The sequence below is a fragment of the Pinus tabuliformis genome, chromosome 6 (genome assembly GCF_031772625.1).
Source record: "Pinus tabuliformis cultivar Carrire ecotype Pingquan chromosome 6, CPIR1, whole genome shotgun sequence".
In the NCBI taxonomy this organism is placed as follows: Eukaryota; Viridiplantae; Streptophyta; class Pinopsida; order Pinales; family Pinaceae; genus Pinus; species Pinus tabuliformis.
In genome coordinates this window covers 930508427-930580515 of record NC_142292.1, presented here as the reverse complement: position 1 = coordinate 930580515, position 72089 = coordinate 930508427, and the positions used below count along the sequence as shown (strand labels likewise).

General features: G+C 37.1%; 2 protein-coding genes across 2 annotated transcripts; one reads left to right on the top strand and one right to left on the bottom strand.

The window, feature by feature from the left end:
• The first annotated feature begins 30869 nt into the window (after window positions 1-30869).
• On the top strand, window positions 30870-32738 carry LOC149261978 (uncharacterized). Its single transcript, XM_089382874.1, has 2 exons — window positions 30870-31368; window positions 32040-32738. Exons 1-2 carry the CDS (start codon window positions 30981-30983, stop codon window positions 32381-32383), a joined length of 732 nt encoding a protein of 243 aa, XP_089239000.1. The 5' UTR covers window positions 30870-30980; the 3' UTR covers window positions 32384-32738.
• A 12360-nt stretch (window positions 32739-45098) lies between these two features.
• On the bottom strand, window positions 45099-45662 carry LOC149261977 (uncharacterized). The gene has a single exon (XM_089372877.1). It carries the CDS (start codon window positions 45660-45662, stop codon window positions 45099-45101), a length of 564 nt encoding a protein of 187 aa, XP_089229003.1.
• Window positions 45663-72089: the final 26427 nt, after the last annotated feature.

The following is a 72089-nucleotide window of genomic DNA, read 5'->3' as shown; positions in this document are numbered from 1 at the left end:
ACCCTTTTTGACGGCTTACATCTTTGCGATCTGTGGCCACAAAATATGGATACTTTACATTCTTTACACAAATATTTGGCTTTTAGCCCCAAAACTTGGGCTTTTAACCCCAAAATTGACCCTAGGGGACCCGTTCCCAACAATATAGGGGAACACATAAGGAAAGAGAGAAAGTGATAGGGTATAGAGAGAAGAAGGGAGAGGAGGGGCAAGAGGAGGAGAGAGAGAAAGAAGGAGAGTAGGGAAGGGAGTGGGAAAGAGAGGAGGGTAGGGGAGAGAGAGGAATATAGGTGGACACATAAGGAGAGAGAGAAAGTGACATGGTAGAGAGAGGAGGAGGGAGATTGATGGGGGAATAGAGGAAGGAAGAGGAAGAGAGAGAGAGAGAGAGGAAAAGGAAGAGGGAAAATGAGAGAGATATATAGAAAGAGAGAAATGGATAGGAAAAGGGGAAGAGAGAGAGGGGAGAGGGGGACAAGAAGATAAAAGGGGGGAGGAGAGAAAAGAATATAGAAATGGGGGAGAGAGATATGGGGGAATGAAGAGAAATAGATGGGGGAACATAGGAAGGAAGAGAGATAGAAAGAGGAAGAGATAGAGAGAGAGAGAGGCAAACATAGGGAAAGTGAGAAAGTGTTGTAGCGGCTACAACCACCCTCCAAAATTTTTCCTTAGCTTCGTTTTGGAGGCTCCCTACCAACCATCCTCAACAACATATCTTGCACTTTCAACTACATGAGCTTCATTAGTTTTCTAGTAGCTTTCCAACCTCTGCATGATATTTTGCTTCACTCACCTCACAGGCTGCTTCCTCGGACATGGTCTAGCTGCTGTCTAAGTAGCTCCCTCAGGAAATTCCGCAATTTTGGAGGGGAACCAGTCTTCCCTCTAGAAATTGCGCAAATTTTACTGGCCGCCTGCTGGGCTCAAAAACTGCCCAATCCTGTTAGACGGTCTTCCAAGTGAAAACTGTGCAATCTAGCCTAGTAGGACAACTCAGCCTAGAAATTGCGCAATTTTAGGTAGCATTCAGTGGATCCTCCCAAAAATTGCACAATCCCTCTGGACAACTAGCCAAACCTCCTCCCAGAAATTGCACAAAAAATATTCTTCAATAAAGTAGGTTGTTGCATGTGCCTTCAGGTTGACCAGTCCCACCTGAGACCAAGAAAAATAGACTTGCATGCATGGGCTGCTTTTTCCCGAAATATCAAAGAAAACATGAAAAAAGAATCCCTATATTTTAGGGAGTTATTTTTAGCAGCTGGAGGTTACATGTAAAGATCATTTTAGAAACTTTCCACCAAGTGTTGCTTTTTCCTAGATTTGTGGCATGTGCGTCATGAGCCTCAAACTTATTTATTCGACACTTTAGAGCTCATTCTTCACATTGATCTTAGAGCTCTGACATCCCACAGAACATCTAGGAGTCTTCAACACATCCTGCTCAACTATTTCCTGGTAGGTCCGCTTTACCTGTCTTCTACAACATTTCTGAAGATTTTTGTGTTTTGGCTTGTGTGAGTGTTGTCTACTTGATTTTTGTGAATTCTTGTTGACGTTTTCATACATGCTAGCTTGTACAAGCACTGTTTCAGTTTTCGTTAGCATCTCACTGTTGTTGCATGCATGACACTGTTTTGCACGAACGATCATTGATTCGGCAACTCATTTCAAAAACATGCATGTTGTTCCATTTTTTGAATCTTGCATTCACTGTTTGCTTGCATGATCATTCACTCTTGCTTACACTTAGTATCGACATGCATTCACATCTTCATTTTCCTTTAGTTTCCTATCGGTGGGTATGGGCAACCTTGGCCTGGACTCTACCTCACCAAGACAATATTGCATAGTTCTGAGAGGAAAGGCTCTGCGTTCCTCCCAAAAAATATGTAATTCTGACTAGTGATATTCCTCTAGTCTTACCCTTTGCAGTTCTGAGAGCCAGTGATTGTTGGCCCAAAAAATTGCGGGATGCAGTCCCTAGGCCTACATCACTTACCTGCTGAAATTATGCATTGCGCAATCTCAGCACCCAGCAGGCTAGTTTGGATTGAGAATTACGCAATTCTAATAGTCAACCAGCCTCCTGATAGTCTAGAATTCCTTTTGTATAGTTTTAGCAGTCAGTCTCCCAACCCCCCAGTGAAAATAGTGCAATCCTTCCTAGTTAGTCCCTAGGTATGTTACATGTCATCCCTCAAGTTTTCTTTGTTTTTAACTGAAAGATTTCTTTTAATGCATTTCATCATATCTCTAGATATAGCATGTGCTCATCCATCTCTCAACAATTTAGTATCAATGGTCTCCAAGAGAGCAGGATCAAAGGACATCGACGGAAGCACAAATGGAGCAGTAGTTGAGCGAGTGTCTACGATTTTGTCGATCTATGAAGACCCCAAGTTGATCGTAGACAAAGACATGAAGCTAAAATGGAAAGAGGTCAATGATGAATTCTTAGGCACATTTGGGTAAGATCTCGAAGACTGTCAACTCTATGTGAACATTCACAAGTTCGGCTTGTACCGGATTGCATGCAAGTATCCCGCATTCCCATGCGCGGACATGATACGTTGGATTGTCTCGCACACTAATCTCGAGACGATGACATCGAGCAGTGTCAGTGGGACGGAGATTGCTACCTTCAGGGCACAAGATTATCAGCAAATGTACCATTTTTCAAAGAAAGTGATCACCATGGAGACACCCTTCAGCATACCCAGCAGTAATTCCAACTCTAGGCATATCTTGAAGAACTGGGTAAAGGAGCCAGCCAAATTCAGGATGAAACCCAACTAGATTTACAAGGCGAAGATACTGCGGAAGGTGTATCAGTACTTAGTTTTCTTTGCATGTCACTTCTATGGCCAAGAGATCACAGACACCTTCCTGCAAAGTTGGGTGATCGCATTGGACCAACTGTCCAGTGAAGGAAAAGCATGCAACTAGTCCGACATGTTGGCTCATAGGCTGAGGGAACAGGTAACAGGAGCTTGGCAACTGCTCAAAGGTCAGCAAGCAGAAATTTGCATGTCCACTTACATCTTAGATGTAATTTGTTCCCGTCAACAATTCTCGGGCTTGAAGTGGGCATCGACATCAGTGGAAACCTTTGTCAACACTTATTGTAAGTTGTTTTCTGAATGCAGCTTCAGAGGACTTATCACAAAACTGTTAGATCATTTTGTCACACCAGTGTACAATATGATATTTGAGCAGGATCCATCTTGCATGTCAAAGACAATAATGGAGGCACTCATCGACATAGTGGATTGGTATGCCTCACCGTCTGGCACCTTCATATGGATGTACAATGCGGAGAAGCCTCTGCATGTTTTGCCGAAGTTTTACATGGAAAAGCTCACGATGCAAGAAATGTCATACCGCATCTCGGGAGGATTGTCAGCTAGGCTACTTCAAAAGATGAAGGCACCTTGGCCCACTCTTCCATTATGGATCAGGTTGTATGAGATACAGAATCTCAAACATGTGGATGCTAAAATAGAGGAGATCAAGAAATATCCTTTTGACATCTGAATCTTCAATCCGTATGACCCGCATTGTATTGTGAAAGATCACTGTGTGAGAGTACAATTTCAGTGGATCGACGGGGCATGTCATTGGGCGGAGGAAGACCCATGGAGATATTGTTGCAACTTATCCAGGCCCAATGAAGTAGTTAGCATCAATGTGGAATGGTTAACGAAGCAACATGAAGCAACATCTAGGAGAGAACCAACAACAAAAGCAATAGAGGTAGACATACCAGCGCATGACAAAGGCAAGAGAAACATTGTCGATAACGCAGAGGTAGAACAAGGCTGTAAGTTTAGAGCAGATCCACTTGTGCAGAAAGCAGCTTTGGAAATAGAGGCGAAGAGGAAACAACGCGACCGGAGGATCGTGCAAAGGCAGAGAGAAAAACAGAGGATGGAGGAAATAGTGAAGGAGTTGCATGAGTTTAAGGAGCAACTCTGGAAGGAAAAGGAGCTGCATAGACAAGAGAAGGAAGCAAAACAAGAATAGGTACAGTAGGGGGCACAACATGTACAGACAAATGAAACTATGCTCGTATAGGTAGTAGACTCATCCAAATAGCTAGCACCAAGAAGATAGGGTGAGCAGTCACAGGAGCAGGACTTCACTCAAGAGATTGAAAAAGCACTTGAGAAGTGTATATAGATATGGAGCAGAAAGAGTTAGAACAAGACATAAACCTCATGCCTTACCACCAAGAGGTCGACCCACCAGCTTCACCAGATCTGGAAGCAGAGCAAGTCCCAAGTGACCAAGGAGATATTGAGATCTTTGGAGACAATTTGAAAGGAGAGATGCACAACATATAATTCAATGAGTCGTAGCATAGAGTTGTGAAATCACATAGAGTTTCTACTTCAGATGATAACACATCTCCTGCGTAGTTTGAAGAATGAGTGATCGTGTCTTATGTGCACAAGCATCTAACAGCATTGACCAATGCCACTAGAGCATATGTTGAATCCACTAGCTTGAGTGTTCACTTCTTGATAGTAGAGAATGAGAAAATGGCTAAGGAGTTACCGATGGCCAAGCAGGGAGGAGAATTGGTTACAGCATCTGCCCCACAAGAATTGAAGAAGGAGATACTAGATGAAGTATTGTCCCTTGAGACAGTCACGTGGGCATTGTATTCCAAGTTTGGTACCATGCATAAGGGAGTTGTCCATCTCAATGGTTAGCAACAACGATGTGCTAGGAGAGCATGTATCTTGTCAAACATGCATATTATTGTTGACTACATGCAAAAATGGATAATGAGATACAAGGGAGCCCCGCTACACATTCCCAAGATGATGAAGCCTAAAGTGGTCAAGCTGAAGGCACGCATCTGGAGTTAGATCGGAAACTATGAAGATATCTCATAGCTCGTCACTAGTTTGCAGGCTTCCCATGTACGAGTATTCAGGATTATGGATGTTGTTTTGCACCCACATGCGATCCCATATATTGGGACACTCACCAAGGCAAAGATGAAGGTGCAAGTCCAACTAGACCTTGACTTGTACTTTGACGAGTTGATATGCATAGCCACCAGCACAGACATGGTGGTCAGTGTAGACACCATGCATCAGTATATCGCTGGTCTGGCTACACTCAAGACAATGATGCACATGTTACTAAACAAGTTGGACAGAGGAGCTAGAGCAGTGTACCCAGATGCAACGGAGTCAAGAGTTCATTTCAAGAAAGATGTCACCACAGAGTACACGGAAACCATCGTGGACTACCAAACTTGCCATCAGTTCGCCACCATCGACCATCATGAAGATGTTGAAGAGCTGGTATTCTCAGAGTTGTCTGAATAATAGTGATGGCTTGCATGGCTTGATTAAGCCTATTGTTTTGGTCAATTTAGTGTGTTCTAAATTGCTAATTAAAATTCAATCTGGGATTCGTAAACTGACGAAGTGAAGTGTACTATATGTACAAGATAACCATTTTCTTAGTCTTTTGTCATTTTTGAGTTTTTTAGTTTGTTTTTGGATTTATCTTTTATGGATTCCCTAGTGTGTGATGGCGAAATTGAAAGTTAAGTATGGATGGTAATGGTGATTTCTACAGTGATTTTCCAAACTTAAAAGTGTTCAAAAAGAAAGCTCTAAACTAACTGTAATGAAATCAATTCTCAAGAGGAAGTAAATGTATCAAACAGTGAACTAATGACAATGGCCCAGTATCCTTACTGTTGTATGAAAAAGAAAGTAAAAACTAAACTTAAAGCAACTCAAAGATTGAAAGCAAAGCAACTAAATCACACTACCTCAACCCCTGTTCTGATCCTTTACCCTTCAACTCAATCTGCCTTATGGGAAGTAATCATAAACAAGCTGAGTAATATGATATCTAAATTGCAGGAAATTAAATTGCATAAAAGGAAACTAATCACACTACTTCAACCCTGTTCTGATCCTTTACCCTTCAACTCAATCTGCCTATAGGAAGTAATCATGAACAAGCCGAGCAATATGATATTTAAATTGCAAGAAATTAAATTGCATAAAAGGAAACTAATCACACTACTTCAACCCCTGTTCTGATCCTTTACCCTTCAACTCAATCTGCCTATAGGAAGTAATCATGAACAAGTTGAGCAATATGATATTTAAATTGCAAGAAAGCAAACTAAATCATACTACAATAAGTAATATTATGATTCCTTACTAATAGAGTCACTTGACTATAGAAAGGAAATCATAAACAAATGAGTAATATGATGTCTAAGTAGCAGAAAAATAAATAAGCAAAACACAATTTGAAAAATGACAGTGCTGGAATTAAACTTCAGGAAATGAAAATCAACAGGAAGGACAAGATAATCTCATGTCAGTAGTTATCAAAAAAAAAATGTAAATCTACCCGGGCTACCTACAACAAAACCTGTAAAAGAAGCACTGATCAGCTAAGAGTTAGAAAAGAAACATAAAGGAAATATAGACAGCAAATGAACATCAGAACATCACACTATATATACAAGCAATGATTAAAAAAAGAGTAAATGAAAGCAAGTAAGAAACTATACAAAGCTCTGGTGTATAGGGGCCCTCTGCAACCTCGGCCAGTCAATCACTTAGTCACAAATTAGATTCAGAAAAATTGTCTTCTCATGTATTTAAAGCAAAGTGAAATGCAGTACAGTGGGTGACAACGGTTGAAATTACAATACAAAAATCTAATCTATTCAGCATATATCAACGTGTTATTTATAAGAAAAAGATGTTGCAACTAATTCCTAGATTTATGCTGCCAAGAGACACGTAAATCTCCTTGAGCCGAGATCTAGCGTGATGGTCATGAATTCATGGAGTGGTGGCTGCTTGGTTCAGTTCACAGGCTGCTCTCCAGGTGTGCCAGTACCTCCGAAAACTAAGGATCGCGCCACACAAACCTTCATGTGGGCAAAACAGAGCCGTGCCACCGCAAAATTCCTCATTTGGCCCTTCCTTTGATCATCGTTGACCGCGACTGTTTATGAGTGATTTGGCTGATCTGAGGGGACACACCCCATGTACACATCACGTGTATCTTACCCATGTGGCTGGTTTCTCCATTGGACACCTGTAGCATAGCCTTTAACAAAATGGCTGCTGAAACTTGGGTTGGCTGCAGAAAGTGACAAGTTTTCGCAGCTGCTTGAACAAAAATCTAAATCGAACAATAGTCATAAGCATAGTTAGGAAACCATTCCATAAGCTCTTTTTAGACTATTATGCAACAATTTGACAACTTGGTGGATGAAGTAAATGGAAAAAGAAGGCTGAAAGGGTATATAGGGAAGTGCAAGTTTGGGACTCAACATACCCCCACTGTGAAGGTGTTGCATGTCCTCATGCAACCAAAATTTAGTCACCCCTTTCTAATCCATATGTTTTGATGCTTCTGCTAGGACATCTAGCCCTCTTTTCTTCTTCTTTGGTGCTACCACCATTCTTGGTTTCCTTATTAGACACCTGAACTTGAGATTAATCAATGCTCTGCTCAACTTTTTGCACTTTTTCTTCAGCTTCTTGTTTTTCTTTTTCCATAGTCCTAAATGGAGCATAGTGTTATCATGAATAATTTTATCTACCTTGCTCTGCTCTTTGAGTGCTTCATTTTCCTGCTTGATATGCCTGTTTAGGACTTCTAATTCAAATACCTCTTGTTTTAAGGACTGAACTTGTGCATCTAGTGGCAGAGTGGTACTTGGACCTGTAGCTGATTTTTCTAATGATTCCAAGTAGTCATATACTTCCTGTTGATTGGGGTCTACTTCAGGTGTCTTTTTTGGACTAAGTTCAAAATCTGGTGGAGGAGGAGGACTGCTCTCTAACTCTAGCCGAGAAGGGCTTTCATCATGTGGAGGACTGATTTCAATGCTTGGTTGAGGATGAGGTGGGCTACGGCTAGCTAGATTTTTCAGGTGTCTCTCCACCCAAGTCAATGAAGTGGGGCCGTTTTATTTGGATTTTACTCCCTTTTCCTCTTAACCTTGTGCTTCTCCTTAAGTATGGTGGACTAGTACTCTTTTCTTGTATACTCTGTTTCCATTTTGCCTTTTTCTTTGCTATAGCAGCAGCCTGAAGATGTACTAATCGTTATGACAGTGGTTGATAATCCTCCTCTATGGATTGCTCAGGGGATGGGTAGACTTCTTGGATGGTCCTTTTGCATTTTTCTTTCTTCTATTTCTTGTTTTTAGTTCTATCTTCTTCTTCTTTTTGACCGGTTTCTTGAGTTTCTATAGTAGGGGAGTCTTGGACTGTAGTGCTCTTTTCTCTCCTCCTACTTTTTCTTGGTGTCCTCGGTGTGCTACTTTTAGAGGCCTTAGATGGCTCTTGGAAGTAGTTTCTTATCAAGAATTGCTCCCATGTATCTTTGTTTTTCCTTAAGTGGTCTTCAATAAGAATTTTTATAAGTCCATGATGGTATAGATGAGGGTCTATATTACCTATGTGTTTTTGGACTGTAATGCTCATCTTCTTCAAACTCAAGAGCAAGAAATAAGGCAAATTAAGAGTCTGATTTTCTAAGAAATCCATCAACAGTCTAGCATGGTACATATACATCGAACTGAAGCGTCCTTCACAGGTGGCAAATTTTTGGATAACTAATAGTAGGCTAGCCCATTCTTCCTTTAATGCATGAATAGGAATTCCTTTAGTAAACACGGTGGTGTCCATACCTGGGTTTCTTAGCATGATTCTCCATGCCTGTTCATCCACGCTTTTATTTTTGAACCATCTCTCACCCTCCTGAGGTAAGCCTATAGCAGCTGCTACCGTTGTTTCGGTCACTGTGAGCTTCAAATCTCCAATCTCCACTTTCTAACCATCAAATGACTGTGCAAAAGCCTTGGTTACTTCTTTGTTATAGCCTTTAAACCTTTGAATGAACCATAATCATTTAGCTTTCTTCAGTAAATCCTTGGCTTGAGGGTAACCTTCTAGATATTTTGGTCCTTTTGGCTCTGCCCTGAGTAGTTTTCCCATTTCTTTCCCTGTTTCAAATTTCAACTGAGGATACAATTGTGTATGAGGATTTTAGTAGAGGACAGTAGCTCGGTTGCAGGGTTTATGATAAAAGGTAATGGCTGCAATCGATAGCAGGTAACGGGAATGCTTCAGATGACAGGCGGAACAGAGGATAGACAGTAGTGAATGGGTTTACAAACTGAAGTGCGTGTATATGAAAGGAAGGTCTTAAATGAAATGGTAAGTGACCGGTAGTGGAGGCGAGATATTTTTTTTTGAATTAACGGCTGCGTATGGGAGATCACACATTTTAATAGATAGCTGCGGGAAATACGGTGAAGAAGAGCCGTAAAGAGATTGGTCACATCTCATAAGCGCAGGTGGCAAATGAAAGTGCAGTTAACTTGAGTTTAAACCCGAAAAACCCATCATGAGACTGTTAAGAAATGAATGCTTGGTGTATGGAGTAATGTCGTGGGATAGGAGTGGGTAATGGAGCTATCATATCGAATCATTGCACATAGTAGAACTTTTCATGGTTTGATAACTATGCATAATCATGACTTTAATTGCTATTTGATAAAAAAATTTGCTCATACCTTTGGAAACTTTGTCATTTCTTGCCCATAGCTTTTAACCAACTGTTCTTTCTTGATGTCTTGGAGATGCTCCATGTCTTCATGGTATTTGCTCACTTACACCTGCATTTTCATGATTTTTGTACTAACATTTTGACTGTGAATTTGAAAAACAGAGTGCTGGTGGCTGTGGAAATCATTTCTGGCTGCGGAAACTGTTTCTGGCTGTGGAAACTGCTTCCAGCTGCGGAAACTGGGACAGCACCCACTTAGCTGAACAAATGTGGTTAGAAAAGAACTAACTGAGTGAAAATAGTTCTAAAATGAACTTTTATTGATGAAATGAGAATGAAATGAGTGGAATGGAATGAAAATGAAGCGAAGTGAAGTGAAGAGAAAATGTGAATGAGATGGAGATGAAGTGGAATGGAAAAATGAGGTGGAGTGAAGATGGAAAGAGGAGAGGAGATATTTTTTTTGGAAAATATAGAGTGTCAAGTGTCCTTGATTTTCACTCCATATTTTTTGTATAAGACTGCCAATCTATCATTGGTTTTCAGGCTTATACAATTATTATTATTATTATTATTATTTTTTAACTGAAAGGATCAAAGGCTAGGTTGGTGGGGAAGAAGGATTCTTCTCTACTAGCCTTATTGCAGAATCCTCTTGGAACATCTTGACAAATTCTTCATTTGAGAGTGGCTTATGATAAATTTTCAATGGGTGGCCATTCACAAGAAAAGAAATCTGATTTCATCAATGGTCTTGACTCTTACTACTCCATTATTAAAGACTTTGTTAATTTTATATGGCCCAAGCCAATGGGTCTAAAATTTACCTTTAAAGTCTTTGAACTTGGAATCAAACAGTAATGCCCAATCTCCCTCTTGAAACTTTCTCTCTTTGATGTATCTGTCATGCCATTTAGCTCTTTGATGTTGAACTAGATCAGTCTTTAAAATTGCTTCTTATCTGATCTCATCTAGCTCATTCAGCTGCTCCATTCTGTGCTTTTGGGCTTCTGATAGATTCACCCCCAACTGGACTACCATCTTGAAAGTCTTGACTTGAAACTCAATGGGGAGCAGGACTTCTTTCCCATAAACAAGTTCATAGGGAGAATGTCCTGTTGTATTCCTCCATGTAGTTCTGTAGGCCCATAAGGCTTCAGGAAGCCTTTCTGCCCAATCTTTTCTGTGTAGATGAACAGTTTTGGTGATGATGCTCTTAAGAACTTTGTTTGTAGACTCCACTTGGCTATTTGCTTGCGGATAGTAAGGAGTAGATTTTCTGTGCTTGATTTTGTATTCTTCCATCAGCTTCTCCATCAAGTTAGATGTAAATTGACTTCCCTGATCTGTCACAATTTCTCTTGGGACACCAAAACGAGTAAAAATATCCTCAAAAAGAAATTGAACAACTGAATTTTCAGTGGCAAAAGGCAATGCTTTAGCTTCTACCCATTTAGTGACATAATCAGTGCATACCAATATATACTTTTTTTGTTTAGATGGTGGATTAATAGGTCCAATGAAATCTAAAGCCCATTTTTCAAAGGGTCGATGAGTACCTGTGGTTGTAATGGCATTTCATTTGAAAGAGTCGGTCTCCCAACTCTTTGGCAGCTGTCACACCTTCTGACATATTGTTTTGCATCTTTGAAAAGGGAAGGCCAATAATATCCTAAAGAAAGGATTTTATAGGCCGTCCTTTTGTCAGCAAAGTGTCCAGTGCATGGTTTATCATGACATGCCTTAAGGATGTCATGCATTTCATCTTCCCGAACACATCTTCTGATCACACAATCTAGCCCTGTTTTAAACAATTCATTAGAAATCCATGAATAACTTGAACTCTCCTGAATAATTTTTCTTTTTTCACCAGGAAATAGACGTGGAGGTAGCTTTCCTGTAACCAAATAGTTAGCAATATCTGCATACCAAGGAGTCTTAGTAGTTATTGCAAATAATTACTCATCTGGAAACTTATCCTCTACAGGAGAATCTTCATTAGTATTTTGGATTCTAGACAAGAAATCAGCTACTGTATTTTGTTTCCCTGGTCTACCCAACACAGTAATATTGAATTCTTGTAAAAGTAAGAGCCATCTTGTAACTATGCCATTAGTAACAGGTTTATTCATGAGATATCTAATTGCAGAATGATCAGTATGGACAAAAGTTTCATAGCCAGTTATATAGTGTCTAAACTTATTGATTGCATGAACAACAGCTAAGAACTCTTTCTCAGTCACAGTATAGTTTAACTTGGTGGGAGTCAAATTTTTACGGGTGTAGTAAATGGCATAAGGAACTAAATCCTTTCGTCCCAACACAACTCCTAGAGTTGTATCTGAAGCATCTGTGGAAATATGGAAAGGAAGTTTCCAATTTGGCCCTCTCAAAATGGGTGCTTCAGATATTCTTGTTTTCAAAGTTTCAAATGCAGATTGACAATCAGGATCCCATTTGAATTCAAAGTCTTTTGTAAGTAATTTGAAGAGTGGAGATGCTATTTTGGTGAAGTTTTCAATAAATCTTCTATAGTATCCAGTAAATCCAAGAAAACTTCTAACATCTTTTTGACAATTTAGAATAGGCAACTTGGAGATGACTTCAACTTTTGATCTATCAACTTTAATCCCATCCCCTGAAATATGATGTCCTAAAACAATCCCTTCAGTAAACATCATAAAGCATTTTTCATGACTTAATGATAGGTTTGTTTCTTTACATCTTATAAGGACTTTTTCCAAATTCTCTAATGCCTCTTCGAACGAATTACCATAAACTGTAAAATCATCCATATAAACCTCTACAAAATCATGCATTAGATCGGAAAATATTCCTAGTATTGCCCTTTGAAATGTTGCGGGTGCATTACATAATCCAAAAGGAAGTACTCGGTAAGCAAAAGTTCCCCATGGACAGGTAAATGTGGTCTTGTCCTGATCTTCAGGTGCTACCTGAATCTGATTGTAGCCATTAAAACCATCCAAAAATGAAAAATACTTTTTGTCTGCTAAAGTATCTAATACCTGATCGATAAAGGGTAAAGGAAAGTGATCCTTCAAAGTTGCTTTGTTCAATTCCCTATAATCAATGCATACCCTCCATTTACCATTCTTTTTAGGTACTATAACCAAAGGAGAAACCCATCGGATATCTGAAATTGGATAAATGAAGGTTACATTAAGTAGTTTTTGGAGCTCTTCTTTCACTATCTCCCTAAGGTTTGGATTCATCCTTCTCTGAGGTTGTTTGATCGGTCTACTGTTTTCCTCAATGTAGATGTGATGAATGCAAGTCTTAGGGTCAATACCTTTCATATCAGTATATTCCCATGCAAACGCAGTAGAATGTTTTTGCAAGATTTTGGTTAGTTCTTCTTGTTGTGATCTTTCCAAATTTTTGTTGATATTCAATGTTTTACCTGGAAAGATCTCAATGGCGGAACTACCAAACTCTTCCATAGACAAAAGAGACATTTGTCTAGATAATAGATACTCAATGTCAGAATCTAACTGAAATTGTGTGTGGTCATATTCTGAAGATGTTTCAAAGTTTTCTAATGTGTTCAGAATTTTACTATCTTCACTAACTTCAGAAATGGTAAGGACAGGTTGTATAGCATCTTCATCATCAATCCACTCATTATCTCCTATTTCTGTAATTGCTTTTGCTGGAGGATACAAATTGAATTTCTTTGTCGAATTACCATCAGAAATATACATATCCCCAGACCTACAACTGATGAAAGCATCGGCTATGGCTAGCCAAGGTCTTCCTAAGATGAGAGGGTGTCCTCCTAAATTACTCTTGGGGGTTAAAATCATGAAATCTACTAGATATTCCCAAGAGTCTAAGGAGACTGAAATGTCTTCTAATACACCATCTGGTTTAATAATTGATCGATCTGCAAGTTGTAGTAAAGTAGGTGTAAAAAGAAGATTAGGAAGTTTCAGTTGTTCCATAGCCTGTCTACTTATAATGTTGATAGCAGCCCCTAAATCAATCAAAGTATTTGTAATTTCTACCCCATTGATATGTGTTTTGACGATTAAACTACCGGGATCTACATACTTCTGCATAGTAATTTTTCCCATCATGATGTCTGCAATTTTCCCTACCAGGTGGATTCTTCTTGTATCTCTAGGTTTCCTTCCTGGTCTTTTAAGACTCAACTCCTTTATTGTTTTTGCTAGAATAGGAATCTATCTAATGGCTTGTAACAAGGGAATCTTGATACAAACATTCTTCAATTCATCTAGAAAATCATAGTCAGGCAACAAGATTTGTTTTTCCACCCCTTTGTCAATTTGTAATCTTTCAGGAAAAGGAGGTGTGGATGAAGATGCAGGGTGCTCAACTATAGGAGTTGTGGGGGTTAGATCTTTTTCTTTTTTCTTTCTGAGTGCTTGGGTTTTGAAGAGATGCTTCAGAACCCTTATTGGCTTCAAGAGAATCTTCCGCAGAAATGCTTTGCTTTTGGGCATCTATAGAAGGTTTATCTAAAACTATACCAGATCTGAGTTGTACATCATTGAGAGGAACAATCATATAGGTAGGAAATTGTTGACCTTCTACCATGTAAGCATTTTGAGGGTTTTTATTATTGGGGTTTGGCAATGGCTGGGAAGGAAGTTGATTTGACTTTTGTTGGAATGGAAGCAAGAGTTGAGAATTTGGGTTCTGTTGAGAGGGTTGTTGTTGTTGAAATGGCAATGATAGTTGTGGATTTTGATTTGGAAGTTGTGGAGCTTGTTGGTTTTGAAAAGATGGAGGATATTGATAAAATTGAGAAAATCTCCCATAAGGATTTTGCATGCCTTGTACCCATGATTGAAAAGGATTTTTAGGTTGGGACCAAGGTTGTTGCCAAGGATTCCAATTTGGTGGGGTTTGAAAGTTCATAGAGTTATTAAACCCTTGGTTTTGTTGCCCCTGCCAAGGTCTCCTTGCAACAAAACAGAGAGACTCAATTGTATTTGGATCTTCTTGGAAGATAGCTTTGAGCACAGGAATTGAAGGACAATCCTTAGTCTCATGATTCTCTGAACAAATCGCACATGTTTCTACAACTTTTGCATCCAAGGGACATTCCCTGAGAGCATGTTTTTTTCTACATTTTGGGCAAAAGATGGCTAAAGCTTCAGCTTCTGCTTTCTGCTTATTGTGGATCTTAAGAGTCTCTAGTTGCTCACTAAGACTCCCTAAGATATTAGTTTTGAATTCATCAAGCATATTGCCAATCTCAACCCTACTTACTGATCCAGTTGCAGATTTGTTTGCTCTGATGAGAGAAGGATCTTTAGGCCCTTTTCCAGTTTTAGATTTTCCTCTTGAGAGATGGACACACAGCTCTGCTATATCATGAAGTGGAAGTTGAGATATGTCTCCTTTTCCCATCATGTTCAAAATATCTATCCATTCATCTCTAATGGCTTTTAATAGAAGGGTTTTCAAGTTTTCCTCATCCAAGTTACTCATTTTTGCTCTTTTCAGATTGTATTGGAATCTTTCAAGTAAATCCTCCAAGTTTTCATCTTCTCTTTGTACCATTTTAAATAATTCATCCTTGTGGTTGGTAGGCATACAATAGTCCATGTATCTATCCAGAAATGTTTGTTTCATATCATTCCAAGTCCTAATGGATTGAGTGAGTAATCCAATGAACCATTTCAAAGCAGCTCCTTTCAGTGTTGAAGGAAACAGTTTGAGTTTTTGAGAGTCTTCCAGATAATCATAGGTTCGACACACGACCTCAAACTCAAATAGAAATGTTTCAGGATCTTCATTTCTTAACCCATGAAAGTTTGGGAGGACAGATGGTGAAATATTTTTCATTGTTGCTCGAGAATCCTCATCGACTATAGGAAATCCAAATGAGTTATCTCCATCCCTATTTCCCCCATTGTTACCTCTACCTCCTCCATTATTTCCTCCTCCCCCTCCTCTACCTCTACCTCTACCAAATCCGTTAACTCTCTCTTCTGTCATGGTAGTTTCCTCAGAGATTTCAGAGTCCTCTAGTTCCTCTACTAACGGCGAACGAGGAGGAATTTCTCCCTCTTCTTCCTTAGGTGATTCTACTTCTTCAATTACAATGTGTCTCCCTGTGGAAGGAAAGAAAGGATCTTTTCCTAATTCAGATTCGATGGATGGTGTGGAAGAGTCTCCTAACTCAACTACTGCCTCTTGAATTCCAGGAATCCTAGGGCTAGGAGTGTAGGTTGGAGATGATAGAGGTGTCTCTTGTCTATTCCTTGAAGTAGATGGAGTTGTGAAAATCGAACTCTTGGCTCTAGCTAAAAACCTTCCCCTAGAATCTCTTGCTCTATGCATATCATTTTTATTTTTCTTCAAATCAGGCTAATAATTCTCTTTCTGATCTTCCAGGTCACTCTAGGTGCAAGAAGAGAGCATACTCAAGAAACTATTAAACCAATAACTTTCTCTTTTCTGATCCTCCAGATCACGCTAAGTGCAAGAGGAGAGCATACTTTGAGAGGTTATCAATTTTCTTTCCTTGAATTTATATATAGATATATATATATATATATATATATATATATATATATATATATATATATATATATATATATATATATAAGAAATTGGCTACCTAGTTTCACTTCCCCGGCAACAGCGCCAAAATGTTTGGTCAATTTAGTGTGTTCTAAATTGCTAATTAAAATGTCAATCCGGGATGCGTAAACTGACGAAGTGAAGTGTACTATATGTACAAGATAACTATTTTCTTAGTCTTCTGTTGTTTTTGAGTTTTTTAGTTTGTTTTTGGATTTATCTTTTATGGATTCCCTAGTGTGTGATGGCGAAATTGAAAGTTAAGTATGGATGGTAATGGTGATTTCTACAGTGATTTTCCAAACTTAAAAGTGTTCAAAATGAAAGCTCTAAACCAACTGTAATGAAATCAATTCTCAAGAGGAAGTAAATGTATCAAACAATGAACTAATGACAATGGCCCAGTATCCTTACTGCTGTATGAAAAAGAAAGTAAAAATTGAACTTAAAGCAACTCAAAGACTGAAAGCAAAGCAACTAAATCACGCTACTTCAACCCCTGTTCTGATCCTTTACCCTTCAACTAAATCTGCCTTATGGGAAGTAATCATAAACAAGCTGAGTAATATGATATCTAAATTGCAGGAAATTAAATTGCATAAAAGGAAACTAATCACACTACTTCAACCCCTGTTCTGATCCTTTACCCTTCAACTCAATCTACCTATAGGAAGTAATCATGAACAAGCTGAGCAATATGATATTTAAATTGCATAAAAGGAAACTAATCATAGTACTTCAATCCCTGTTCTGATCCTTTACCCTTCAACTCAATCTTCCTATAGGAAGTAATCATGAACAAGCTGAGCAATATGATATTTAAATTGCAAGAAAGCAAACTAAATCATACTACAATAAGTAATATTCTGATTCCTTACTAATAGAGTCACTTGACTATAGAAAGGAAATCATAAACAGATGAGCAATATGATGTCTAAGTAGCAGAAAAATAAATAAGCAAAACACAATTTGAAAAATGACAGTGCTGGAATTAAACTTCAGGAAATGAAAATCAGCAGGAAGGACAAGATGATCTCTTGTCAGTAGTTATCAAAAAAAATATGTAAATCTGCCTGGGCTACCTACAACAAAACCTGTAAAAGAAGCACTGATCAGCTATCTGTTAGAGAAGAAACATAAAGGAAATATAGACAGCAAATGAACATCAGAACAACACACTATATATACAAGCAATGATTAAAAAAACAGTAAATGAAAGCAAGTAAGAAACTATACAAAGCTCTGGTGTACAGGGGCCCTCTGTAACCTCGGCCAGTCAATCACTTAGTCACAAATGAGATTCAGAAAAACTATCTTCTCATGTATTTAAAGCAAAGTGAAATGCAGTATAGTGGGTGACAACAGTCGAAATTACAATATAAAAAGCTAATCTATTCAGTGTATATCAACGCATTATTTATAAGAAAAAGATGCTGCAACTAATTCCTAGATTTATGTTGCCAAGAGACACGAAAATCTCCTTGAGCCGAGATCTAGCGTGATGGTCATGAATTCATGGAGTGGTGGCTGCTTGGTTCAGTTCACGGGCTGCTCTCCAGGTGTGCCAGTACCTTCAAAAACTAAGGATCGTGCCAGGTAAACCTTCACGTGGGCAAAACAGAGCCGTGCCACCGCAAAATTCCACATTTGGTCCTTCCTTTGACCATCGTTGACCGTGACTGTTTATGAGTGATTTGGCTGATCTGAGGGGACACACCCCATGTACACGTCACGTTCAGCTTACCCATGTGGCTGGTTTCTCCATTGGACACCTGTAGCATAGCCTTTAACAAAATGGCTATGGAAACTTGGGCTGGCTGCGGAAAGTGATAAGTTTCCGCAGCTGCTTGAACAAAAATCTAAATCAAACAACAGTCATAAACATAGTTAGGAAGCCATTCCATAAGCTCTTTTTAGACTATTATGCAACGATTTGACAGCTTGGTGGATGAAGTAAATGGAAAAAGAAGGCTGAAAGGGTATATAGGGAAGTGCAAGTTTGGGACTCAACACCTATTTTGTCTCACATGGGTACATGTGAGGATTGTATGTAACGTCTTATCAAGTGGAAGTTCAAGTTTAGATTGTTGGATGTAACAGTCATAGAGTGGATGAAGAGTCATGAGGGTAGATGAACAATCACAAAGGGGAATTTCAAGGGCCACCCCACCCTTTTCTATATATAGTCCCTCATAACTCATTTTATAGGCGTTTGGTCAGCCAAGCTTCCGATAGGAGTATCTTAGAGAAAGCATGGAGAGTATTATAATGAGCCTTGTCTTCTCCACTATGCATAGCTAGTATATCTCTTTGGAGGAGCAGGTGACAATGACTGTAATGTCCATTGTCAGAACTAGTGGTTCGTCATGGTTGTATTGTATGACTGGAACTTTCACTTCTTAATATAACAGTGCCAGCACGTTTCATGCATATGTCGTATTTTATTTTAGCTATCTTGTTTACTCTAAATGATATATATATATATATCTATTTTCTTATGCATGTGTGTATAAACTCTTTCTGTATATGTATGTATGAATCTTACTGACATGTGCTATTGATTTAACCATCACTTTGGATTGCTAGCTTACTTCCCTTCCAATTTTTTATGCATCTTTGCTTGTGTGTTCCCTTAACTCCGTGCTTTCACAGGTTTCTAGGGGGCACACTCACCTCACACTTTGTGTGTTAGAACCATTCATGCACTTTCTTTGACTTGTTGCATATGTCACACCCTTGCTACCAACAGGGACATATTACTTGCCTCTGCGTGCAACCATGGTCAAGGAAATACCGTATGACCCACTATTGGGACAGTCTTACACCAAACAGTTTGAGGTCTTGTTGGCACTTCTTACCAGGGAGATCCCCTGACATGTTGGTGGGTCCAACACTGTCAACATTTATGGCACTAGAAGGAAGGCCAAATGACAAGTTGTGCCCTATGATCCTGTTTTGAAGCTTTGCACATCTATCATGGATTCTGTTACACTCATCCCTCCACGATGTCTTTTTCATGCCGAACATCTCAACATCATTAGGGAGTTTTTTGATCTCTTGTGAAAATTCACGTATGATGGTGAAGGCGAAGTAGCCTGGCCTGAGTACTTAGAAGACTTCTATGTATTCCTTGAGAATACAAATGAGTTCTATGTTGAAGAGGTCATCCTACTACATTCATACACACTTTGTGAATCCCCACAATGGTGGTGCTACAGTCTGCCTCCTAGCAGTGTGCACTCACTTGACCAGTTTTGTGATCTCAATGAATCTACTTTCCATCATTTTGATCCAGAACCTCTTGACCAAAAATTGTTACAACAATGAAAGACCCCGCATGAATCACCTATGGAATTTTGGGCACACTTCCACGTGTTTCAGTTTCAAGCTCAGAAAAACCAGATGAAATTTCCATATCTTTGGGACAGATTTAAATATTATCTGCACAAATCAGTCCATCCCAAGAAGAAGTTCAAGCCCAAGCCCCACTTAATATACTTCAGTGATGGAGCTACGCAATCACAGACAGACACAGTCATTGTCACAACTAACTATCCGTTGTCCCCTCATCAAACAGCTCCACCACTATAGAGTGATGTGGGAGAATAGACACACACATCCGTTCAACTATCACATCCTCCCAACATCACTTCTCTCAATTTTCACGCAGATTTGGTTGCGAAGCCCATGGGTTGTCACATGACTGTTTTACCTCAACCTCCATCTTCGTGTTCTATTGATCCTCTAGATTTCACTATCTTGTGTTCTTCTGTTCTGGACTCTACACTTGTTGTGAACGAGGATCAAGCTATTGACAGAGTTTGTGTTGCACAACCAAACCACACTGTCATTCATGAAGAGTATGAGTGGGATCCTGAGCATCAATCCTCGGCGAAGGATGACTCCCTTCTGCCCAAGCTTCCTCCATTTTTTCCTGACACCTTTGGTGATTCCGCCATCCATGATTTCACATGTGTATCTCCATATATGAATGCACCCATTTTTTATCATTCCTAGAACAAAGAGGATGTCAATCCATCATTCGACAATGGAGATGATATATTATTCACTAAAAATCCACTTTAATTTTTATCTACCTTTTCTGGAAACGCAGAGGGTGAATTTTTCTACTTCTCATCTACGCCTCTGTTTGATTCATCATATCATGAGGATGTCGATGAAATCATTGATTTTGTTGATCATAGCTGTCATGATCTATTTACGCCCATATTCGATCGCGATGACAATTCTATCGTAGTTAATTTTTCAAAGCCACCTCTTTATGATGATCTATCTGCCGACAAAGTCAAAACCACATAGAATGTTGAGGAACTTCAACTTGAGCTGATGGTTTTTTCAGGCCGTCACTGTCCTAATGTTGGTTTCACTTCTGATCAGGAAATTGTTGAAATGCTTGAGGCTCCTCATCACTCATCTATATGCATTGAAGATCAATCTCACACATAGATTATGCTTCTTCCACTCGAACTACATGATTCCATTGCTCATGCAATGGAGAAATCTTACATAGAAAGCACGCATGCACGACGCAAGTTTTATTTATTTCTTTTGTTTGCTTGCATGTCACAGTCAAGAGTATGCATATGCTTAACAGCTACATGTAGTGTCGCACAACACCATTATAAGTCCACGGACTGCATGTCATGTACTTGCACTCACTTATGTTCTATGGACACATTTAAGCTTGGAGTATGTTTGTCTTCATTGTTATATCTTTCATGTTTGTTGGTTTGCACAGTTGTGCTATTCGCGAACCATGCCTTCACCAACATGGGTTGACCAATGCGTCAGTGGATGCATTGGAAGTATCACTTCACGTGATCAGACCCATGCACCGTTAGCTTAGGAGTAGGAGTAGTGTTTTCTTTTGGTTTGTTTGCTTGCATGTATGTTTGCTTCTTACCTTGCATGTTTGTTTGCATGTAGGCTTGTTTTCTTACTTTCTTTTCTTCCACATTTACTTATGCTTTCACTTTGTTTTGTGTTTGTTTGCTTGTTTACGTTCGTAGGTGAGTTTCCCATGAAATTATGTGCGACTCATGAAACAAGCTAGGTAAAGTACAAGAAGACTTGTGTAGTTATCAATACTTGGTTATCTGTCATCCTATATCTATAAGAAGAACTTTTTATCTTTAGTCCATGATACGTCGATGGAAAATACGTACTGTTCAAAGTGAACCTTGGTGAAAACAAAATGCTTGTGCACTAACTAGTTTTACTTACACTAGTCGGTTGTTTTTGGGTTGATCTTTGTTAAGTATGGTAAGGAGATGGGGAAAACCTTAACAAGCATGTCAAAGGTATATATAAACTAATTCTCTAAAGGAACAACCTCTTCTTCTCTCAATAAGTCGAGATCCCTCTTCCGCCTTTGAAATAAATAAGTGCTATGCATAGTTATGAAAATGAAAAGTGAAAAATTTTGAAAAAATTGAAAAATGAATAAGGCGAAAGGAGAGAAAGGCTTCTTACGTAGAGAGGTGATGCAAGTAGTTTCTCCAGGGTATTAACCAAGCTCGTTGGTAGTGGATCAATGCTTGTGTTCCTGCGTGACTCCGTCGGGGTACTGCCTATGCCTCCTGGTAGCAAAGCAACACCAAAGATGAAACTAAAACTCTGACGACTATACTATTTGTGCGCCAATATACCCCTCATCCCCAATTAAAACAAATGTGTTGGCTTGGCTTGGAATGTGTGTTGACCAACCAAGATCTTGGCAGATGCTACATCTTACAATCAAGCAGGTGTAGAAACCAAGACAAACAGAGAATTAAACAACACTTCAGAGGTGCTACACTTTCTTTTCATGAAGAAGGTCCATTCAGAGAGCTGGAGTTCTACCAGTGTGTCGAAAAGTGTTGTAGTGGCTACAACCACCATCCAAATTTTTTCCTTAGCTTCGTTTTGAAGCCTCCTTACCAACCATCCTCAAAAACATGTCTTTCACTATCAAGTACATGAGCTTCATTGGTTTTCTAGTAGCTTTACAGCCTGTGCATGATAGCTTGCTTCACTACCGTCACAGGTTGCCTCCCCGGACTTGGTCTAGCTACTAGCTGAGAAACTCCCTCAGGAAATTGCACAATTCTAGAGGGGAACCATTCTTCCCTCCAAAAATTTTGCAAATCTGACTGGCAGCCTGTTGGGCTCAAAAACTATGCAATCCTATCAGACAGCCTTCCCAGTGAAAAATGTGCAATTTGGCCCAACAAGACAACTCAACCCAAAAATTGCACAATTCTGGGTAGCGGTCAGCTGCTCCTCCCAGAAATTGCGTAATCCCTCTGGACAACCAGCCCATCCTCCTCCTAGAAATTGCGCAAAAAATCTCCCTCAGTCAAGTAGGTTATTGCATGTGCCTTCAAGTTGATCGGTCCCACGCAGGATCGAGAAAACTTGAGTTGCATGCATGGGCTACTTTTTCCTGAAATAGAAAAAAAGTAACGTGCAAAAATCATCCCTAGATTTTAGGGAGCTATTTTTAGCAGCTGGAGGTTACATGCAAAGATCATTTTATAAACTTTCCACCAAGTTTCGCCTTTTCCTAGATTTGTGGCATGCGCGTCATGAGCCTCAACTTATTTATTCGACGCTTTAGGCTCATTATTCACATCAATCTTGGAGCTTTGACATCCCACAGCACATCCAAGAGTATTCGACACATCCATCTCAGCTATTTCCAGGTAAGTCCTCTTTAATTTTCTTTTGCAGCATTTCTGTCAGTTTTTGTGTTTTGGCTTGTGTGAGTGTTGTATGCTTCATTTCTATCAATGCTCATTGTTGTTTGCATGCATTTTAGCTTGTACAAGTATCGTTTCAATTTTCATTAACATCTCACTATTGTTGCATGCATGAAATTGTTTTGCACGAACGGTCGCTAATTCAGCGACTCATTTCAGACACATGCATGTTGTTCTATTTTTTGAATCTTGCATTCATTGTTTGCATGCATGATCATTCACTACTATTGACACTTAGTATTGCTATGCATTCACATCTTCATTTTCTTTCAGTTGCCCGTCGACAGGTCTGGGCAACCTTGGCTTGGGCTCTGCCTCACCAAGACAACATTGCACAATTCTGAGAGGGAAGGCTTTGCCTTCCTCCCAAAAAATGCGTAGTTCTAGCCAGTGAAATTACGAGCTGAAATTATGCATTGCGCAATCTCATCACCCAATAGACCAGTCTGGATTGCGCATTACACAATTCCAGTAGTCAACTAGCCTCCTGACAGTTCGACCTGCCTTTTTTGCAGTTCTAGTAGTCAGTTTCCTGACCTCGCTGTGAAAATCGTGCAATCCCTGCAAGTCAGTCCCCGGGTGTGTTGCATGTCATCCCTCAAGTTTTCTTTGGTTTTAGCTGATAGATTTCTTTCCATGCATGTTGCCATGTCTACAAATATAGTAGGTTTTCATCCGCCTCTCAATAGTTTAGGATCAATGGCCTCCAAGAGAGTAGGATCAAAGGACACTGATGGAAGCGAAACTAGAGAAATAGTTAAGCGAGTGTCTACGAGTTTACAGATCTATGAAGACACCAAGATGATTGTAGACAAAGACGTCAAGATGAAACAGAAAGAGGTCAATGACGCATTCTTAGGCACATTTTGGGAAGATCTCGAAGACCACCAAGTCTATGTGAACATTCACAAGTTCAGCTTGTACCAGATTGCATGTAGGTATCCTGCATTCCCATGCACGAACATGATACATTTAATCATCTCGAACACCGATCTTGAGACGATGACATTGAGTAGTGTTAGGGGGATGAAGATTGCTACCTTCAGGGCATAGGATTATCAGCAGATGTACCATTTATCCAAGCGAGTGATCACCATGGAGACACCCTTCAACATACCTGGTAACAATGCCAACTCCAAGGATATCTTGAAGAATTAGGTAAAGGAGCCAGCCAAATTCAGGATGACACCCAACCAGATTTACAAGACAAAGATACTGCGAAAGGCATATAAGTACTTGGTCATCGTTCCATGTCACTTGTATGGCCAAGAGAACACGGACACCTTCCCGCAGGGTTGGGTGATCTCGTAGGACCAACTGGCCAGTGAAGGAAAAGCATGAAACTAGTCTGACATGTTGGCTCACAGGCTAAAGGAATAGGTAACAAGAGCTTGGCATCCACCCAAAGTTCAACAAGCAGAAATATACATGTCCACTTACATCTTGGATGCAATCTGTGCTCGTCAATAGTTCTCAGGCTTGAAGTGGGAATGGACATCGGAAAAAACCTTTGTCAACACTTATTGTAAGCTATTTTCTGAATGTAGCTTCAAATGAGTTATCACACAACTGTCAAATTATTTTGTCACCCCAGTGTACAATAGTAGCAACAACAGCAACAACAGAGGTAAACATATTGGTGCGCGACAAAGGCAAGAGAAATATTGTTGATAGCGCAGAGGTGGAACAAAGTTGCAAGTTCAGAGCATACCCACTTGTGCAGAAAGTATCTTTTGCAAAAGAGGCGAAGAGGCAACAACATGATAGGAGGACCATGCAAAGACAAAGAGAAAAACAATGGATGGAGAAAACAGTGAAGGAGTTGCATGAGTTGAATGAGCAACTCTGGAAGGAAAAGGAGCTACACAGATAGGAGAAGGAAGTGCAACAAGAACAAGTACAATAGGGGGCAGAACATGTACAAATAGATGAAACTACACTCGTACAGGTAGTAGACTCATCTGAACATCCGGCACTAAGAAGATAGGGTGAGTAGTCGTAGGAGTAGGACATCACTCAAGATATTAAACAAGCACTTGAGCAGATGGATACAGATATGGAGCAGCAAAAGTTAGAGCAAGACATCGACCTCATGGCTTACCACCAAGAGGTCGACACACTAGCTTCACTGGATCTAGAAGCAGAGCAAGTCTTAAGTGACCAAGGAGATACTGAGATCCTTGGAGACAGTCTAGAAGGAGAGATGCACAACATATCATTCGATGAGTCACAACATAGAGTTGTGAAGTCATGTAGAGTGTATACTCCAGATGACAACACATCTCCTACGCATTTTGAAGAACGAGTGATCATGTCTGACATGTCCAAGCATCAAACAACATTCGTCGATGTTACCAGAGCATATGTCAAAGCCACTAGCTCGAGTGTTCCCTTCTTGATAATAGAGAACAAGCTAATGGCTAAGGAGTTACAAAAGGCCAAGTAGGGAGGATAACTAGTTACAACATCTACCCAAGCAAAATTGAAGAAGGTGATATTGGATGAAGTATTGTCCCTTGAGGTAGTCATGTGGCCATTGTATTCCAAGTTTCGTACCGTACATAAGGCAGTTATCCATCTCAACGGTTGGCAACATCAATGTGTTGGGAGAGAACGTATCTTGTCAAATGTGTATCTTGTTATTAACTACATGCAAACATGGACAATGAGATACAAGGGATCCCCATTACACTTGCCGAAGATAATGAATCCCAGAGCGGTCGAGCTAAAGGCACGCATCCGGAGTCAGATTCAGAACTATGGAGATCTCCCACAGCTCATCACTAGTTTGTAGGCTTCCCATGCATGGGCATTCAGGAGTATGGATGTTGTTGTGCATGCACATGCAATCCCATATAATGGGACACTCACCAAGCCAAAGACAAAGGCACAAGTCCAATCGAAGCTTGAATCGTACTTTGACGAGTTGATGTGCATAGCCACCTGTGTAGAAACCATGCATCAGTATGTCATTGGTCCGGTTGCACTCAAGACAATGATTCCCATGTTATTAAATGAGTTGGACATAGGAGCTAGAGTAGTGTACCTAGATGCAACGGAGGCAAGAGTTTGTTTCTAGAAATATATCACCACAAAGTACACGAACACCATCACGGACTACCAAGCTTAGCATCAATTCGCCACCATCGACCATCGTGAGGATGTTGAAGAGTTGGTCTTCTCACAGTTGTTCGAATCATAGTGATGTCTTGCATGGTTTGCTCAAGACTATTTTGTCTCACATGGGTACATGTGTAGATTGAATGTAACGTCTTGTCAAGTGGAAGTTCAAGTGTTGATAGTTGGATGTAACAGTCATAGAGTAGATGAAGAGTCATGAGGGTAGATGAACAATCACAAAGGGGAATGTCAAAGGCCACCACACCCTTTTTTATAGATAGTCCCTCATCACTCATTGTAGAGGCCTTTGGGCAGCCAATGTTCCGATAGGAGTATCTTAGAGAAAGTTTGGAGAGTATTGTAACAAGACTTGGCTTCTCCACTGTGTAAAGCTAGTATATATCTTTGGAGGACCAGGAGGCAATGACTGTAGTGTTCCGTTGTCGAAAATAGTGGTTGGTCATGGTTATATTGTATGACTGGAACTTTCACTTAATATAATAGAGTCAGTGTGTTTCATGCATATGTCGTATTTTATTTCAGCTATCTTGTTTACTCTAAATGATATATGTATCTATTTGCTTACCCATGTGTGTATAGACTATTTCTGTATATGTATGTATGAATTTTACTGAAATGTGTTCTTGGTTTAACCATCACTTTGGATTTCTAGCTTACTTGCCTTCCATTTTATGCTGCATCTTTGCTCATGTGTTCCCTTCTTAACTCCATGCTTTCACAAGATTCCAAGGGGTGCACTCACCTCACCCTCTGTGTGTTAGAACCATTCATGCATCTTCCTTGACTTGCTTCATATGTCACACCCTTGCTACCAACAGGGACATCTTACTTTACTCTGCGTGCAACCACTGTTAAGATGATACCGTACAACCAACTGCTGGGACTCCTATACCAAACAGTTTGAGGTCTAGTTGGGACTTCTTACTCGGAGATCCCCTAAGATGTTGGCGGTTCAAGCATCATCAATAGAAAGAGAAAGGGAGAGGGAGAGAGGGGGAGTGGGGGGTAGTGAGGATGGCTTAGGGAAGGAGAGAGATAGGGATATAAGAGGGAGACATAAGGAGAGAGAGGTAGGGATATAATACGGACACATAAGGTGAGAGAGATAAAGGGATTGAGAGAGAGGGAAAAGGATGGATATTGGGTGGAGGGAGGATGAGATAGTGAGAGAGAAAGTTAGATGGAGGGAAAATAAGATGGGTTTAGAGATAGAGTGTTTCAAATAGAAAGCAGTAGAGTGAGATTGCGGGGTAGGGAAAGGGAGAGGGAGAAAAAAATATGATAATGAAGGGGGGGAGATAGAAATGGACATGGAAAAGGGAAGAGAGAGAGAGGGGGGCTTATGGAAAACGAGATAGAGAGAGGTATATAAGAGGGAGACATGGAGAGAGAAAGAGGGAGAGACAAAAGGATAGGGAAATGGAGAAAGAGATGTAGAGGGAGGGGGACAAAAAGATAGAGAGAGAGAGAGAAAGAAGATGGGGGCATAGCGGATGAGAGAAAAAGGGAAGAGAGTGTGCGTGAGTGATGGGAATAAGAAAAGGTGAAGAGGGGTGGTGATTAGGGAAATGGAGAGAGAGATAGGAAGATGGAGAGAGATAGAAAGGGATATATGGAAAAGAGTAAGGGGTTCTTTTGGGAGAGAGAGTGTGTGGGTGTGTGTGAGAGAGGGAGAGGGGGAGCGAGGGAGGGGGAGAGATAAATATAAAGCGGGGAAGGGTTAGGGAAAAGGGGCAAAGAGGGGGGAAGAAAGAGAGATGGGCAGGACAACCTTTTTCCCATGAAGTGATGGATGAGGTGGTAGCTTTGGTTTTAGGTTTGGACTAACACACCTACATACATGCATGCTCTCTCTCTCTCTCTCTCTCTCTCTCTCTCTCTCTCTCTCTATATATATATATATATATATATATATATATATTTGATTTTTCTTGGACATATGTAAAAATTTTAAAAAACAAGCTCTTCCATTTGCACTATAAAATTTGACTAGTTGACTTCCTATTATCTACAACCATAGAAATTGTTTTAAAAACTCCAGTATTGACATACCAAGTTGTCGTTTAATACTAAGATATGCATTAAGTTTTAGAAAAAATAACATACCAATCTTATAAAACAAGATTTTTATTTATTTATATCAATTTTTTGATAAACAAAAGTCAATATTCAAGAAAAGAATTACACCATTGATTGATTCTCTATATCATTTATATCACTTATTCATTGTCTATGTTTCCTCTTTTTACACCATATCCTAAAAAACTGTGTAAGTACATTTAATAATTCATTTGAGTGATCAAAATTGATTTTTCTATTTCTATTCCAAATAATTTCTATTTTGATTCCAAATAACATATCATAATTGGGTAACATTATCTTATACCATCCTTACCTATCATCACAACCTTTTCACATATTCCCAGTAATTCGATCACCAATTAAACTGTTCCTTCAATAAATATTTTATTAATTTTTTAACAAAACAAATAAACATTTATATTAAAAAAATTAAAATACCCCTTAAAAAAATATAAACCTACTCTAAACTAAAACCTATTTAAACTAAATGAGATTAATGTTTGAATCTAATATGTTTTTATAAATCTTAATATAATTTTCTAAATCCTACACTATCTTTCTTAAACGTAAATATAAAATATTTGTTCTATTATAATTTCGTGTGCTTTATTAGTAGTATTAGGTAGAAGTCGTCATGAATGAGTAAATATAATATTACAACAAAAATATTTAAAAAATTTGAGAAAATTAAACAAAAATAAATAAAAGAAAGTAAATAATAATAAAATATAAATTATTTTTTGTAAGCAAAAAATGTGATTTTAAATAAATGAATTACATATTTTTTATTTTATTTTAGTATGATAATTAAATATAATATATATGTTTGAGTATAATATGGTTTGAATTATTAATATTTAAAAAATCCAATTTAAATTTTGATAAAAGTCATTTTAATTTTGAATAACATTTATATACACAAGAATAAACAATATTACTTATGAATTAAAGTTTAATGAATAACACATGAAGCGTACAATCAAATAGTGCCCTTAATAATTATTGAAAAAGAGATGTGGCATTGCCTAGGTTCAGTGAGGAACAATATGCCTTTTACATTTTTATTACATTAGAATACAATTCAAAACCTTATATTTTTAATAATGATTTTGAATGGTATAATAAAAAATTAAATAGACATCCAATACTATAATTATTGTTGGAAAGCCTAAAGGAGATCCAGAACGCTCAACATACTAAATAGTTAGGTTTAGGATTAATCCCGAGTTGATTTAAAAAGGGAATTTATAATCTAATGTAAATTATATAATGTATTTAATTTATGTATTATTTTTTTTATAAATAATTATATTTATGTATTTTTTATAATAATAATTATTTAGAATAAAATTAAAAATAATTAATTTTTATGATTTTTTGAATTATAATAATGTAAAATGTATTATAACATAATTGTGATATTTATTAATTATTTTTTATATAATTATATTAATTTTAATTATAAATTTCTACTTAATATAAATTTCTACTTAATATATAAACTAATTTTGATTTAGTTAATTTAATATGATGAATTAATTTATTTTATTTATTTATTTATATGAAAAAAGGATAGAAATGTCTTCAAATAGTTGGTTGGAATTTTTCGTTTAAACCCGTACCACCCAAGTGATCATTAATTCTTATTAATGAGAATGATAGTTTATCCTTCCTTATCAGGTAGGTTGAACATGTGATTAGTTCGCATGACCCGCAACTACGACGGACACATGTTTTTCCTTGATTTTTATGTTGATCATTTTAGCAACAAAATTTATATATGTAAGTATTGAACATATTTTATATTAAAAGCGTAATTTAAATAATTAAAAATTATGAAGTTATAATTTAAGCAAAAATTATATCACCAGATGCAAAAGTCTGAAATGTAAAATAGTTATATTTAACCTATACAAGGAACTATTAAGGCTGATTATTCCCGAGAACTATATTAAGCTTGATTATTCCCCAGAAAACCGGAAAATTAAGTTTTAAGAAAAAGAAACCATGGTCGATAACCATCAGAAATTCTTCAAAACGGGCCAAGATAATCGAAAAGTGTTAGCATTCTTAAAATGAAGCTCTAAACAACGTTAATAAAAATCTAAAAATTTAACTAATGTAAAGTTGCATAGTACTTTAATGGTTCAATTTTTTTTTATTATCCTGTACATTAATGGGACAAATTTTAGATGGAAAGCCCAGAATAACTTAATCCAAAATTGCCACACATTAAATACCTTAGGAATACCTTATTGTTAAATTAAACGACTACCAGACACTGAAGATGAAGAAGCAGCACCGTCTCTTGAATAATCAGAATCGATGTGCATAGGTTTCAACCCCTCGAGCAATCTGCCGTCATCCACATTTCCGTGTGAAACAGCTGACTAAAAATATAGGAATAATATTATGCTGGGTAAAAATAAATATTAGAAGTCATGTGATAGCTGCTTGAATGGCGAGGAGACGGCGCTTTACGGTCGCAAGCGTGCATCTCCTCAACCAGGGCAATCAATCAATACATCCAAGCCACTAAATATTAGAAGTCAACAAGCCCAATCAATCAATACATCCAAGCCACTAAATATTAGAAGTCATGTGAAGGGCTATTTAAAAATAAAACCGTCGTAAAAAATTTCCCTGATGGGTAGGGTTAGCGGTCAAATTTAACCCCTGATTCCAACCTTCCATGGAGAATATTTCTCGGGAAGCGCACTCCACCGCATTGGTAACTAGGTTGTGCTTGGACCGCGCCGGGAATTAGGCGGGTGTTAGTGTTATTAGGACCCGAATAAATTCTTCGTCTGCTTTGCAGAAAGATCGTTAATCCAAATGGCTACATTTTTTTCATTCATCAGAGCGATGGCCAACATGAAGGCTTTCGTTCGGACGGGCCAAGCAGGGGACGGGCGAGAGAAAGCGTTGCTCGACCATGTCCTGCAGACGGCAGAGAGGGGCAACCCTCAGTCTGTTTTGCAGGCCATCGACTCCTATAGCGAGCGCACAGGCTGGCTCATGAACATTGGCGAGGACAAGGGCCCCTTTCTCGATTCCGCCCTTGTAAAATACAATCCCAGGGTTGCCCTCGAGATCGGGACGTACTGCGGTTACTCTGCTGTCAGCATCGCGTCGCAGATGCAGAGGCCGAAGAGTATGCTGCTAGCGGTGGAGATGAGCACCCTCAATTGCCAAATCGCCACACAAATCATCGACCATGCAGGCAAGCAAGAAACCATCAAATCTATTTCATGGCGGTTGGTTCACATTTCAATTAATTCAATTGCAAATATTGATAGCAAACTATTGAATAAGCTCATAGGTCAGCTGTATTGGTTCTTTCGTGTGGTTGAGGATATAGTCAGTGTGCTGGGATAATGTTGTCTATCCAAATTTTAATTCAAACTTGGTAATTATGGTTTACATTTCAATTAATTTAATCCCAAATAATAATAACAAATTATTGAATAAGCTCATGAGTTAGCTATATTGGTTTTCTCTGTGTTGTTTTACAGATATTTCGTTTAATGTTAGTTTGCATTTTGTTTGACACACTGATCTTTATTTTGATTGTAGATTTTAAACTATTGATTCAAATTTCAATTAATTCAATAGCAAATTCTGATAACAAATTATTGAATAAAGTTATATATTTGTTGTATTGGTTCTAATCTATGGAAATAATAATAATAATTATGATAATCAATATGTCTTTTTCATTAATTACATGTTATAAAATGGGTTGATATTTCGAACCAACTAATATGGTTCATTTAACCAATTAATGTAGTTCATTTTCAACACAAATAGTGAGAAAATCATTCTTAACAAAAATTTAAATATCAAATAAACATAGCACCTTGAAATAATTATGATTTCGTTAGTTGAGTGCAGGGCTATCATCCAAGGTGCGAGTAGTGGAAGGAAAATTCGACGAGAGACTGGACGCTGTTAGGCAATTTCTGGAAGAGATGGAGGCTAACTCCTTCGATTTCGTCCTCCTGGATCACTGGAAGGACCGCTATATGCCAGATTATCTGCTGCTGAAAGAGAATGGCATGATGAAGAAGGGAAGTGGGATACTTTCAGATGACATGGGTCCTATCCTTGGAGCAGACTTCAAGAAATATATCAAGACGCATCCGGAGGAGCTTGAGACACAGGAATTCAAGAGCAATGCTGAATATGTCTGTTGGATGCCACACAGTGTCTCTATATCTACTTATAAATTAGACTAGCTTGGCCGTACCGTTTTATTTTTTCCAATTGAAGAAATGGCGCCTAGAACAGTTCTCAGACCTACATAATAATACTGCCCTATTTACATTTACTGGTTACAGAGCTTGCTTGGTAGCTTCATGTGGCTTTAAGTTATAAAGCGTCTATACATAACGAATAACAGAAGGAAATGTGACCCCAAATACGATATCGATATCTCTGAAACACAATTTCCCCAAATACAAGCTTCCGCCGTCTGACAGTATTTTGAAGGGAAGCTTATCCTGTTTAATGGTGTATTTATCAACAAATGATTAACAGAAGGATTTTGTTATGAGGTCATCCTCTTTATGCGTTAAGGCCAAGCAGAGTCGGTACCAGCGCATGTGAATCAAATGCCAGTTCAATGTTTTTCCATCTCTCCCTTTCATACCTTCAATCATGATGTGTGCACATGTGATAATCATGTATGTTTTCACAAGTGAATTCTTAGTTAACGTGAGCCTGGAATGTTAATATAGGAGTTGTCTTTAAGAGATTTTTTGGAAGTTTTTCGGATGGGTTTTTTTTCGTCAAAATCCCGTAGCAATTTATTGAAATCGCAAGTTTGATAGTTAATTTCTGCACAATCAAAGCATTTCAGGGCTTTTTCAGGGTGCTGAATCCAAATATGCGGTTAAAAAACCATTTTAAATAATACAAATGAAGATTTGACCTCAATTTTTTCTGCCCCTGAATCTCCAAAAACTGGGATTTTAAGTTTATTCTATTTTTTACTCTAAAAATAACATGACAAATAAAGTGATCTGTATGTTTATTTTTAATGTATGATTAATGGAATGGAAAGTTTATTTTAAAGTGCAGTATAATGTCTAATCTAAAAATAATATTACAAATAAAATATAAGAGATGTGTACACTTATTTTTAATGTATGATTAATTGAGCTGAGAGTTCATTCTACAATCCACTGTGATGTGTGATCTTGGGTGTGCATTATCAATGTTGAAATTTTGTTCATGTACCCAAATAAAAAACTAAAAAAAAAATATACAAAATATTTAAATAATGTCTATTCATTCATTAAAAAAAAATTGCATGTGAAGAAATTGGTACTAAAAATTAATAAATTGGATAACTATAAAGTACAAAACTATAGCTATAATAAAATCATGGAAAAAAGCTAATAAATTAAGTCAATATAAAGTACAAAACCATATGCTATAAACAAACAATAGGGTATAATATTTTTCTCAAAAGCTACTTTAACACAATTAAATCCAACAACTAAAAATGAATGGTTTAGTAAGTTATTTTTTTGGTAGGTAAGCGCAAGGAGCAAGGAGTAACTTAAAAGTGCACCCATTCACGGTCAATCCAAAACCACGTAGGCTATGGTTTAGTAAGTTAGACTCAAGTGATATTTATATATAAATTAAATTCTGAAAATTATTTTAATACAATCAAATAAAAAAACTAAAAATAAATAATTTAGTAAGTTATAAACTCAAGTGATATATATATATATATATATATATATATATATATATATATATATATATATATATATATATATATATATATATATATATATATATATATATGAAAATCAATTAAATTTAATATAAAAAAATAATTAATATTAATGTAGGTCGTTAAATTTGACTATAAGAATTTAAGATAGTAATAATTTTTTAATACAAATTATGTTATATATATTCATTGTATATAAGAGATTCATTAAACACTTTAACAATAATTACAATAAATAATTTATATGAAAATGTTTATCTCAATTTATAAGCCAAATTAAAAATTTATAAATAAATAAATTAAGAATTAAACAATATAATTTACAAATAGATTAATAATTAAAGGTTATGACATTTTTTATGAATTAATTATGGGTGCCCTAATTATTAGATGAAATAGTTCTTTTTGGGGCGTTTTTTTTGTCAATTTTATTCAAAATCTAGCACAAATTTCTTAAAGTTATATGTTGAAGTTGTTTAATTTGTGAAGATCAAGTGCCTAAGGATTTTTTTAAGGTGTACAATCCATTTATTCATTCAACAATGTATTTTAAACAACAAGAAATCACAATCTTGAAAAACTGTATTGTCGGATTCAAGCCAAAAAGATCTTCCATCCATTAATTAGACTATGTCTAGTTAAGATTAAGATAATAATTATTTTCTCTTCATTTAAAAGTTTATGTTTCAACTATTAAAAATTAATAATCTAAAAAAATAATAAGTAAATATTTCTTATATATTTATTTTTAGACATAAATTAATATATTATAATTTATATTAATTTATAAAAAAATAACAAACAAAACATTAATACTGAGTTATACTAGAGATATGAATTAAAAACTATAATTTATATTATTGTGGAGATACCCAGTATAGGGTCACCTAAAAGTAAAAGTAAACTTAATGTTTAACTTTTAACGTTTTTACTCTAATGTATGCCCTATTTAAAAATCAATCTAATTATTATTATGTATAAACACAATATTAATTTAAATGAAGAGGTTTATGAACACTAAAAAAAGAGGTATGGTAAATAAATAAAACCTCTTTTTATATTTATTGCATAAACATCTTTATACTTACTAACACTAAAAAAGGAGGTTTTATTTAGGTGAAGTGTATGTGCCAAATATCATGGGCCAAATTATTATCATTAATATCATGCAAAAAAACATTACTAACCATAATATTAATATTAAAAGATTAATATTATTACTAAATCTTATTAATATATTATAAAATTAATATTATTAAATTTAATAACTTTAGATTGTTATATTATAATATATATTAATATATCTGATATATATTAACTCTAGATATATATGGGAGGGAAGAACAAAGACACACTGATAGAGGTGGAGAGATAGGGGAGTGACAAGGGAGAGATGGAGATAAAGTGAAGGACAGGGGGAGGAGGAATGAAGAGAGAGAGAGAGAGAGAGAGAGAGAGAGAGAGGGGGAAGAGAGAGGGAGGTAGGAGATAAATGGAGAGAGAGGAATGATGAGAGAGAGGAGGAGAAATGGATGAACATAGAGATGGAGTTGTAGGGAGAGAGAGGGAGGGAAGAAGAAATACATAGAGAGTGAGAAGTGCAGAAAGAAAGAGGGAGTGACAAGGGAGAGAGAGAGAGAGAGAGAGAGAGAGAGAGAGAGAGAGAGTATGTCTAGGGGTGAAATAAAGAGAAAAATAAGGAGGGATAAAGAGAAGGGACGAGAGAATGAGAGAGCATGGGAGAGGGAGGGATATAATAACATAGTTGGAGATAGAGAGAGACAGAGAGAGAGTGATGGGGAAGAGAGAGGGAGGTAGGAGAGAAAGGGAGAGAGAGGAAGAACAAGAGATGAGACTTGAGAGAGAGGAGGAGAGTGATGGGGAGGGAGGGGAAAGAGAGAGAGAGAGAGAAATGGGGGAAGAGAGAGAGGTAAGAGAGAAAGGGAGAGAGCGGAAGTACGAGAGCTAACTTGAGAGAGAGGAGGAGAGAGGGAGGGGGAGAGGAGGAGAGTGGGAGTGATAGGGAGATGGAGTTGGAGGGGGAGGGAGGGAGGAAAGAAGAAATACATAGAGAGTGAGAAGTGAGGAGAGAGAGGAAGTGACAAGGAGAGATGGAGAGAGTGTGTGTATGTTTGGGGCTGAGATAAAGAGACCAAGAAGGAGATATGGGGAGAATGGGGGAGATAAGGAGAGAGTAGAGAGGGAGGGATATATTAACAAAGTTGGAGGGTGAAGAGAGAGAGAGAGAGATGGAGGGGGAGGGGTAGAGAGAGAAAGGTAAGAAGAAAGAAATAGAGAGAGAACGGTGGAGAGAGAGGGAGTGATAAGGAAGATGGAGAGAGAGGGAGAGAGGACAATAGGAGGGAAGAGAGATAAAAGTGGGGGAGAGAGAGAGAGGGAGAGGAGGAGGAAGGGATAGATAGATAGATTGGAGAAAGAGAGTGTATGCTTTGGCGGTGATATAGAGAGACAGAGGGAGATAGAAATATCGATGGAAAGTGAAGAGAGGGTAGAAGAGAGAGATGGAGAGAGGGAGGGAGGGACAAAGGGATTGGTAGATATGGAGGGAGATATAGATATATATGGAGGTGGGAGAGAGGAAAGAATATTTATTGCACTAGATGCATTGATTTCAGTGTAGATGTTGATTTCTAATCCTATTTGATTACTTTCACTAGATGCATATATTTTAGTGTAGATGTTGATTTCTAATGATATTTGATTTCTTGCACTAGATGCATTTATTTCAATGTAGATGATTTCTAATCCTATTTGATTTCTTGCACTAAATGCATTGATTTCAGTGTAGATGGTGATTTTTAATCCTATTTGATTGCTTGCACTAGATGCATTGATTTCAGTGTAGATATTGGTTTATAATCCTATTTTATTACTTGCACTAGATTTTTTGATTCTAGTGTAAATGTTGGTTTTTAATCCTATTTGATTATTTGCATTAGAGCATTGATTTTAGTGTAAATGTTCTTTTCTATTTTTATTTCATTTCTTTCATTACATGCATTGATTTCAGTGTAGATGGTGATTTACGATTTGATGTAATTGGATGTATGATGGTACATTACTTTTAAAAGTGGTTGGATTAACATTGTGCATTGATTTGAGTGTAAGCACAAAAAATTATTGAGAATGTACATTTATCCTTGTGTTATAGTAATTCAACCTATTAATATTGGAGAGAAAGAGAGACAAGGTATGATGTTTAATACAATAGCTCAAGCTAAAAATTTAAATGGTTTACGATTTAACCTATCATTTTCATATAGTTGATATGAAAAGATGACAAAAATAACAAGGGTGACAATAAGAATAGTAGAAGAAAATAGTTTGAGATTAATCACAATGAAGACTATTTATAATTGACTATATTATAATTATTCACATTTCACATTTTCTATCATTCAACACTATTACATTGTCACTTTACATTCAAAATTTGTATTTCATCATTTTTCATCATTAAAATTATTAACAATATTTATCATATCAACAAACTGAGGTAGCTAAGCAAATTTATAATTAAAATGACCAAATTAATTTCAGACATATTTAGCATATTTAAAATGATTATATTAATATTAGATGAATTTACATATTATTGATCAAATTAATCATACATTCGTTAGATTTTCTTTGGCCACACATGACTAAAACCAACCTAGATCCATCTTAACTCTGGATCTATCATGCGCCAAGAGGGATCAAATCCCTTGAGGTGCAAAACTTCTTTTTGGATTGTAGAAAAATTTGAGGAAAGGTTTTCACCTCGAGGGATTTGATCCCTCTCGGTGGATGATAGACCCAAAGTTATATGGATCTAGGCCGGTTCTAATGGCAGAGGTTTCCTGAGACACATAATTTTATTAATTAGAAAAAAAAATTTACATCTTGATTTTGCAAGAGTTTACACCCGAACAACAAAACACTCTTGCAATGAGCTATTTATAAGCTCAATTTCCTAACTACCTCTAATTATGAATCACTTATTAAATAAAAAGTGTCCTCTTACAATAAATGATATTCAAAACAACTAGCTAACAAATCTCCTAAAATAGAGCCTAAGATACAACACATTTGGAGAGTCATATCTTGTTACAACAATATACTAATTCTAAATGTCTCCATTAAATAATTAAATATTCTAGAATAATAATTATTAATTTAATATCTTAAATTAATAATTATTGTATTCCAACTTTATAACCTATTATAATATTTAATTATTGGATCATCTAACATTCCCCCCTATGATCCAAAGATACATTACAACAGATACTAAGTTCATCCCTGAACTTATTAAATTTTATTCTACCAAGCGGTTTTGTGAAAATGTCGGAAATCTTATCTTCGAAAGGATAATAAACTGGCTTGAGGACATATTTGGCAATGAGAGATCTGATATGATGATACTTGGTGTCCACATGCTTTGTCTTTGAATGAAAAAATGGGTTCTTGGCAAGTTTGATGGCTAACTGGCTATGAATGAATAATGATGTAGCTTCTGCCTGAGAAATTCCCAAGTCCTGCAAAATTCTACGCAACCAAACAATTTCACATGCTGCTTCCCATGCTGAAATGTATTCTACTTCTGCTGAAGAAGTGGCCACTGTAGCTTGTTTCTTACAATTCCAAGACACTGTTGGTGACCCCATGTTCATTAAATAACCTGATGTTGATGCTCGATCATCAATACTTCCAGAAAAGTTGGCATCTGAATATCCACCAAGTACAAAGTTTTTAGTCTTTGTGTAAAGAAGACCAAAATCTTTTGTTCCTTGGATATATCAAAGAACTCTTTTGGCTACATTCCAGTGGCTGTCTCGTGGTTCCTGCATAAAAGGTGAAAGAATACTGACTGCATAAGATAGATCAGAGTGAGTATTTGTCATATAAATCAAATTGCCAAGCAATTATCTGTGAGTAGTATTGTCCACCTTTCCCCCCCTTCAAATTTTGAAAGTTTCAAGTTTTGCTCCATGGGGGTAAGAACGGGCTTGCAATCCTGCATTCCAAAGCATTGAAGAATCTCTGCTGCATACTTACTCTGAGAAATTAAAATATGATTTGGAAGTTGGAAGACTTCAACTCCAAGATAGTAGTGAAGTAATCCCAAATCTGTCATTTTAAAACCTACATGTAACTCCTTTTTCACCTGTGCAATATGATCATCATTATCTTCAGTAATGATCAAATCATCTACATACATAACAAGAATCACCAGATATTTTCCCTATTGTTCCACATACAAAGAATCATCAGATTCACTTAATTGAAAACCAACTTTCCGAAGGTAATGATCCATTTTTGCATACCAAGCTCGGGGAGCTTGTTTTAACCCATATAAAGCCTTGATCAATTTGCAAACTTTATTTTATTTCCCTTCAATTTCAAAATTTGGTGGTTGTGTCATATACACATCTTCCTGTAAATCCCCGTTAAGAAAAGCACTTTTCACATCCATTTGATGAACTTTCCACCCCTTTTGAGCGGCTAATGCAAGTGTTAATCGAATGGTGTTCCATTTATCTATAGGAGAAAACGTTTCCTCATAATCAATGCCTTCCTACTGCACAAAACCTTTTGTGAAAAGTTGTGCTTTATACTTTTCAAGTTCTCCCTTTTGATAATTCTTAATTCTGTAAACCCATTTGCATCCTATGGGTTTAACATTTTGTGGACAATCAACAAGTTTCCAAGTGTTGTTATCAATTACTACTTGATATTCTTCAACCATAGCCTATTGCCATTCTTTATGTCTTACTGCTTCTTTGTATGTGGAAGGTTCAGTAAAATCATTTTCTATTAAGGAAAAATTGCCTTCACTTCTATGTGACTTTCTGGTGCCTGCTTTATTCTGCTCATCAGGCTTTACATATTTCAAAAGTTGAATTGCCCATTTTGGTAGTTGATGCTCAATTGTTTGAGATTCTGAAAAGTCTCCATCATTGTAAAGAGGATTAATATAAACAGATGTTTGTTAATTAGTTGGAGATTTTGGAGGTGGAGAATCACTGTCAGAAGAACTGCGGCTACTTGGAGATGTGGATGAACTGCTAGAAGATCCAGATGGTGTTGTTGAAGTAGATGGACTCGATGAATCATCTTCAGATGAAGGAAAATCAAGTTCATACAAATGGTGAATTTGGTTGACTTTGTGTATTTCCTTTTCTTCGACTACCTTTAGTTTCTAACTTTTGAAGAAGTCTTTTGATTTCTTCAGCACTCTTACTCTCTGTTTCATAAAAAATTACATCCCTAGTCACAATAAATTTTCCATTGGTCAAAATATGATACCCTTTCTTCTCGTCAGAATAGCCAATCATTGTGCATTTTAAACTTCTTGAGTCAAGCTTAGTTCGTTTTTCTTTCAGAGCTAAGGCATAACATACTGATCCAAAAACTCTAAGATGTTTAACTCGTGGTTTGAAACCATACCAAACTTCATAAGGTGTGATTCCATCTAAAGAAGCAGTTGGAGATCTGTTTCTTAAGTAGACTGCTATGTGAATTACTTCTGCCCAATATGTTGGACTTAACCTATTGAAAGTTAACATGGATCTCACCATTCCTAACAAGGTGTGATGCATTCTTTCTACTACTCCATTTTGTTGTGGAGTGTAAACATTTGTAATATGTCGCCTTATGCCTTTTTCATTGCAATAAGTTTTGAATTCATTTGAAGTGAATTCTCCCCCATTATCTGTCCTGAGAGTACCTATCTTTTCTTTGACCTCATTTTCAACAAGTTGGGGAAAAATTTTAAACTTCTCAAATGCTTCTAACTTGTTCTTCAAGAAGTAAACCCAAGTCATTATGCTAAAATCATCAATAAATAGTAAGAAATATTTGTAACCACCAAATGAAGTTTGTAGTAGTCCAAAAATATCATTGTGAACTAGTTGTAGCTGTCTATTTGGATGCCATGAACTTGTTGGAAAACTCTCTCAACTTTGTTTGCCATGAATGCAAGCTTCACATTTTGCATTGTCCTTTTTGAAAGTTGACAGTCCCTTAACCATCCCTTGTATCTGCAATTGCGAAAGACTCTCAAAATTTAAATGTCCATATCTTACATGCCATAGTCTTATAGGTGAAATACCTATAGTTACTGCCCCTACAAAATCCAAATTCCTTGGAATAACTGTCCCTTTCATCCTTAACAATTTTCCATCTTCATAACCTGTCATCACTATTTGCAAGATCTGTTTGACTGAATTAATCTTAAATAAGCCATCTTCCATAATTATTTGATGTCCTACTTGTTGAATCGTGACTAAAGACAGCTAACTTTTCTTAAAGGTTGGTACATACCATACATTGGAAATCATTTTTTCTCCAATGCCAGGGAGAAAAACTTTAACTGATCCTTTTCCATAAGGAGTATGTTTTTTATCATCTGCAAGAAAAATGGAATTAAGATGGAAATCTTGAAAATTCCAAAAGAAGTCTCGTTGACAAGTCATGTGCTAAGTTGCTCCTGAATCCAAAATCCAGGCATCTTCATAATCACTCTTAATATAGGAGGAAAGTTGTAATGCGGTCGAAGAAGTGAAGACATATTCCGAGTCATTATCATCTTGATCATTTGCAAATTGTGCCGAGTGCTGATGAAACTTGGGAATTTTATTAAGTGAAGTTCGACAATCTTCAGCATAATGTCCAACTTTGTTACATCTTCGACAAATAATTTGACTTAAGTCTCTTCCTCTTCCTGAAGATTCTCCTCTACCTTTGCTTTGACTTCTATTTTGAGGTTGTCATCTACTTGGATTATTATTTCCTTGTCCTTGAAAATTGCCTCTTCCTTGATTGTTTCCTCTACCTTGAAAATTACTCCTGCCTGAATTGTTGCCTCTATTAAAGTTGTTTCCTCTGCTTTGGCTTCGACCTCAACTTTGTACATTATGTGCTGCTTGATTCTGATTGAAATTCCCTCTGCCTCTATTTCTAGAACTGTCAGTCGATGATTTACTAGTGCTGGCCTCTGTGAAAAGGACATCTTCACCAACTTTCTTTTTCTTCCCAAAGGTTTTATCATGTTGGGTCAACATTTCGTAAAGCTCATCAAACTTTAGTTTCTCTAAATTTCCAGTTAATTGTAGAGTCTCAAAAAAATGTGTGTAGGAAGAAGGAAGTCCAACAATTAAAATTGTGACCATAAAACTATCATCTACTGCTCGAAACCCAGAATTAATGATTTCCTACCTAATATTCTTAAGTCTTGAGATATATTCAAGAACATCACCTCCTTCAGTCAATTTTTGTTGCAACAATTTTAATTTTATATCAACTTTATTTGATTCAGGTTGAGTATCAAAGAAGTATTTAAAAGTTTTCAAAGCAGACCATGCATCTATAGCATTTTCTATATGGACATACATTTCATCATTGACAGAAGATTTAATGAGATCTAAGGCTTTGGCATTCTTAACTTCCCATTTTGCTAGTGTAGCTACATCTATGGGTTTATTTGGCTTAATATGACCATCACATATACCCTACCATAATTCATTATAAATGAGAGTGCTTTCGATGAGGCGTTGCCACGTTTTATAAGATTTTGTGCCTTCAAGTTTGTCGGAATCAGAAAACAAATTAATCAACTTTGACATTTTAGCATTGAAGATTCGCACCAAGAATAATAAAAATAAGAAAGTCAAGATGGGCAACACAACACACAACACACTACGCAAAAAAACCGATCTATCGGGGCTTGGCCTTAACCCTCGTATAGTCATTGAAACAAGAGAAAAATGACTAAGATTTGCACTTGGCTCTATTCAATTTCTCAAAAAAATTACAAGGTAACTTTCAAAATTTGACTTTTACAACAATGCTCTTGCAAAACTTGGTAAAAAAAGTGTTACCCCCCCCAAAGTAAAATTACTTTGAGTTACAATGTGATGATCCAAAAAAAACTTTTTTAAAAAAAATTACCCCACTCACCTTATTTCTCCAAAATAAAATAAGCCTTATCTCTCCAAAAATTTACAAAATTAAAAAATATTCCTTATCTCTCCAACAAAAACTTTTCACTTTTCCAATTCATCTTTAAACTTACTTAAAAACAAACACTGCCTAAAGCTGACGCTGGTTGACTGGCTCTCACGCTGGCTGGCTGCTATGCTGGCTGGCTATGTTGGCTTTACATGGGCAATGGTAACTTCCAATATAATAATCGTCCTGGCTAGCCCATTTTCAAAAAACTCTCAGGAATTGAAGCAACTGTATAAATACCTACAGAAATATGACTGATTTGATTTGGAGTTTTTCTATTTCTATGCGGCCACACAATTGTGTACTATTCTAAATGATATTGGCAAAGAATTGTAGAAAATGGTAGTCCGCATATAAAACTTGTTTCGACAGATAGATGCGAAGAATTCTTTATGGAGGATGTGCTTAGATACATATGCTGTGTGTATGTTAGAAGTTTCTTCTCAACAGTGAAAACCCACAGACAACTTAGCGGATTCTGCAAATGGACCACTTAAAAATCCACGCAGGATTGTTTAATGCACGTAGATTGTAATCCACACAAGCTTGTTTAAATCCACACAGGCTTGTTTAATCTCACTGCTATTATCGGCAGACATGATTTCAAGGCTTGGCTACTACTCATGCACTTGTATTTTTCATTGCTGATGGATTGATAGGTATACTAATCATGAATAAAGTGAAAAAGAACCACTGAAAAATGAAAAATGAGTATTGGAGATACATCTATGAAGCATTTCCTCCAGGGAAGTGTTACAGAACAGAATACTGAGATTAAGCAATCAAATGATCCTATTCCTCAATCGCAGAATTTTTTTTGGACAAACCTAGGAAAGAATTAAGAGAGATAGCTGAACAACTTCGCTGGAGAACAGATTACATTAGTTTATACAACTGCAATAGAATCAAATTCATTATTGACCATCTTGAAAAAATAACGCTTGAAAAATTCATTATTGGCTGTCTTGAAGAAATACGCTTGAAAATATGGTCCCAGTTTTGATCTGGAGCCCAAAATTCACGTTGATTGACCTCCCAGAAATGTTGGGAATGTAAACGCTTACAAAGGAAAGAGCATTCACATCGGGTTTATGACTACGGGGAATTACAACAATTCATGAAAAGCGCAGAGCCTTTTTAGTACATCACAATAGCCACACAGATTTTGCATATTTTTTTTTTGTTAATAATAAAAAAAGATTTTAGGAATTACAAATCTAAAATCAATAATAAAATTTCTGTTCCAAAAAAAATTGGACAAATTCCATACCAATCATTTGTTGATCAATTCAATGGAGTTTTCCAAAAACTTGTAGAGCTGGAATCTCCTCCTCCAATTCATTGCAGCATTACTAGAGCTCTGATACCACAATAATTGCAGAAGTGTCCTCAGACACGTAATTTTATTAATCAGAACAAAAGAAAAAAGTAAAAAAAATAAAAAATAAAATAATAAAATAAAATTACATCTTGATTTTGCAAGAGTTTACACCCGAAAATTAACACTTTTGCAATGAGCTATTTATAAGCTCAATGTCCTAACTACCTCTAATTATGGATCGCTTATTAAATAACAAGTGTCCTCTTACAATAAATGTTATTCAAAACAACTAGCTAACAAATCTCCTAAAATAGAGCCTAAGATATGACACATTTGGAGAGTCATTTCTTGTTATAACAATATACTAATTCTAAATGTCTAAATTAAATAATTAAATATTCTAGAATAGTAATTATTAATTTATTATCTTAAATTAATAATTATTTTATTCCAACTTTATAACCTATGATAATATTTTATTTTTGGATCGTCTAACAGGTTCTAGTTGGGGGCAACAATGCCACATTTTAAATTATTAAAATTATTATTATAATTATGTATATTTTTTACTCGTACAACATACTTTGGAAATTACATGATTAGAAATACAAATAGTAACAAACAATATTAATAAAACAATGTTCAATGATCAAAATGTCCAACTAATTATTTATTGAAAAGGAAAAAGTGATTATTCCATTTAGATGTGATATGAAGAAAATATTGAAAAACACATAAATCACTTAGTATTTAATCTTAATCTCTCTTCTTCTGCTTTTCTCTTATACACATTGGCCCACTTTTCCATCTTTTTGTATCGATCGTATGAAAAAGGAGGTTTAAATTGAAGGCCATCCAAAGATTTAAGTCAAGGTATCGCTCTAAAAGTAAGACCTTGCCGCTCTATCCTTCCAATATTAATAGTTTCCTTCTCTAGTGTCAATCCTTGGGACTTATGAATTGTTAATCCCCAAGCAAGTCTCAATGGAATTTTTCTATTATGACCTCTTTCAATAGGTATAATAGGAACAGTATGAGGGGATAGTTCATCCCATGGAACTCTGACATAATTATCAAATTTTACTAAAACATATGTTGGAGGATCAGGAGGTGATGTTCCAGGATTATACACAATATCTTGAACTACTCCAAGGGCACCATTGACAAGTCCTGCATTAGTCCATAAATTTGAAGTAAGCATAACCCTAGCTCCAACAACAAGAAGGAGCTCATTATCCAAATTTTCCTCATCTGCTTCAATGGTGTGGTTACTATCTAATCTTGTAGCAACACTATGTGCAACAGGGTGATTTAGGGATATCAAGCAATGCTTATTGTGATTGTGCACATCATCATTTGTTGCAAACAAATGTATAGCCTTATTAAATGACTCTTTTGTTGAAGCATCCAAATTGGAATATGTACATGTCATTAGTAATTTCCAGTCTTCTATTGTTGGAATCACATCTCTAATGTTCATTAATAGATGACAAAAAAATATTTGATCATTACTTTGTCCATCTTGCCTGAATATTGTATCAAGAGTTACAACAGTTGTGAATAAATTCCATAATTATTTTGCATGACCTTCAAATGCATATGTATGTCTATCCATAATAGGAGGTAGTTGCCAAAAATATCCAGCTAATATAATTGATATACCTCCAAAAGGAACTTCTTTATTATGAGGAAAAAATTGACGAAGTCGAGCATCATATGTGTTAACAAAGTTTTCCCTATAAAACTCATCTCATCAATAAGGATGTACTTAACATGTTTTATATCCTCTTGTAAGGTAAGAAAATTTTACCCTTGTAAATAAATGAAGTTCCTTATTGGTATATGAAGAGATGAGTGTATTGTTTATGCAAATATGTTGAATGTTGCAATGCCGATAGGGGCCAAAAGAAGCAATGGGCTCTTATGAGGAAGAGGGTCAATTTAAAGTGATTGTTTAATAACACTAATCAAGTGAGACTTGTCAGTACCTTTTGTCCCTTGGATAATCATATACAATGATTTTTTGTTTTCGTCTCCTCTGTAATGTTCAAAAATTATATTAAAAGTTCTTTTTTTATTTTCTCCGAAACTTTCAATTGAATTTTTTTTTAAGATTCGGTAGCAACAATTTCATTCACATTTTTCTTATTATATATGAATTTCACTACATGTCTTGATGTATCTTCATCAACAAAGCTAGAGCTCTAATTGTTCATAGCATCACAATCCATAAATCCAATCATGTCAAATTCAATGGCATGTATAAAATTATTCTTATACAAACCTGAAATAATCTCCCACTTGTGTTGCTTAGAATCATTTGGTACATGTAAAAACTCTTCATCCTCATTTGAAGTTGGATCCTTTGAAGGTATTGGATTATGATGAATATGCCAAGGATTATAGGAAATTTTTTCCCAATTTTGTATGATGTCATCATTTGTAGCTCCAATATCTATATGAAAATCATGAAATGACTTGTACAATACCAACTCAGACCAACAAAACTCCACAAACCTACCATTGTCGCGAGGGGGAACTGAAGAAAACTTAGGAAAGACTCATACAATGGCTTCATTATTTCGTGGTAACCATTTCTCTTCATGGTGACGTTTGTCATATGACCAAGATCTAGCAGCTTCTATCAATGAAAGGTGCTCCATACTCACAGGTCTCCTCATATATGCATCAATAAGAGAATTATCATTATTGTCATTATATGCATCAACTTTTACTTGTTTGAAAACCTTTGTCCCAACATTTAGAACAATGAATCTATGACTACATTTAGAAAGAGGAAGCTCCAAAAGCATATGGCATGTTTCTTGTGCTCCTATATCCCTCTCAACAATAGTCTCACACAACAATGTTCTATATGCACGTGTTGTTGGTTCATTTGGATTTTGAATAGAAGAAATACACATCAACATATCATGGAAGCTCTCTAACCTTTTTTCTACTTTTGCTACATATTTCGCTATGTAGTTAATCACAACATGCCTAGAAAGAACAAGTTTCCAATCCATATTTGCATGCCACATTATTAATGTTTCACGATTATGTGTATTTAATCTATCATCATTTCATCTAGGTTCATATATTTTTTCTCCACTTTCATCAACATAAAGTCTTGACATTTTGCATAGCTCCCATGGTGCCTTATATCTACACACCAATTTTCCACCCTTCTTTTGAAGGCATGATTTCTCATTGCATGTTATGTGGTGCTCAACACAATTGAGAAGTTCTTCATAGTCCATCATTGCATCAGATTGAAATATTTGTTCAGTGTTCTTTAAGCAAGGATGATCATCATCATTTCATTGAATATGGATCTTTATTTAATTTTTGTTGCATGGATTGAATGCATGGACAGATCTATCAAAGTATTCTTTTGCAATTCTAACTTGAGTGGGATCATTCCAATTCAATTTGTCCATATCAGGAGTATCTTTTAACCAAACAAATCCATGCACATGTGGAGATCCACGATTTTTCCATTCATAACAACACCAAAAATCAATAACATGATGAAAATTTTAAAATATCTCATCTCGAAACAATGTATGTCTCAATTGCACATAACTTGCAACAATGTGAGGATTATAAATCACATTTTGGCATCTCCATTTCCAATATGCACGTGTAACTCTTAGAACATGTCCAAATCTCATCAATCTATCTACAATTTTAGAATTGGGAAGGTTTTGTAAATCCCATCGTAACTCATCAACTACTGTACATAGTTCTGTCATTTTTTTTTTAAACTGCAGAAGATGCTTGAGCATGATGTCTCATGATAATATTAAGTAAAAGGTATCAAAATCAATGATGTCTCCAAAACTTATTATCACAAAATCCGAGGAGATGTTTTTCATATCCATGAAGATGCACATTTCTTAGTTGTGGTTGTAACCAATCATCTTCTCATCTAGTGAACAATGTTGGAAAATCCATATCAAATAACCCTTCAGTATTATACTCATTTAAGGAAGATGAACCAATTGTAGGCCAATTAATAACATCTGTAGTTTCACCATCTGGTTGGTTTACTTCTCCATTAGGATTATTTTCGCATGCTCGAATAAGTTTAATTTCCCTAGGTGAATTTGGAGGCCTTGCAACAAAGGATGTTGTGTCACAATCTTCTAAAGCATATTCATAACCTGAAGCTCATTCCAACATTGCAAAGTCCATGTCATTGTCCATATCTAGTAGTATAATAGAATTAAAAATTTGTGACACATTTGGTGTTTTCTTGATAACTCTTCCACAACATGCATACCAATTTCTACATCTTTATAATATGGATCATTTTGAATCTTATAAAGTAATGCATCTAGTACCTTTTGGCTTCTAACAGTGAAATCATAGTTTGATCCTTGCTGACCCTTTTTCACACAACTATCATTAAATCCAAGTCTTTAATATGTCGATGTGATTTCTTCGCAACGTCTTTAACATCTTGAGGAAAGTTGATTTTGTGTCCTCTATATTTGTATTTTCCACCTATTGAATCCATTACCTACAAAATTGGACTCCTTCATGCTATCAAGATTTCTTCAACTTGTGTAAGACTTCCAAGGATCAAAGGCCGCAACTTAGGATTCATATGATTTTGTGAAGAAAATCTATGCTTATTACCCTCTTTCTTACATCTTGTACACATTGGACCTGTGTTAATAGTTACCACTTGAATTCAAGGATATGACTCCTCACACACATGACACATTTGAGGATGAGTTAATTTATCAATTCATTCATGAAATATTTTATGTGAAGTAACTTCATCTTCATGTGAAATCATTGGTACATTGAACACCATTTCAACTTCATCATTTTCGAAGTCTATACCCATTGGTAAATTGGACACCATTTCGTGTTCATTATCACATTTCTCCATTGGTTGATGCCATCTTGATTCTCTTCTTCTATGCGTTCTTTCTTGTTCTATTTTTTTACTTTTTTATTATTCTTTTTCATCATCATTCATCCCTTCAAATTTATTTTTTTTCTTTCATATTCCTTTTTATGTTCTTGTTCCCTTTCATCCTCATTTTTACTTTATTTTTTCAACCTTTTTCTATCATGATCTTTCCTTTGTTATTCTTCCCTTTCATCTTCATTATATCTTTGTCGTTTATCCTTTTTATTTCATGATCCTTCCTCTATTGTTCTTCCCTATGATCATTAGTCATTTTTTGCCTTCGCAATCTTTGTTGCTCATTATTTTGTATCCTCTTCTGCTCTCTTTCAATTTCAATTAGTTCTTCCATATGATTTATTCCTTGTCTTCTAGCTCTTTGTCTCTGTTCACTTCTTTTTTCTTCAATGTTCTTATTATTCTTTTCTCCATTACTAGTACAAATGATGTTATATTCTTGTAAAGAAAACCAAACATATAAATTAACCATAATTATTACATATTTTTCTTTAAGACCTAGCTATAAAATATTTAATGCTTTTTAAATTGAAATTGACCTTCACATCATGGAGTGACTTAACAACACAACTCCTTACCCTCTATTCTGTTGGCATTATGATTCTGGTATGGCTCTATGTTACAGGTGTTGTACTTGATGGCAACTCTCTTAAGTGGCAATGCTCTGTTCAGGCTCTCAAAATGTTGGAAATTAAGAGGTACGCAGGTGAATGGTTCAAAAGGTGCGGACCCGCAGGTACGCTGGCTAGGAAGTGCGTACATACCCGCAGGTACACCATGTAAAAGGTGCGGACCCCAGTTCACTCACTTCAAGGCAGAGAAGCGCGCTCACGTGGGGTTTCTTATGTTTGGCCCGTGGTATTTAGCCCGCCGTTCTTGTTTCTATGGTTTTGGCCCGTGGTATAGGATCTAATTTAGCCCCGGTTTGGATCCCTTGTATTGGTTATTGATGGTTTTGTCCCATGGTGTGAATGAGGGCTTGACTATAAATAGGGAAGGAGATCACTTGGCCAAAGTATCTTTTTGCAAATTGAATATCTTAAGATCTGAAATATTGGGTTATCGGTTTAAAAGCTTGATCTATATAAAAGTGAAGTTGAAAGTGAATCTATGAAGTGTGATCTCTCGGGCGCATGATCAGATCTGGGCATCTGACTATCTGTGGTACACTGGTGGACTGCCAATTTGGCCCTAATCAGAGGTTCACAGGTAATTAACTGTGTAAGTGTGGAGGTACGCACAGCAGAAGAAGGCGCAGTGCATGGGTACGCAGAGCAGAAGAAGTCACAGTGCGTGGGTACGTAGCGCGATAGAAGGTTCAGGTGCGGAGGCATAGTAAAGATACGCGGTGCGACAGAAGCCGCAGGTGCGTAGCTACAATAGAGGTACGCGGCGCGATAGAAGCCGCAGGTGCGGAGCTACAATATATGTACGCGGCGCAACAGAAGGTGCAGGTGCGTAGATACGCAGTATAGAAGAAGGCTCTCTGCGGGTATACGCAGGGGAGCAGAAGGTGAAGTACGTAGCCACGCAGGCCAGATAAAGAAAAACTGCGGATCTATCTTAAGACTTTTTGTTGGCTGAATTTTTCTGTTGATAAGGTGTTCTGGGTTTAGTTTACTGTTATTATTGATCTGGTTACTGCAGTTGACTGTGTGATTTACATGTACTTGATGATCATTTGATGTTCATGGATCCAGTTTGAAAATTTATGAAAAGTGGTCCTTGAAAGAAAAGAAGTAGGGGGTTGTAGCTCCCTTCCAGAAGAGATTGGAAAACGAGAGAGAGTTGTAGCTCTCTGCAGGTTGCAGCCTGCGTACTGGTAAAGGACTGCACCAGTACAAAATCATTGTAAAAGGAGTTTCTAATTTGAAAGAAGATAGAGACATATTGCAGCAGGTGGTTTTCACCCACATTGGGTTTCCACCTTATATCTGGTGTTCTTTGGTGTGTCTATCTGTTTTTCTTGTTCATGCTCATTATTTTATGGTACTGACATGCAAAAATAATTCAAAGTATATATAAGGAAGATTTATTAAAAGAACTTGATAATACTGATTCACCCCCCCTCTCAGTATTATTTCCAACATATTCTATGCCCCATGGACTTAAACTCACTCAAGTTAAGTAGGAGTTTAAGGTTTAATTTATTTAGAATATAAAAATCAATTCAATATCCTAAAAATTATAATTTCTAAAATTTCCAATTAAATTTAATTTTAAGCAATTCCTAATTTCTAATCTTCACAAATAAATTTTATAAAAAGTTATGTCCATTCAAATGTGATATGGAAACAATATGAAAAACACATGAATCACTTTGTGATTTATTTAAAAACAATATTTAAATTAAAGCATATCATAAATATAAAATATAATATAACATATATTGATATTTTCTATTTCAATTATACATAAATCACCTATTTATATTCTTAAAATATTTTGGGAAATTATATAGAAAACTTAAATGTTTACAAGTTGAACAAAAAAACCCTAAGTGGGAAGATATTTTAATCTTAGATATAATATCAAAACATAGATCCATCTATTAAAATACTTAAATATAAATAAATTTGATCTACATTTTATTTAACTCTAAAATCTATTGAGCATTTTGCTCGAATTTGAAACGAAACTTTTGAGTAGAGGATAGTGCCGATATGGGGTTACTGAAACTGATATTATATTGGGGAGGCAGATAGAGAAATTTATTTGGATTGTATTTATTGCAGTCTAGTAGATGTTCACCAAATTCTAAGGGTGGATAGGAGAGACATAATAATAGTGTGGATAGCAAGCCAAACATGTTGATAATGGATACAAGATCTTAGAGATTTTTTATTTCCTCCTCTATTATCTATTATTAATGGTCTCAATGACAAAGGTGTTCAAGTAGAGAGAGCATTTATAAATTGTTAAATTTCTATAGGAGAAATTTTTCATTCAAAAATTATAATAATCTTAGATGAATTGAAGGATTGATTGGACATAGTTTAGGAGTTGTTCTTGCAACATTATGGTTATATGACGTTAAACATATTCTGAATGCACATTCAATATCACAGCATATACATGTTACCTTGTTAACATTCTCATCTTTAGGCGCAGTAAATACATCATTCACCTTTCACAAGGTTCAGAGTGTAGAAAACTTACTTGTAAGTGGAGAGCACAGAGGAAATGAATCCAGCAATTCAGCCAAAACAAATCTAGTGAATGTGAAGAATAATGATTGAAATGTGTTGGGTTAATAGATTTGTAATTGTCTATCTATAGAATTATTTTTTTTAATGAGCCGACATTAAATTTTATTTATACAATTATTTAATTTTTTTATGAGCCGACATTAAATTTTAGATTTTAAAAAAATATTATTTTGATGACAGATGGACAGGCTTACACATCATATTCGGAGACACAAAGATGGAGGGGGGAGAGAGGAGGGAGGGAGGGATATAGTGAGAGGATTTTAGGGTAGAGAGAGAGATAGAGAGATTTGGTAAGAGAGAGGGAGGTAGGAGAGAAAGGTGAGAGAGGAAGGATGAGAGAAGGAGGAGAGAGGGATGCATAGAGAGATGGATTTGGAGGGGAGAGAGGGAGGGAAGAAGAAATACATAGAGAGTGATAAGTGGAGAGAGAGAAAGGGAGTGACAAGGCATGGATGGAGAGAGAGAGAGAGTATGTTTAGGGGTGAGATAAAGAGACAAAGAAGGAGAGATATGGATAAGGGGGGAGAGAATGAGAGAGCAGGAGAGAGGGAGGTATATAGTAACATAGTTGGAGAGAGAGAGAGAGAGATGGGGGAAGAGAGAGGAAGGTAAGAGAGAAACAGAGAGAGAGGATGAATGAGAGACAGAACTTGAGAGAGAGGAGGAGAGTTATGGGGGAAGAGAGAGGATTAGAGTGCAAAGAGAGAGAGAGAGAGAGAGAGATGGGGGGAAGAGATAGGGAGGTAGGAGAGAAAGGGAGAGAGATGAAGTATGAGAGATCGAAATTCAGAGAAAGGAGGAATGAGGGAGGGAGAGAGGAGGAGAGAAGTAGGGATAGGGAGATGGAGTTGGAGGGGGAGATTGGAAGGGAAGAATAGATACATAGAAAGTGAGAAGTGGAGAGAGAGAGAGAGTGACAAGGGAGATATTGAGAGAGGGTGTGTATGTTTGCAGGAGAGATAAAGAGACAAAGAAGGAGAGGTGGAGAGAATGGGGGAGAGAAGGAGAGAGGAGAGAGGGAGGGATATAGTAATAGAGTTGGAGGGTGGAGAGAGAGAGAGAGAGAGAGAGAGAGAGAGAGAGAGATAGAGAGAGAGAATATGAGAGAGTAGAGAGAGGGATGGAGTTGGAGGGGGAGAGAGATGGAGGTAAGAAGAAAGAAATAGAGAGATAAAGGTAGAGAGAGGGGGAGAGAGGAAAATAGGAGGGGAGAGAGATAGAAGTGAGGGAGAGGGAGAGAAGGGGAAGAGAGAGATAGAGAGAGAGGAAAAGGAAAGGATATATAGATAAATTGGAGAAAGAGAATGTATTTTTTGGGGATGATGTAGGTAGAAAGTGCAGAGAGGGAAGAAGAGGGAGATGGAGGGAGGGAGGGAGGGATAGAGACGTTGGTAGATATGGAGTGAGAGAGTGTCTGTATTTGGGGGGGTGGGATAGAGAGACAAATAAGAAGAGATGGAGGGAGATATAGATATAGATGGATGGGGGGGATAGGGAATAATATTTCTTGCACTAGATGCATTGATTTTAGTGTAGATGGTGATTTCTAATCCTATTTGATTGCTTGCACTAGATGCATTGATTTTAGTGTAGATGTTGATTTCTAATGATATTTGATTTCTTGCACTAGATGTATTGATTTCAATGTAGATGATTTCTAATCCTATTTGATTACTTGCATTAAATGCATTGATTTTAGTGCAGATGGTGATTTCTAATCCTATTTGATTGCTCGCACTAGATGCAATGATTTCAATGTAGATGTTGATTTCTAATAATATTTGATTGCTTGCACTAGATGCATTGATTTCAATGTAGATGATTTCTAATCCTATTTGATTGTTTGCACTAAATGCATTGATTTCAATGTAGATGGTGATTTCGAATCCTATTTGATTGCTTGCACTAGATGCATTGATTTCAGTGTAGATGCTGTTTTATAATTCTATTTTCTTAATTGCACTAGATGCATTGGTTTGAAAGTAAATTTTGATTTCTAATCCTATTTGATTGCTTGCATTAAATGCATTGATTTCAGTGTAAATGTTGTTTTATAATCTTATTTTATTTCTTGCATTAGATGCATTGATTTTAGTGTAGATGTGATTTATTATTTCATGTAATTGGATGTATGATGGTACATTAATTTTATAGTGATGGGATTAACATTATGCATTGATTTCAGTGTAAGCACAAAAAATTATTGGCAATGTACATTGACTTTTGTGATTTAGTAATTCAACCTACTAATATTGGAGAGAAAAAGAGTCAAGGTATGATGCTTATCACAATAGCTTGAGCTAAATATTTAAATGGTTTACGATTTAACCTGTCCTTTTCATACAGTTGATATGAAAATATGACAAAAGTAACAAGGGTGACAATAAGAATAGTAGAAGAAAATAGTCTGAGATTAATCGCAATGAAGACTATTTGTAATTGACTATATTCTTATTATTCACATTTTCTATCATTCAACACTATTACATTATCACTTTACATTCAAATATTTTATTTCATCATTAAAGTTATTAACAATATTTGTCATCTCAACAAATTGGGGTAACTAAGAAAATTTAAAATTAAAATGACCAGATTAATCTCAAACATATTTAGCATATTTAGAATGATTACATTACTATTAGATGAATTTACATATTATTGATAAAATTAATCATTTTCTCGTTATATTTACTTTGGCCTCACAGCACTGAAACCAACCTAGATCCATCTTAACTCCAGATCTATCAAGCGCCTAGAGGGATCAAATATCTCGAGGTGCAAACCTTTCCTCAAGTTTTGCACTTAAAAAAGAGGTTTGCACCTCAAGATATTTGATCCCTCTTAGTGCTTGATGGATCCGGAGTTAAGATGGATGTAGGATGGTTTTTAAAATTAATTACATTGTAAGACACTCCTTTGGGAAGAACTCCCTGAGCTTCCACTTTGCACCACTCTACATCATCAAATCTATTGTTAAGCAATTAAGCATTGTTTTGTCGTAGGGATTGATTGGTTATATGTGGACATAATATTTCTTATTGTTAATGTTAATCTATTTTTGGTTATTAGTTAAGGCCATGTGACTTCCTAGGGTTATCTTTGAACGGACATCCAACCCTAGACCCTGTGAATAAGCCATCAATTCTATTTTGCTTCCTTCATGGTCTCCCATGGTTTCCATCAATCAACTCTTTGTGTAGTTACAACTGCAACTATACCATTCCTTTCAAGGGTAAGTTGGTTTTTCTTAACCCCATTCACACGCCATTTTGTCGGGGCCAAAACAATAAATCATTGCTCAAGAAATGCTTGTGATTTTCACCTTTTAATCCTAATTCTCATAAGGGAATAGCCAGAATTTTGGTGAAGAATCTAATGAACATTGCTAATCACTATCAAAATTGCAGGCCCAACTACTTGTTTTTGTTATTCTCCTGAGTTTTTGAGGAGTGATGGATAGTATAGGTTGGGTTGGATTTGGCTTTTATTCACATTATGGTGTTTGGTAAATTTATGATGTTCTTGCCTTAGTGGCTTCTATGGGTCAAGTTACCAGATATTTCATCGACCGATTTTTAATGGAATTTGTGAAGGAATGATAGTCATGGAGAAGATTGAGAAAGGAAGGCAATGTTTAATGATGGTGGTCTGGTTTTTTTTTGTCTACAAGTTAACTCAACTTCTTGTTTTTTAAATATGTTTTTGGATAAAATTTGTTGCTTCGAGAAGATATATCTGGTGGAAGTAAAGGAGTTAGCACAACCTTGGCATTGTACAATGCCATTATCAATATTTCAAGTTTTTATTTCCAATAATATATGTTGGATTCTAAAAATGGTTTGTTTTGCATTTTAATTCAACCCATACAAGTGGACATATTGGTTTCAGCATTGGAGCATTAAAATTATTAAAATTTCCTAGAGATATTAGGTCACATCATAATGGATCCACTAGTGGCAATATAGTTTTCTCTTTGACAACTTTAGTGTTTGGGGAACTGTGGAGGTTTGAGCCATTGCCAAAGGAGAGGAAGACCAAATGGTGCAGAGAGATGGATTGGTTTCTTTCCCCTGCTAATTACATGGTGGAGCTTGTTCTGGCAAGGAAAAATTATTCAAATGGAGGTAACATTGAGGTAATGGGGACAATTATTCAATGCTTACATCATGTGATTGGCATAGAAAATAATGTGAAAAAAAAGATAGATGATTTAGATCTCATGTACTTGCAGTATATTGTTTGGGTTGGAGGAAGGTTGCTTTGATGCAACGTTAGTTTAAAATATTTTTGCCACATTTTCATTGTTCGGTAGGGGGGATCTATTGATGTAATGATGCCATAAAATGTACTTTGCAGGATTAATATATGGGATGATAACTTTGTGAATGCATACAATTTTCGTGAAATAAAATAGTGATTTTAATTCATTCTTAGTGGGTAGCTCAACTTACCTATTGAATAGGTTTTGTTATTCTTTAGGGTTTATAAAGTTTGTTACTCCAAATCATTTTGCTGAGAAAGGAAAGATTACAAGAAAGGGTTAAAAATTAAACTGTACAAGTCAAACTATCAACATATGTACATAGAGTTTCCAATAATGGAAGTGGGAAATATACAACATCATTCATATCTCTCATTATTGTAATCGATTCCAATTATTCGACCAATTCCTGTAATTCTTGTACCTTTACAAGCCTGTATAGTTAAAATCAAATCAGAAGACTGACATATAATTAAACTCCTTAAGATATACCCTCATCATATTGGTCCCAATGAAAATGCAGGTAGGGGAAGTGAACATAATAGTCCTTAGAAAAAAGGTTTGAGGACTTTAAAACTACAACATATACTAATATGCATATAGTGGAACATAAAGAGAGCACTTGTTATTAGTACTTACAACAAGCCCAACAACCCCAAGGATAAATACTACTACTATCAAACCCTTCCTGGGTTTGCCAGCATTCAAAGTAGCACCCATCCCTGATTCCACAACAACAAAGAAGAATTTAAACAATAATTCTAGGAGAAGAAACCATTACGAATGATTTTATAATTATTAATAGTACAACCAATGAATGTCCTCGCAATTGACATGCCCACTTTATAAAAAAAGATACAATGTCAACTAGGTCAATTATTTCATTTCTTCACTCAAACTTACTTTATTATCATCTCAAAATTACTTATAATATTTTAACAATTTAGGAAAGTAGTTTCTTAATTAATGACAAACGACATCCAGACTTGGAGTCCCTTTTCATTGAGTAAATTTTGTTTTGAGAAGAGATCCAAGGGAGGTATAGGCCTTGCAGAGCAGGGGTTGTTTATAGTTGCGCATGGTAACATTCCAAGGATGTTAGACAAGTTTTGGAATAGAAAACATAACAAGTAAGTAGATATAACATATCATAGGGAAAGATATGCCTTGCATAGTCTGGCAGAGGAGGAGACCATGAGAGGGGTGATGAAAAATTACCATGGTCACAATGCAGGAAATGTTAGTCAAATTTTTAGGCATCAGGCAAGAGCATGGTGTTTGGTATAACAATGGAAAGAATAATAAAATACAAATTCTAATTTCCATTGAAAACCATATCAATGGGAAACTATAGAAGTCTATATTAGACCAAATCAAATGGGAAAATCTCCCATATAAATGAAAAATGGTTGCTTGAGATTTTCTAGACAATATATGTAACTACTTAGTGAATATGGACAATTATAGTCCTTAATACTTCTCATGGTGGATATGTACACGGGAATAATTTAAAATGGAAAACAAATGATTAGAAAAAATATCTAAAAGTAAATTACCTATAGAGACATCCCAACTTAAAACACAAACTTTGTGAAGAGGTGCCTTGGGATTATTTTTTGAAACAAAATGAACATGCACAAAAATGTACTCGCTGAAAGTGGATGTACCAAGGAAGTGGTAAATTGGCTTCTGATTGATGGAAAACCTTGAATTTCCATCACTCATCATAACTCCTCTTTTAGTGTCAATTCTTAGTAGAGCACAGATGTTGCTCTCTTCTGACTTGCAGTGCTTGCATTATTTTCATACTCCAGTGAATACAGGAAGAAAACTATCACCCACCTTGAGGTCAATTACCCTTTCTCCAACACTCTCAACAATTATGTGTTCGTAAATGACCAACAATTAATCAAAAGGAAAATTTTCCCATAACATACTACATTCCTAGTTGAATAATTAATTTAAAACATAATTTATCTCTGAAGATGTGGGGAAGATAGTAGTGTGACCCTTCAACCAAGTGGTAGTAGACATTTTATTACTAAGAAAAAGAATTGTCACTCAAAGAAGAAAGCTAATGGATAGTCTAGATAGGGAATATGTCTTAACCTCAAAACTACTAAGAATTTAGAATGGTAAAAAAATATGCAATGTGTAATCTTCTAAATGTTTAAAAGATTCAGGGCTAAAAAATACATGGTAATAGGCATGAGTCAAACATTGATATGAATCTTCTAGCATTAAGAAAGTTGGATGCATGTTGATTGTAAGGAAGCAACTATTTATTTCTCATTCATTGTATTTGTTTAACTGTCAAGGTAACTCAACTGTATTTATAATTTATATTGTCCATGTTATGTAATCTTAAATAAAATTTCAGATTTTAATGGCACCGATCTCAATATATAAAAAGGATTGAAAAGCTTATAATCCATGAATATTGCGGAGCAATCAGATGATCATATTGTTACCATGAGCATGTGCATGTATCCTTTCCATTTTCCAAAGCGCGCTTACATGATCCTTTATGGAGGTATACAAGTTATCATGTCTCAAATACCAAACTTTCATAAATTATGGTGCCTTTCACTCATTGCAACAACAATGACCTTTAATTATCCAACATTAGGATGCATAACTTAGAAACTGAGCAAAGAAAAAATCAAGCCAAAACTAGATTCTATATTATTTCATCCTCTTCAAATGCTTGATCATTGTTGGTTAAATATGAACTGATAAAATATAATCCCACTTTGAAAAATAACATGGCACTGCACATAGCAAATTTCATTTGGCTTAGGTGCCAGGTCAAAGGATTAGCTACTCCACCAAAATTTTGAAAATCATTCCATTTGGATGGAGATTTCACATCTAATAATGGAACCAAATTGGATATGAGAATTTATTTTTGATTTTTTCATTTTAATTTAGCACAACTCTTATTTTGATGTGTATGGTTTTTAGATTCTAGGAGATATCTAAATTTGATTTTACTTTTCCATTTTTACAAGGGTCTGAATGTGATGGTACCTCATCAGCTGTGAGGTATTACAAAATTTTAAAATGCTGATGAATAGATTTGTTCAAAGAGAGCACAAATTGAGTTGGGAGGTGATCCTACAGAGCTAATGAAGGTATTGAAGGCTCATGGATGGCAGATGGGACTGACTGGAATGGAACATGGATTTACCCTGACAGAGTACATTCTAAGAGAGATGATTCAGGCATCATTTGATTAGTTTGAAAGTATTAGTTTATGTGAAATTATACCTTGAAGCCAAAATATAAAGAATCTCTATTTGTTCTCATACTCTAGTTGCAAGATATTAAACTATGGCCTAGTGAATCAAATAAGGTATTGCCATGATAATGTTCCAAGTTCAAACGCCAAATTAATAACCCATATTCAAACACCAGGATTTATATCTAGGGGTAATTCAATAACTATTCCTTTCAAAATATTTTTTTCCTTGAATTGACAAAAAGTGAAATCTAACAAGAGTTTGAATTGTTGAATTGAGGCTTTTGTGATCCATAACAATTATCATAAGAAATATTGTAGCAATCAATGTTTTTGGCATGGGAGGCAAACCCAAATCAATGCTCATCAAGCGTTTGGATAGATAGGTCTAAGGAATATGGCACCCCTTCAGATCCTTGGTCGCAAGTACATTTCATAGATGAAGTAATTGTTCAGTCAATGATAATTGACGGGGCGCCATGGGAAGATTACCACCATCGTTCCCATCTTCTGGATTTTCAAGAAGATACTCCTGATGACCTTCATCATCCTTCAATTTTTGATTTCCTATCAAATGCTGTAAACACGATGGATTCCGAGCGAAACTTGTCCAATATCGAAGAGACTATCGCCATAAATATCTTTACCAAAACAGATGCTGTAGAGAATATTTATGTTGCCAAATGTTGTTCTCCTTCAGAACTGGAAATATACAAAGTTCTTTTTCACGAATTCAGAGATGTATTTGCTTGATCATATGATGAAGTGCTAGGCATTGACTCGAGTATAGTTGAACACGAAATAAATATGTATCCAGATGTCAAACCAGTACGACAATGGCTACGGCAGGTGCACCCCAAGAAAGTCGCTGCCATCAAGGCAAAAGTTGAAAAACTTCTCCATGCTGGTTTTATTTACCCGGTTCCTCTAATCGATTGGGTATCGAACATTGTTCCTGTAATGAAAAAACAAGGAACGATTAGAGTGTGCGTCGATTATAGGGATGTAAATCAAGCTTGTCCAAAAGACAACTACCCTACACCCTTTATTGACCAAATAATTTATGAATGCGCCAGATGTGAAATATTTTCATTTCTGGATGGATTCTCTGGGTATAATCAAATAAATATCCAGCCAGAGGACCAGTCAAAGACTGCAGTTATTTTTCCGTGGGGCACGTTTGCATACCACAAGTTACCCTTTGGCTTAAAGAACACAGGAGCAACATTTCAGAGGGCAATGAATTATGCCTTCCATGACATCAAAAACATCATTCAACCATATCTCGACGATCTTCCGGCTCATTCGCGAAAGTGGACCGATCATCCGCAGCATTTGAGAGTGATATTTCTACGTTTCCACACTATAAAATACGACTCAATCCACACAAATGTGTGTTCTGTGTCAGTTCTGGTTGTTTGTGTGGCTTTGTAGTCTCAAAGGACGGGATTCATGTTGACCCATGTAAGGTTCAAGCGATCATAAATTTGCCTCCACCTTCAAATTTTCTTCAGATTCAGAAACTCCAAGGGAAAGCAAACTTTCTGAGGAGGTCCATTCCAAATTACGCCGAACTTGCTAAAGGTTATACATGTTTATTGAAAAAAAAGTACCCTTCATCTGGGATCAGGTCGCGCAAGCTTCCTTTTATGCTTTAAAGGAATCGCTAATAAAAGCATCATTAATGTATGCTCCTAATTATCAAAAAGAATTTAACCTATATCTGGCTGCAGTGGATACAACCATCGCAATGGTTTTAGTCAAGAAGACAATGGAATTGAACATCCTATATATTATTTGAGTAGAAACTTAAATGATACAGAAAGTAAGTATTCCTATGTTGAAAAGTTGGCTCTCACAACTGTTCAAGCAATACAGAGATTTCGACACTATGTCCTCTTTCGAAAAACTACCATTTTGTCAGATTGAAACCCCATGACTTATATCTTGTCGCGACAGTTGCTGGGGGGAAAATATTCAAAATGGATAGCAATTCTTCAAGAGTTTGACCTGGAATTTGTAAAATCCAAATCGAAGAAATCCCTGGTTTTCGCGGAATTACTATGCGATCTCCCATCATCGTCCAACGATGAAACATCCAAAGAAACCATCGTGGATGAATCTTTGTTTCTGATATCTTCAAGCAATATGTGGTATGGGGATATAATCATCTATCTCCAAACCCAAAAATATAGGTCTAATACCACTCGCTCGGAACAAAGACGTAGTCAATACCAATCAAAAGACTACATGATCGTCGGTGATACGCTTTACCGTCGTGGTGTCGATACAGTTCTTAGGAGGTGCCTCACCCATGAGGAGGCTGAAAAAGTCCTGAATGATTGCCATTCAGGTATGTGTGGGGGGCATCAATCTGGTTACACTACGGCACAAAATTTTTTACGAGCAGGATACTTCTGGCCAACAATGTTCAAAGATTGCATAACCGCAGTCAAAAGTTGCCATGCGTGTCAAATTTTTGATAGAAAAACCAAAAGAACGCCCACACCCCTGCAACCAGTAGTTGCTGTTGGGCCATTCGCCAAATGGGGCACAGATTTCATGACATGTAACCCCACCTCGATCGGGGGGCATGGGTATATCATAGTCGCGGTAGACTATTTTACCAAATGGGCCGAGGTGATGCCTACATTAAATAACACCAGCGAAACGGCTGCCCTTTTCTTTTTCAATCATGTAGTCGCCAGATTCGGCATTCCACAAGCCATAGTCACAGATCATGGATCGCATTTTCGCAATCACATGATGGTTGAATTGGCTTCCAAATTGGGGTTGTCCCACGACAGCTCTACTCCATATTACCCGCAGGCCAACGGACAAGTTGAAGCAATCAAGAAGGTCCTGAAGCGGATGTTGCAAAGGATGATTGGAGTCCACAAAAGGAGTTGGCACCTGATCCTATACTTAGCCTTGTGGAAATACTGAACATTGGTAAGGAATACAAATGGGTTTACACCCTTTCAACTGGTGTATGGCCTAGAAGCAATCTTACTAGTTCAGTGTGAAATCTCGTCCCTCAAACTCGCATTCGACCTTCTCCCTGGAACTTCAGAAGAGGAGGCTCATTTATTAGAACTAATCCAATTGGATTAAACCCGTCGTGATTCCACTTTAGCTAACGAAGCCCATAAGAAATGAGTCAAGGCGTAGTTCAACAAGAATGTCAAACCCTGTGTCTTCTCAGAAGGTGACTTGGTCTTACTTTACGACCAGGAATCCGATAGATTAGGAGTAGGAAAATTCAATTATTTTTGGATGGGCCCCTATATTATTAAATGTGTATTAACAAAAGGGGCCTATGAGTTAGTGGATTATGATGGGATTCCACTGGTGCAACCCCGTAACGAGTTGTATCTTAAGCATTACTACGCATGATTCAGTGTAGTAACCCCTATGCTTTTGTTAAATTCTTGTTTTCGCTAAGGGTAATTGTTTTGGGCAGGTAATCCATTTTTTACATTTGTTGTAGGTGTCAAACCTATTGGAATCATTTGTTGGATATGCCGACGGAGCGAGTCGTAGTTCGCGAAACCTATCTTCTGCGGCCTGGGCCATTTTTGATCCAAGCAGTGAGTTAGTAAGTATCAGAGGGGTATGTATTGGTCGGTAAATAAATAACATCACTGAATATAGCGCATTGATAGAACTCCTCTCTGATGCCATTACACATGGCATATGCCGACTTTTCATCATGCTAGACTCACAACTCGTCATCCTACAACTCACTGGTATCTACTCCGTCCGAAATCCAGCTATCTATCACATGTTCTTAAGGGTCAAGATTTTGAAAAGACAGTTTGATTCTATTCAATATCAACATATTTCTAGAAACTCACATTAATAGACTCATTGGAAAATTATGTGTTAGATAGACATTTGCAACATTTATAAAAGAAGCATTTAATCAATATTTGCATCAGGATCATGTAACTTAACCAAAATAAAACTCTGAAAATAAAATATATATATATATATAATTGTTTGTGGTTTACACATGATGTTCTATAACCAAGACAAAATTGGTCAGATGACCCAAAACTCAAAATGCTAGGGGGCACCCTAGTCGAATGGTGCTAATGATAACAATTCACCGCCTGTGCAATCATGCGTAAAAGCCGAGTCCATCGACTTGGTACGCCAGTAGTATGTCGCTGCAACCTAAGAGGCAGCTCGTCGGTCCTCACATCTAGAATGCCAAGAGTGAGACCCTCGACCTGATCCTGCAATGCTGAAAGAGTCTCGGCCACATCAAGGTCGCGAAGGATAGCCCTCCCCATAGCCTCTCCTGCCAGAGCAGTAGCTGGCGCTCTCGGACATACTGCTGGTCGGACTGGTCCAATGTCTGCATGAGCGCATGAGTTTTGATTAGTATTGAGTAAATAAAATATAAGAACATTATGAAAAGCAATAAACAGGAATTTGGACAGAGAATTTACCTATGGCACCCCACTGCTCACCAGCCGGCAGTGCCAAATCCGGATCACCTCGGAAATCCATACCAACATATGGACACTCGGCAAAAAACATTTGCTGACGGTTGAACCACTCAAAGAAGGTATCAGAGAAAGAAATCCGGGACTGACCCACATGTCAGGCTATGAAGTCAACCCATCTTTGCATCTGTGGCTCAGTCGGTGGAGGTAAACCAAGTGGAATATACTGTGGCTGCATCAATGGGATCTTTTCCAAGGCAAAAGTGGTCAAAATAGAACCATAACCAAAGTTCTTCAATCTTCCATTTTTTACCTTGGTAATTTGTTCTTTCATCACAAAGAGTATTGCATCACACCAGTCGAACACCTTTGGTTCAAGGCATTCCAAGGCATACTGCATAGAAGACCTGTTGGCCACATGAAGAGCCGCACTACCAACCAGTCTAGCAAAAGTGAATAGAATGGTCCTCAAGGACCTGCTAGTGATGTCTCGGATATTGATCTTGTTGTCCTTACTTGGCTAACATCCCTCTCTGCAATACCAGCAAATGTAATCTCTCACGGATTCACCCCCACGGGCCGAACCTGATAATGAGATAGGGGCACCACGCCTCGATAAACCGGTCAAAAAATAGATGTCCACGACAGTCAAGGGGATGGATTTGCCCCTAATTTGGAACACCTGGTCGGTAGGATCCCATGCATCGAGAAAATATTGCAACAAGTTGATTTGTTGCCTCATTCTAGAGATGCGAATAACTTTAGCAGGCCACAGTTCCGCAGTGCAGTTACCATACCCGGATCATGTAAAGCAAGCATGTCCTCTTCTTCACGCTCACGTTCTCGCCATGTAACATGCATTGTGCTCCGGTGAATCTCTGAAAACAAACAAGAGAAGAGTCAGGATCCTGATTTGGTGAAAAACAGGAAAAAATTCCATGAAAAAACTGTGCACAAGTTTCCCTCCTTGCGCCCATCGCACCCCCAACAGTGTACTGGGTGGGATGCATGCTGACTGGCCAATGGCCAGGCCAGCATGCATCACACTTTTTGATATAGGAAAGGTGCAATGGAGCCAGGGCGAATTCTTCAAACCCTAGGGGCTCAGAAAAACCAGGAAACATGCTCAGAATTCAAAAAGGAAAGAATGAAACTGAAGAGCTCAGGTTTAGCTCTTACCTAGTCCAGACGGCACCAAGAATCATCCACAGAATCTCTTGGAATCAGCTAGTGAAAATCAAGGGGGAAAGCACCTCCAAAGATCCAACAAACCAAAGTTCAAATGGAATGGTAAAATCAGAGGTAAAAACCACTTTTAAATTACTTTTCACATAATTCAAGTAAAATATTAGTGTTTTGACTGATTTTTCAAAGCATATATTATTCGTTTCTAACAAGTTTGATGAAGCAATTGAGTAGGCAGTACAACCTTTGAAGGAACAAAGTTTTCAATGGTAAAATCAAGGTAATCAATGACCATTGTATCGAGCAGTTTTTATATGGAGTTCAAGCTCGTTAAAAATTAAACATAAGCAATGAGCAAATGTTTCCCCTAGAGTTTAAGCTCATTCATTAAAAAATGAACCAATTTCCGGTAAATAACCATCGTGAATGCATTATCATCAAACTTTGAGCCTTGGTCGTGTTCTCATCATCACCTCCACTCTGTTTTGGCCGATCATTCACTTCCATTTGATTGTTTACCCATTTTGAGGAACAGTTGCTAAGAGTGATCCTGTTAGCCATCCTTGTGACACTGCCGTGATTGGAAAATTCCAAACCTTACCTGGAATTAGCTGCTACCCGAATTTATCACTCGTTCCTCGAAAAATGAGTCTCCTTTAAGCTCTTTTCATCTGACTCGTAAAATATGAAAATATTGCCGAGCAATTGGCCTCTCCAGCTCGTTAAAGTGACCGGAAGTGCTATCCCTCCTTTAGATTTTAATCTTTTTGGACCCGAGGGATTATTACACAAAAAGATCGAGCGCTTGTTTTGTTCGGCTTGTTAAAATTACGGAAAATTCATCCCTTTTGTATTATTTTATACTTTTTCGGACATAAGGGATTATGTGACGAAAAAGGATTGTTGGAGTTTTCTTTATGTCCCTTTCAGACTCTCTAAAATTGAAAAGGACCGAGTTATCTTTGTCGTTAAACTTGTTAAAACCGAATAGTGACAAACTTTTCCATACAGATAAGAACAAGTTTCACTATCACTAGGCTCATTAAAACATAGCGATGGGTTTGCCCAAAGGGCAAATTATAGAACAAGCATATTTTATCCTCCTCAAGCTTGACAAAAATAAAGAGGTACTGGTCAGCAATGACTGGGGAAAAATTGGGAAGAAAACTTTAAGAAACTTTATTGGTAGCAAGTTGCTCTTGAACATGACACTTTCACTCCACATCCGAGTCGGGTTGGGTTGTTTCGTTCACTGGTCATATCACCATTGGTCCATCACACCATCCACATTTGGGGTTAACGCTACCAATCCATCATGTCAGTGTCGCCAATATGTTCAAGAGAAGTCTCTCAGAGAATTCACCTGTGTCTCATCCACTACAATACATTTATGCTCCATTCTTTCATGATCGCCACCCTGAACCTTATATCATCAGATCGTTTTCACCTCCATTAAAATCATTTGCTCCATTCCGTGTCGTAGATGTGGGATTCATTAAGGCCCTCCTATGATGGATCACTTCTTGTGGACATCAGCTCATTATCCAGGAAGTCGATCTAGGAACAACCCTTTCAGTACTTTGAAGCTTGCATGCCTCAATGGCAAGTTTATGACTTCCGGCGACATGTTTACATCAATGGCCTTCGACTGAAAGATTTTGTGTGGTATTCGACACCAAGTCCCCTTTTCACACCACGTGAATTGTACTGTCGTACCTTGAGGGTCATCATCATTGTCGGTGATTCTTCTCGTGCTTGTTAATAGTTTACATCACTGGCTGGTAATCAGGGGATGTCTTTCCATGTTCGACTCCAGGACATCTCTCACATGGATCGAATTGTACTTTGAGTGAAGATCGAACGAGATTGAAGACCCCGGATCTAGTTTCATCCATCCAGGCTGAGATATATATTCAGGGAAATAAAGACATCAAATGTACATCATTGCTGCACAGATATTCATCCAATCTAAGGGATGATGGCTCTACTAGAATCATCAGTGTGCACACAGACGATTGTCTGTCTTATGTACATGAAAATGAATTTATAAAGCTGAGCATGGGAATGCCTGCCTCAGCTAGATCATGAAAATATTATGAAGATAATGTATTGTATTGTATCTTATTACAGGTTGCCTTCCAATTCGAAAAAACTTCGAATCCTCATGATAAATTGTTTCACCTGACATCAAAAGATTAACGACCTCATGCTTTAGGGGGCAACTGTTATAGACATTTTTGGGCATTGCAACCCCAATCATATATGTCCATAAAACAAGGGCTCCTAAGTCCCTAAAAGTGTTGTTCCATCCCTTAAAAGAACAAGGTCAGCAGATTACATCATCTCCCAGAAGTTCTCCATGAAAAACTACTCATAACTGGTCAAAGCTGGACCATCTCACCTGCTCCATGGTCAAAGTGCGATGCATCCCACCTAAATGCACACGGGAGGTGCGATGCATACTGAAAATCCATTCTATGGGGTGCGATGGGCGAGAGTGAACAAATGGCAGAGTCAATTTGCGAGGTGGATGATCATGGAATCTTCCAGAAACTTCTCCTGTGACACTTGCCTCTTTGAATTTTCCCAGGGATGAGTAAGAGATCATCAATCTCCAAGTGGAATCAAGAACTATCAGAGAGAGGACAGTAATCAAATCTCAGAAGCTGACTCACCTCCCTGCAATCATCTATATATGGATCCCTCATCCCAGAGATCCAGAGGCTGGAATTTTGTCTCTTGTAAGGAATTGCTGCTGGTTTCTTGGTGTAACATCATAGTGTTGGGTGATCTAAGCTTTTCATGAGGTGAATAAGGGCTTTCTTGCTGAGAGGATGACGCTGGGTCAAAACAATTGGTTGTAATCCTCTTTGCTATTCTTGATATTAATAAAGCTATTCAAGTTTTCCTCCACATTCTTATATGATTGATGATATATGCATTTGTGTGGTCAATATATATCTGATCCTATATTGTTTGTGATAGTAGATCTTTTTTCTTGGATAGTGTTATGCTGCTTTGATTCCACAGGTACTCTTTGAAGCTGGGTAGATGAGGAAACGAGTGGTAAATATCTACCAGAAGGGAGAGGAATCAGGCAAGGAACCAAGCGCAAGACAGAGGTTGGTCTCCTTTGTTCCCCTCCTATCTACTTCTCATAAAGGAAAACGAAAGTAGTTTTAGTTTGTCTGTTTCTAAGATAGCTACCAGTCTTAGTGGGACTAGCAGCTCTGCATGGACACTAGTTTTCCCGATAACACTGTGGAGTGGAGTGACGACTGGTGAGGATAAGGGAAAGCAGCCTGAAGAAGGTGAGTGGGTCTACAAAGCACCAGAAAAGGGGACCAGGTTTGATCTAGAACTCACAAAAGAAACATTTATGGAAGAAAACAAAAGTTTTGTTGAGGCCTCTACCTCAGGGACTCAAGAGAAGTCAGCTGAAGAAATGGACCCGACCATGATTACGATGTTCTTGGAGACCTGCATGAAACTTCTCCGCGATAGCAAGGCTATGAAGGGACTGCAAGAGCTAATCAATAGGTGTGCTGGCAAGGAAAACACTGCTGCCGAACCGAACATAGGTAGAAATATTGGTAAGCATAAGGCAAGAACTGGACGTGAGATGAGACTCATCGCGCAGATAGGAGAATACGAAATGGACCAAGTTATCTTGGACCAAGGGTCTGACGCGAACATTTTTCTAAAACAGACATGGGAGAGAATGGGGAGACCTGTGCTACAGTGGTCTCTGATTCAGTTAAGGATGGCGAATCATTGGAAAAGCATCCCAATGGGGAGGTTGCGGGGGGTAACAGTTGATATTGAAGGCGTGAGTGCACTAGCTGATTTTGAAGTGATAGAGATTGTAGATGACAACAATCCATAGCCTGCGTGCCTTGGGATCGATTGGGCCACTAACATGAATGGGTTAATCAATATGAAGAAGTGAAAGATGATATTTGAGAAGAAATCGCTCCGCCTAGTGGTGCCACTGGACCCTGCAAAAGGACCGCACTATACTGAACCAGTCCACGATTATGAAAGTGATGAAGATTTGGACCAAATTTACAAAATAATGGTGCGGGATCATGGTTGGGTGAATCTCACATTAGGCAGATGCATTGCATGGGACTACGAGAGCTCCTACACATCAGATTCAGACGAAGAACTAGATCATTAGCACAATTGACTGCATGAAGTATCTATGTTGCACTATAATATGATGACCAAGTCATTGTGCTATATATCATCAGAGGTAAGAAATTTTCCTTACTATCATGGGTTAACTGATGTTGATCAATTTTTGGATGCATTTTTAAGGGAAGTACAAGAGAAGCATCGATTCCAAGTATTTGATTGGGTGATATGCGCTACGCCCTCTAGATGGTGGGGTATGCACAAGGATAGCTTTGATGATTGGCACGAGTATAGAAGGATGATGAGGGTACGCTTTGGACATCCAAAGGGATGATTAACAGAAAAATATGATGGGTGAAATGATCCCTACGACCACTTGGACAAATAGACTGAAGAATATGGAGCGAAGCCTCAGCCAGAGTGGGTCCATCTATTTTGTCATACCTTGGATATTATACCAATGAATTGGTACTTAGAGACAAAACTCCTCCATGGCACCGAATAATGGGATATTTTGCACCAAGGATTTTTGATGATGTTTAGTTTTGAGGATGGATTTGAATCTATTGATGAAGAGTTGCAAGAGGTTAAGAAAACAATCTTCAGGAAACCACAGGATCCTCTAGATTTGATTCAACCTAATTGGACTACCCAGCTGAGCCACACGCTGCAGTGCTACAATGTAATAGTGGAAGAAGAAGATGAAGACCCGAGGAAGATTAATATTCCAGAGACTGAAATTCAATGCGAAGTTGAAGGATTGCAACTAGAGAACCCCGACATAACTGAGCCGCTATAAACTAGACAAGTGAACATTGGCACAGAGGCAGAGTTGAAGTTTGCAAAGATTAGGGACTAGTGGGATGATGCGACAGTAGATAAGTTCGTCGAGCTACTCCACGAATATCAGGATCTATTTCCCACAAAGTTTTCAAATCTAAAAGGGATGATAGGGGACTTGGGCGTCATGAATATCACCCTAAAACCTGATGTGAAACCTGTGAAGCAAAGACCTTACCACCTCAATCCGAAGTACAAAGAAAGGGTCCGCTTAGAGTTATACAAGATTCTTGTAGTAGGTGTTATTGAACCGATGGAAGAATCTGATTTGATGAGCCCAATAGTGGTTCAGGAAAAGAAACAGAAGGAAGAATTAAGGATATGCGTAGATCTTAGGAAGTTGAATGATGCTTACGTGCATGATCCCTTCCCAACTCCATTCACCAATGAGATCTTGGATAATTTTGGCGACCAAGAAGCATATTCGTTCACTGATAGGTTCTCTGGGTACCATCAGATCAAGATGCACTGTAGGATAGAAGTAAGACGATCTTCATGACTGAATCTGGTGGTGCACATGGCAGACTTTTCTGTCATTACGGGGCACTTGTACAAAATTGGATCAGATGAAATATTGTAATGTTATGTGGCAGAGTTTGAACGAAATAACATCCTCGCTGAGGCTCATGGCAGAGCTGCGAGAGGTCATTATGTAGGAAAAGAAACAATGCAAAAGATTCTACGCACTGGGTTGTGGTGGCCGACCTTGCGTAAGGATTTAAAATCCTATTATAGGGCATGAAGCACATGCCAAAGGACTAGTAGACCCTCACACAGGGATGAGATGCTGCTGAATTTGCAGATATCACTACAGCCCTTCGAGAAGCGGACAATTGACTTTGTAGGACCAATCGAGCCTCTAGGGAAGAAAATGAGTGTGCGGTACATCATCACCGCGATTGAGTACTTAACTAGATGGGCAAAGGCATAACCTATGAAGGACTGTACAAGCATGAGAGCAGCCAAATTCATCTTTGAGTATGTCCTGACAAGGTTTGGTTGTCCAAAAATGTTAATGAGCGATCACTGTATACATTTTCTTAATGAGACAATTAGCGCGATGACGAAGGAATTTTACAATTACCATCGGAAGAGCATGCCATATCATCTGCAGGCTAATGTGATGGTGGAAGTGTTTAACAGAATATTGGAGAGTGCACTAGCAAAGTTTTGCAATGCTCAATGAAATGACTGGGATGTTTGTGTGCTTGCAATGCTATGGGCTTATAGAATGACTTACAAGTAGTTGACTGGAAAAATGTCGTTCAGACTGGTTTATGGCATGGAAGTTGTGATGTCGATGGAGTACATTGTACCTATTCTATGCATTGTGGCATTCACAGGAATGGTGGATCATGGAGCCCTAGAGGAGAGCCTCGCATAACTAACAGAGCTTGAGGAAGATAGATTTTTAGTTGGATTCCATCAACAAGTTCAAAATGAGAGCGAAAGGCATGGCACAATCAGCACATCAAATTGCGCACCTTCAAGGTAAATGACTTAGTTATATTATATGACAACAAGTTTGATAAATTCCCAGGAAATTTTCAAATACATTGGTTGGGGCCCTATGTCATCAAAGAT

Coding starts and splice junctions, on each gene's coding strand:
- LOC149261978 (XM_089382874.1), top strand. CDS start 30,981: ATGGCTACATTTTTTTCATTCATCAGAGCGATGGCCAACATGAAGGCT. Junction 31,369..32,039: donor ACAAATCATCGACCATGCAG/GCAAGCAAGAAA, acceptor AGTTGAGTGCAG/GGCTATCATCCAAGGTGCGA.
- LOC149261977 (XM_089372877.1), bottom strand. CDS start 45,662: ATGACATGTACATATTCCAATTTGGATGCTTCAACAAAAGAGTCATTT.